At 33.8% G+C, this 60,948-nt stretch overlaps 4 protein-coding genes, 1 long non-coding RNA gene and 1 other non-coding gene across 12 annotated transcripts; 3 read left to right on the top strand and 3 right to left on the bottom strand.

Annotated features, from left to right (window-relative positions):
• Positions 1 to 3,981: 3,981 nt before the first annotated feature.
• On the bottom strand, positions 3,982 to 11,046 carry LOC110640727 (uncharacterized). Of its 2 annotated transcripts, XR_002492180.2 has the most exons (10): positions 10,428 to 11,025; positions 9,865 to 9,910; positions 9,650 to 9,728; positions 9,497 to 9,542; positions 9,294 to 9,392; positions 7,485 to 7,553; positions 7,068 to 7,401; positions 6,121 to 6,266; positions 4,592 to 6,041; positions 3,982 to 4,493 (listed from the first exon to the last, which is right to left on the bottom strand). XR_002492180.2 is itself a non-coding variant. In XM_021792168.2 (9 exons), the coding sequence occupies exons 1-9, from the start codon at positions 10,908 to 10,910 to the stop codon at positions 4,647 to 4,649; spliced, it is 2,697 nt and encodes an 898-aa protein (XP_021647860.2). In that variant the 5' UTR covers positions 10,911 to 11,046; the 3' UTR covers positions 3,982 to 4,646. The 2 variants fall into 2 exon arrangements, 1 of the variants encoding a protein (XP_021647860.2); XM_021792168.2 differs by having other exon boundaries at positions 3,982 to 6,041; positions 10,428 to 11,046.
• A 3,308-nt stretch (positions 11,047 to 14,354) lies between these two features.
• On the top strand, positions 14,355 to 16,757 carry LOC110640752 (uncharacterized). Its single transcript, XR_002492181.2, has 2 exons — positions 14,355 to 14,847; positions 15,588 to 16,757. It is a non-coding gene; the product is annotated as an uncharacterized LOC110640752 (long non-coding RNA).
• A 4,952-nt stretch (positions 16,758 to 21,709) lies between these two features.
• LOC110640730 (GDSL esterase/lipase At5g55050) lies at positions 21,710 to 24,511 on the top strand. Its single transcript, XM_021792176.2, has 5 exons — positions 21,710 to 22,057; positions 22,930 to 23,060; positions 23,268 to 23,498; positions 23,738 to 23,987; positions 24,083 to 24,511. Exons 1-5 carry the CDS (start codon positions 21,811 to 21,813, stop codon positions 24,301 to 24,303), a joined length of 1,080 nt encoding a protein of 359 aa, XP_021647868.2. The 5' UTR covers positions 21,710 to 21,810; the 3' UTR covers positions 24,304 to 24,511.
• On the bottom strand, positions 23,137 to 23,209 carry TRNAF-GAA (transfer RNA phenylalanine (anticodon GAA)). Its single transcript has one exon. It is a non-coding gene; the product is annotated as a tRNA-Phe (tRNA).
• A 4,810-nt stretch (positions 24,512 to 29,321) lies between the features above and the next one.
• LOC110640729 (GDSL esterase/lipase At5g55050) lies at positions 29,322 to 31,613 on the top strand. Of its 2 annotated transcripts, XM_058145348.1 has the most exons (6): positions 29,348 to 29,697; positions 30,090 to 30,223; positions 30,321 to 30,554; positions 30,702 to 30,951; positions 31,045 to 31,222; positions 31,336 to 31,613. In XM_058145348.1, exons 1-6 carry the CDS (start codon positions 29,442 to 29,444, stop codon positions 31,382 to 31,384), a joined length of 1,101 nt encoding a protein of 366 aa, XP_058001331.1. In that variant the 5' UTR covers positions 29,348 to 29,441; the 3' UTR covers positions 31,385 to 31,613. The 2 variants fall into 2 exon arrangements, with proteins under 2 accessions (XP_058001332.1, XP_058001331.1); XM_058145349.1 differs by having other exon boundaries at positions 29,322 to 29,697; positions 31,045 to 31,373.
• Positions 31,614 to 33,038: 1,425 nt separating this feature from the next.
• On the bottom strand, positions 33,039 to 48,536 carry LOC110640728 (DNA mismatch repair protein MSH5). 5 transcript variants are annotated; one of them, XM_021792170.2, is made up of 35 exons: positions 47,356 to 48,536; positions 46,806 to 46,837; positions 46,272 to 46,366; positions 45,783 to 45,863; positions 45,638 to 45,710; positions 44,843 to 44,906; positions 43,338 to 43,492; positions 43,098 to 43,199; positions 43,002 to 43,029; positions 42,900 to 42,931; positions 42,750 to 42,807; positions 42,381 to 42,467; positions 42,023 to 42,079; positions 41,689 to 41,790; positions 41,532 to 41,576; positions 40,649 to 40,726; positions 40,343 to 40,393; positions 40,174 to 40,255; positions 39,115 to 39,188; positions 38,922 to 39,021; positions 38,572 to 38,668; positions 38,360 to 38,449; positions 38,200 to 38,264; positions 38,042 to 38,100; positions 37,583 to 37,659; positions 37,402 to 37,488; positions 37,080 to 37,126; positions 36,861 to 36,922; positions 35,475 to 35,528; positions 35,295 to 35,380; positions 34,769 to 34,800; positions 34,668 to 34,691; positions 34,004 to 34,119; positions 33,661 to 33,755; positions 33,039 to 33,560 (listed from the first exon to the last, which is right to left on the bottom strand). In XM_021792170.2, exons 1-35 carry the CDS (start codon positions 47,389 to 47,391, stop codon positions 33,419 to 33,421), a joined length of 2,565 nt encoding a protein of 854 aa, XP_021647862.2. In that variant the 5' UTR covers positions 47,392 to 48,536; the 3' UTR covers positions 33,039 to 33,418. The 5 variants fall into 5 exon arrangements, with proteins under 5 accessions (XP_021647862.2, XP_021647861.2, XP_058001329.1 ...); XM_021792169.2 differs by having other exon boundaries at positions 37,065 to 37,126; positions 47,356 to 48,535; XM_058145346.1 differs by having other exon boundaries at positions 33,039 to 33,459; positions 37,065 to 37,126; positions 47,356 to 48,534.
• Positions 48,537 to 60,948: the final 12,412 nt, after the last annotated feature.

Here is a 60,948-nt window from a genome sequence, read left to right as displayed (position 1 = left end):
TTTATCAATATTTTAATTTTTATATAAAAAATAATAAATAAAAAATAATAATTTATAAATTTAAATTAATTAAATATTAATTAAAAAAAATAACCTAAAAATTTATTATAACAGTTTAAAAGAATTTTTTTTGAAAGATTTTATTTTAATAAATTAAAATAAAGTATCTGAAATTAAATAATCAGTTTCATTAACGGACAATTGGTACAATTTACTCAATAAAATTTTAATGTATTTTCTCCATAATCGTTACATTGATCGATGAGTCTTTTGTTTTATAAAAAAAAATTAAAAGTGATATAACGAATCACGCGATGCTATGGGTATTATTTTTTTTCATATTTCTAATGTTAATATGATTAAAAAATAAAATATATTTATATTAAAAATATTCAATTTAATTTTATAATAATATAAAATATTGTGCTTATATTTTATGACGAAAACCATTATCTATCATAATTATTAAAATTATTTAATCAATTCATTTAAAAATAAAATTTTAATCATGCACTGTATTATATTTTAATTATGTACATATAGTTTAGTTTAAAATAATCTAATATTAATAATATAGTATTTTTTTATTCACTTATTGCAATACATTTTAAAAATATATATATAATTTGATAATAAAAAATTTAATTGCAGAGTCTACTTATAGAGGAAGATCATAGTAATAATAGTAAAAAATAATAAATTAAATTAATTTATTTATCTAAATAAAAAAAAATCTAACACTATTAATAAGTTTAGTATTAAAAGAAATATTTATATACATTGTTTTAAAATATTTTTTTAATTATTAAAAATAAATTAAATATATTATAAATTACATCATAATTTATGTACAAAGAAAAATTGATTATTTATTACTTATAATTCAAATTTGTACATTTAATAAATATTATAGAAAAGTATATAAATATTATTTTTAATATTTTGAAGTACTTTTAATATTTTAGATTTATTATTATTATTATTATTGTAAGAAAAAAAATAATGTCCATCAAAATTATTTTTAATTTTACCTTTTTAATTATATTTAAGTGTGTCCTATATGTATAACTAAAATTTATTTTTAATTGAATATTTTATGACACATATACATTAGTAGACAGTGTTAGAGGGAAAAGGGTTAGCGGCGTGAAATCCTAAGGTTTTTTTTTTTTTTTTTTTCCCCACACAAATCAAATGACAGGATCGTATTTGAAAAAGTGCATAATCACATGTAGTTTTTTTTTTATAAATTTTTTAATTATAAAATAAAAATATAATATATATATATATACACATTATCTTTTTTATAATTTAATTAATAATATAATTAATGAGTTTTAAATAATAAGTTTAAAAAAATACATTTTTTAATAAATTGACTAATTAATTTTAATGAATTGAATTTTAGCTTTACGAAATTAATAAGTGAACTAAAAATAAGATTTGATTTTATGAGTTTAATGAATTAATTAAACATAAATTAAATTTATAAATTTAACAAAGAAAATAAATAAGAGTGAAATTTTAAATAATTTTATAAACAGTCTAAAAGTACTCAGTGTATATATATCTATCATTCTTATTTCTTAAAACAGGGGCAAAGAAAGGGGGCTAGTTAGGCTTGAGTAGTTTTTCGTATGAATTGAAAATTGAATCGAATTGAACTATTTTTGTTCAATCAGTTTGTTTTTTAGTTCTATTGGTGTGGTTTAATTTGAAACTTTAGTATATTGGCTTTTGATTCGATTAGGTTTTTTATTGATTAAAACCGATTAAACCGAATAGTAAAATGACCCAAATAATTTTTCAGCCCAAAATACATAAGTCTCAAGGCTCTTATCTAGTCCAATGATCTATTCAAACCCAACCAAGAGAATAAAAATTAATATAAAATATTTTTAATTTAATACAATGAAACTAAACTGAACTATTCTTTTTAGTTTGGTTCGGTTTGATTATTTTTAAATAATCAGTTTAGTTTAGTTTACCTTCTTACGTGATTCGATTTTTTAGTTTTTGAAGTTCAGCTTGGTTTGGTCGAAAAAGAAACCAACCGAATGCTCCGGGCTAGTGAAAGCCATTACTCATTTAACTTTATATACATAAAATAATTTTTATTATTTTATTATGATATATATAATGTGAAATATTTTATTTTTTTATTTTTCATCATATATTTAATAAATTTTTATAATAATAGCATCCTTATTTTTTTTTAATTTTACTATACTCTATTGTATTTTTTTTATATATATATGACAGTGATTACTTTAAAATATATGAACAATAAATGTAACTGATTTTTTAAAATTAATTTTATATTTCACATTAGATTGGAGATAAAATTTTTATTTAGTGGTGTTATTTATTTAATGAATTAATTTTAGTGGTGTTATTTATTTAATGAATTAATTTTAAGTATAAATAAATACTATATGTACATTAAAATTTTAATAATTAAAAAGAAGAATCATAAAAAAATTAATTTTAAAAAATAAATTTTATTATCGAGATATGATATCTTAAAATTGTTTCAATACGTTAAAATATTAAAATAATGTGAAATACTTGAATTTTCTATTTTTATTATATGGTCAATAAATGTTTATAATATTAGCACTTTTATTTTTTTTAATTGAACTATGCTTTATTATAACATATTTTGAGTATATAATATTGATTATTTCAAAACTTATAAACAATAAATGTATTTAATATTTTTAAAATTAATTTTATATTTAACATTGTTAATAACCCAGTGACAGCTAAAATTTTATTTAAAAAATTATAAATAAAAAATTAATTTTAAAAAATTATAAATAAAAAATTAATTTTAAAAAATTATAAATAAAAAATTAATTTTAAAAAATTATAAATAAAAAATTAATTTTAAAAAATTAATTTTAATAATTAAAATATTTTGTAATTATCTTAACACATTATAATATTAAATTGATATTGGAAATTAAGTGTATTTTTGTTCTTATTTGTTGTGTCTAATAGAATCTGAACATAAAACATTTTTATAGAAGAAATAAAGTTTAATTACATCATTATATTTTTAAGGAAGTTCAATTTAGTTAATTTTTTAATTTTTATTTAATTTAATCTAAAAATTTCAATTTAAATCTAATTTAAAATTAAGGAAATCAAGAAATTGATTATCTTAATTTTTTTTACTTAAATCAAAATATTAAAAAATTTAATCACAAAATTAAAAAATTAAACTTTTTGATTTTTTTATTTAAATTAAGAAATTTAATTTATAAATTTTAATTGTTGAGCTAATTTGATCTTAAATTAAAATTTTTAAGTTAATTTAGATAAATAGTTAAAAATAACAAAATAAATTTTTTTCAATAAATACATAAACAAAATAAAAACTTTTATCATAAAAAAAAAAGTCACAAAAAGATGACCGCAAGTGATTAAGGTTGAATTTTACTACTCAAAGGAAGGAACAACGCAGCTTTTTGTTAACGTCTTCTTACATCTCATTCTTCACTAATATTATTAGTCCACATTTCTCAAGTCTCATCATCTATAAATCTAGGACTAATCTTCAAAGGCAATGATTCTAACAAAATTTTACGTTCATAATTAAATTAAGTTACGCTACAAGTAATCTATGCTTCGCAAAATTTGTGACTAACAAATTTAAGCAGAAAAAATTATGCACGGAAAAGAAAGACCCGAGAAAAATAATGAAAATATAGTTAACAATTCTGTAATATTTTTAATACTGTATCAAATGAATTAATAATTCACAAAAAAAATTTTAAAATTAATATTATTTATTAATATATTAATTTACGTTTAGTCGATTTCAAACCCGTATAAAAAAAGAGAATTATGATAATTAACAATCAACGTAAAAATTTCGTTATATATTAATAATTACTAAATAAATGTCAAATTCATTATTGATCATAATGACAGAAAATAATGACAGAAATAGTAAAGGAAGATAGAGAAACCAACAAAAAAAAAACATTATTCCTTATGAGATGAGAGTGAATTATTAGGTGCTATAAAAAGATGGGAAATTGTGAATGCATTCATATTGAAGGAATCAAAGACGACTAGAATCTAAGCAACTAATTCTCATCCGCCAGAATCCAATGTACAATGGAATAGCTGCAACTGAAACTTATGTATGACCCATTTGATACGTAATCCATAGATGATATAGTCCTAAACATCAAGAATCCTTGTACTTCTTTAACTGCTTTTCTTTTTCAACTCTCTCACAGAAACTAAGGACTGCTCTAAGTCAGTAATCTTCGATGGGAGAAAGACCAAACATATGCAGCACTATTAAAAATTTATCTTCCCACGAATCTCCAATTGTCATTTCATCTATTGTAATTGCAAAAATCCCCTCTCTGTACAGACAGAAAGAACCCAGCCAAGGACTAAATCCAGGATTTCCAGCTTCTGCATCCAAGACTGGTGTTAAAATACCCACACCATATTAGGTACGCCAGACCTCTCTATCACACCAAGAAACAAGCAGCATGCTGTCACTTTATGCAGCTGAGTAATGATGGAATAAAAAATTTCGAGTTCTTGAGTCCATAGCCAGTATTACCTCAGCATCAGCAATCTTTGTCAATCTTCAGATCCTCTAAAAAGCCCATCCATGCTCAGAGTTGCAAGGCCAAGTCCGGCTGCTGTGAGTCGACCATGACCCCTGAAGACGGCTTCACTGGAGATCCTGGAGACTGGAAACCAATATTCAAGTCAGGAGGAAGTGTCTCTTGTTTTTGATTCGGCTGAGAATGTGGACTTAGCCCTCGCCATGAGGATTGCATCTGAAGCCTATACAAGTCAGCCGCTACAAATTGAGGGAAGACCATAGGTCTGTTTTGAAACTGTCCATCGTTTCCTACATGAACAGGTGGCTGCATAAATGCCTGAAATGGAACATTATTCTTCTCAGCCTGAAATTGCATCGCTGCAGGAAGAGGAAACTGCCCCTGAACTCGAGGAAGTTGGGGATGCATTTGCCGAGTTGGGTTGTATAATGAATCTGCAGAGATCTGATTTTTGGGTGTGGTGGAATTTTCAGTCGGTACTTTAAAACCCCCAGAACCTATGGACATCCATGCGCGGGCTGCAACAGCAGCAGCATTGCTAGAATTGTTTCTTACAGGCGGAAGTGATGGTATATCAGGTGCTGTATTATCAACTGAGGATTGATTTGAAGGTTTCTGCTGTTTTTGAGCCCTTCCAGCTGATATTCTCATCGCTTCAACTGGATCATTAAGAACATGTTCATGTCCCTGAGCAAAGAATGTTGGTGTTCGGGCCACTTGATTGGAAACACCATCAGAAGATCTACTATTCAACGAACTAGCGACTTTTCCATTAGGTAACCCACCAGAACCAACTCCACTATTATCTGGCTGCTTAGAAGGCACTGGCTGTACAAGACCCACTGTCCTTGGCATCTCCCTTGACTTGGGAGTTGCTGTTTCTGAATTATTAGGGAGATGCTTTTCTGCAACATCAGCATCATGTGGATAGCTTGATGGGGGCAAGTTGAGTTCAACTTGTTTTGAAGCCTTATTTTGAGCCTCAGCAAAATTCCTAGGCGGAAGGTTTTGCTGCTGATAAGCAGGATTAACAAGGAAAGGGGTACTGGGTTTTGATCCAGTGGAAGAAAACATGGACAGTCTTCCTTCTGAGATAGGTCCACAAGTTGGACGAAACAAAGACTGTTTTCCTTCTGAAGTCGGTGCTCTAGCATGATTTTCCTTGGCAGGAATTGGGGTCCTTGAAGTTGAGTCACTTTTTATTGCATCAGCAGCACCTTGTAACTTTGTAAACAAAGTACATTCTTTCTGTGTACGTGTTTCAAACATTAGAACTGGTGTTGGCAGTGGCTCATACTCTCCAACCCACCCACGACCAAACTTACACCCTGGGGGTAGTGCTTGCTCAATCCTCTGAGAGGCAACTTTCCATGCTACAGGTCCAAGCATTGCAGAAAAGCAAGCCAAGCTCCTAGCATAAGAATAATCTGCATGAAGCCCAACCTGATTCAGGAAAACAAAAACAAGGTGAGTACAGAAAACAAGTATATAAAGAGGAGAGAACCGTTCGTTTGTGACGTACAGCAACCAGCTGTTTGATTTCACTGTCAAACGTTGTAAAAATAGATTCTGATCTGGTCACAGGTTGATCTGATATGTTATAAGTAGCACGGCGGTTTTCATCAAGCATGGATGACTTCTTTGCAAATTTCGATAGGAAACCCTTCCCTAAAAGAGTCAAGCAGTCAAACAGTTAAAAGAGAGATCATAACCACAGTAAATATACAGTGCTTTTGCTATTCTTGGGAACAACAATGACAGAAAGACCAAAGATTGCAACATCAACGACTTAGAAATTTTAAAACATTGTTTGAAACAGCATTGAAGATAAGTTGAGAGAAGAGAGATTGAGATGGTTTAGTCATGTGAAGCGTAGACACATGTAGACTCCAGTTAGACAAGTAGAGCACATTAGATTAGAGGATAGAAAGAAAAAAAGGGATAGACCTAAATTGACTTGGAGGAGAGTAGTACAACATGACCTAGAAGTATTACAAATTTATGAGGATTTAACCCAAAATCGTTTAGAGTGGAGAAAGAAAGCGAATCCATATAGCCGACCCCAAATTCTTGGGACAAAAGCTTAGTTGAGTTGAGTTGTAGTAGATTGTCTGAAACCTTCCAGCTTGAGATTATTCAATATGCTTACATAGAAACTTCGCATTGAAAAACTATTATTAATTATGATTCCCCACCAAAATGGGGTCGAGAATCCAAATGTAATCTCCTCCAGTAATTTTGCATAAAATTGCTGCTTTCCTGATTCCAACTTGGATAATAGTGATTACTACCACAAAACTTTACCATTGCAGCAAGCTACAGCACATTAACCTGTTATTTCACATGTAAAATTGAATAAAATGGATACAAACTTTTGAAACCTGATTCCAGGCTTAAACACCAGCAACAAAATCCTAGAAGCGCCTTTCAAAATATAAAAAAGCCCACACAGAAAATCACTAAATATACCTGATGATAGTTCTTCTGCTTTCTCCATAGTATTATCAACCAGGGAAGAGGTACCCTCTATAGGAACATCAATGTTACTAGGTCTGTCACAGCCACTAGCTTGGGCAGCAACAATACCATTCTGGAGATCACCAGTGGTGGCAAGAGTGGCACCTGAAGAAAAATCAGAGCCTACAGGTTCCTGCACAGTCCGGCTCAAAGGCTTCTTCATTTGTTTTTTTGCCAAGAAGTTGGGTTTTGCTTTCTGTTCTGAATTAAGCTCCTTCTCAGAGCGTTCTAAGTCAATCCTTAACTTCTGGAACTTCTTCCTTGCTAGCTCTTGGATAGCTCTTGCCTTTCCAAAATAATAAGATCAGCCAGTAAGGTAGAAGATAACTACTGAGTTAAGAAGAAAAAAGAAGACCAAAAGTAGCATACCTGCTTATGATATATGGTCTCTGGTGAATTGTATTTCATTGCATTTGAGCAAATTAAAAACACATCACTCTGCAATCAAAGAGAATCAGCATGACAAACAACACCAGATAAAGCAGACTAGCTAGTGAATACAATTTTGCAAGAACTTTAATTTCAAAAATTTAACAAAGAAGACCATCACCGCAGTGTCAACACTAACAAATTTGGGCATCTTGACAACAGCTAATAAGCAACAAGAGAATGTGCTACTTTTGGCAACAGTGAAGATTTGTGAAATTGTAGCCCTATCCTCCAGGTCAACAAGAAATATACTAACAACAAAAATACAGATGAATAAAATACAATACTTCAATCATCATCAGTATGAAGGAACCTGATTGACAATGTCGTCTGCCAATTTTTGCAGGTTTTCAACCAAAACAAAGTCCATGATTAATGCTCTCAGGTCAAACAGCAGTAGAAAGAAGTCAAATACAAAGGTTAGGCATAAAGAAAATTTTTTCTTATCACAAGTTGCCCCTGAAAGATATCCACCAATCAGAAGTCTATGAATTGCATAAGACCCACAAAGATAACTGATCTAGTTCAAAAAACTCCCTCAACATGGCAACCACCTATGAACCAAAATGTACATTACCACAACAGAGAAACCAGCATTAGAATCGCGCTCTCCACATATCCACTAATGCCTTTTTGACTTGGAATCCAATGAAATAACAACCACCATATTCCATCTATATTTTCATTCTAGACTCACATGTCAGCACTTCCCCAATTAACTAGAGCTCAATATCAGACAATTCTTAAATCCTCTCTCTAATTCTTAAAAGTTCATCTCTAAACAATCAATTACGTTAAATATGTATGTCCTCGACCATAATTATGAAGCATAAGTTGCACAACTACATGCTGCTTGAATGTTAGATTAAGTAGGGAGTAAAAGGTGAAAACCCAGTATCTAATTTGTGCCGTCTGAAAATGCCAGAAAATCCTGGTTTTGACCTGGAGTAGAAAGAATCACTGCCATTCCATCGCCACCCAAAAACAAAAAGGCCAAGTGAAAGTAGTATGGCCCGGGTCACATATGATGGGTCAACCAGATCCATATAATTACTCAAATATTATAATAAGGAATAAAAAATTGTAAAGGCATGAAATGTGTTAACCGTTAAAGGCAGCAGTTACATGTCCCATGCATAAATAGAAAATGCTAACTTTTCTTCTTTTTTTTTTTTTTAGATGAACACACAAACCAGTAACTTCATTTTGTCTTCGAGTGTGACAAAAGATTACAGAAGAAATTGCAACATAGTGCAATTATAAAGCAATAAAAAATAGGAGAAAGAGATGTTGGCATTCTCGGATGATAATCCAAGTATAAAAACTCTCATTCAATCACTTGTCGAGTAATTTGTCTTTTTTGCAAATAAGGTCCACATCTCACATCTAGACTGTGAAACCTCGATGCAATTCATTATTGTAGGGTGATTACATTAAGACTAATGATACAAGTATGATGGCCGTAGGGTTTAAATGCATGAACATGGTTTAGAAACATGTATTTTATGTCTTCTTCACCAAGAGAGAGAGAGAGAGAGAGAGAGAGAGAGAGGAAGAGGAGAAGAAAATGAAGGCATGCTAAAATTTTGGGCAGCTACAAGGAGAATGGATTCCAACACAACACAGGCTCAAATGACAGCTAGGACTGGACTTCAGCAACATTCTGCTAAGTGCTTAGGGTGAGAGGGCCCATATTCCAGGCGACAAACTAACTTGTATAGCAAAGAGGTGCGAATGGTGGATTCTCACCTCAAATTGTTCAAAGGTCCAGTATGACCCATTCGCCAGTTTCTTCCTCACTGTGGCAAAGTCCATTGGATTCTCAATTACGTCAAAATAATCAGGTAGCTACAAAAACAGAAGAAGAAGAATTAGAGCTTCAAGATCCCACAAAAATAGTGCCCTTTAAAAACATGCCAACGATTAACCACTTCAGTGTCCGTTTCACTCACCTCTTCAATATCCACCGGTTCTGCATAAACGCCATATGTGTCCTTCCTACCACAATTTAGACCCGAAACAACAATTAACATCAGAAAGGTCCCTCAGAATAACTATATTAATAAATTAGCGCATGACAGAGAGGGAGATAACGCGTAACCCACTTTTGAAGCTTGTCTAGAATCAACTCGAGCGACCTCTTATCAGGCATAGGCAACCCATTTGGATGATTAGTTGGTGTCCCTGATCAAAAGAAAACACCAAATTCAGCATGCCCAATTCAAATTTCCATGCCATACAGGTAAACTAAGCAAACCATAAATCAAAATCCAGGGAAATTAAAAGCGAAGCTAATCGAAATCTATTAATCAACACAAACCTGGTACAGATTCCTGCACTTTGGCATCAGCTTTTCGATCCCTTTCCTGTCAAAATCAAATAGGTCCAAACCTTAAAACACGAATAAACATATTCATGAAGCAAGCAAAATGTAAGAAGAGGGAGAAACAAGACGCTGACAGAGACAGAGACAGAGACAGACAAGTAAATAAAGCAGACACGTATGTACAAGAAAGAGTAAAAGAAAAATAGGTATGGAAAGAGAGACAGAGGTGGGTAGTGAGAGAAAGGTGGGGAGAGCGTGATCAGATTCTGTTGGAGAGAAGGTGGTTTTTGATGGTTGACCCGACCGTTACCATCTCAAAATCTCCCGACACAGAGAGACACATAGAAAGAGAAAACCAAATAGATATAGATTTAGAGAGAGAAAGGAAGAGAGTAGTAATATTGAAGTCTCGACCAATTAGAAATTCTCAGTGATTTCCGCTGAGGTGGACACTTCCCTTCCCTACTCTATATCCTCTCTCTCCCACGCTTCACATTTTCCCTCTTCTTCATCAGATCCGTACAATTTAACCGATTGATGAGCCATTTTTTTTATACCTCTTGATCGTTATCATCTTCATTTCCATGGTCATTTTCACTCTCGTCCTCTGCTTCACTATCATCTCCGCCGTTGATTTTCCTCTCCTTCAATGGCTTCTTTTCGCTCTCGTCTACCTCCTCCTCCGACGAAGACGCCGCAGAATCTCTGCGGGCGTGATCTCTGTATGCGTGACATGCACGCGCCGCTTTGTTGCGGCTCTGTTCCTGGTTGTTGAGCTTGAGTACTAGCTTGAGCTTTTTCTCTTTCCTCCTTTCTTCTTCTTCTTCTTCTTCTTCTTCTTCTTCTTCAATCTCCTCGTACTCCTCGAAGTCGTCCAGGTAATCATCGTAGTCGATAAAATTGTTATACCTCACATTCCGGCGCCGGAGACTGCGCCGTCGATTAGGCTCAGTAACCGCCGGATTCTGCCCCGACGACCGCCGAGCTAGATCTGCCTTGGATGGTCTTCCTTTCTTCTTCCTCTTCACGATCTGTCCCATCTCTATGTTTCTCGCTAAAAAACCTCGCTGTTTCTGCTTCCCTTTCTTCCTCTAGAAATGAGTCTCTTTTTTTTACTCTCTCTCTCTCTCTCTCTCTCTCTCTCTCTTGTTTTTGGCTCATTATTTCCTGAGATGGTGCCTTGGCATTTTCGAGGGAGGGTTGCTTTTGGTGTCCGAAGCTGACTCCGGAGCTAATTTTTTAGGCATGCGAGCCTTAGGTTCGGTGGTTGAGTGAGTAATTAAATGATTGATTTTTGTGTGAGAACGAGTGAAGAGTGTGAAAGACGGCGTCTAATACTGAACCAAGTCGGGCTTGCGTTTAACATGGGCAAGTTCTGAGTTGGGTCGGGTTAAATGGAAATCATTTTGGAGATTCGGTTCTCGTCTTTTTTTTTTCTTTTGAATCAAATTAAAATAGACAGCTAATCTGTTTTTTAATCAGTATTGAAAAAAAAGAATTATAACCAAAAAAAAAATTAATCATTAAATTAAATTTGATTCAAATCAAATCGTTGAATCGAGTTTGAGACCACGGAACCGACCCGCGATTCTTCTGCCATCTGCCCGTTTACGGACGTCATCTCTCTCTTTTTTATTTCCGCGCTTTATATATTTGGGAACTCCTCATTTGCCTCTTGGCGCGTTTTCCCCACTCTCCTTACGTTGACTGATGCGTCTTGTTTGTTAAGTATAAATTGTCTTGGTTGACAATTAAAGTCTAGGTCTGGGTTCCTTGGCTATTACTACTAGTCAGAGTTGGTTTATCTATTCTTGGTCCCTTAATAATGAAACATTGATGATTTTGGATACTCTTGAATTAAATGGCCAACATTTAAAATACGGAAAATTCTCTGTAGTTTACAGTTTTTCCTTACTTTAATACTTGATTTTTAGAATATTATTTCTTATTAATATTTGTAGGGAATGAATATCATAATGTACGCGCCAAAAGGCGAGTGGAGAAGATAATCACTGGTCGCCAAATAAGTTGGGGAGGAGAACCGCCATGGCCACATGTCCTAGGGTAGAGGCCCAGACTAGCTCTTTGACTAAAATACCCACTAAAAATTGCTTTTTTGCGCGTACTGTAAAGGTTTCGTTGGTCATTTCGAAGAACTTTTTTGGCCTTTTAATTTTTTTCCTTCGCTTTTTCTATTCTGTCGTGTTCTGCACTGTGCTGTCTTTACAAAACCGTTCAATTCAGATCACGATGCTCACTCGTTGCGTGATCGAAATGATCCGACGGCCATCAATGAATTATGTAGCTGACTTGACGTCAGGCCCAGAGTGATTAGACGTTGAATGCTGGGAAAATTTTTCTAATGGAGACAGCGAGTCATCAAATTGAAGGGCCCACCTAAGCATTTGTTGCGAGTGCGAGCTGCCTCCGAAAATTCAGCTATCGCCGTTTTCGATTGGGTCCCATATTAAGTGGTGGGACACAAAAAAATTGTGGGTCACGGAATTTGTTGATTTATTTTGATCGAAAAGTCAGCATGAACGTGTTTCAAAGACAGAGAAGTGAAGGAATAGATATCAGCCGTGCGATTTGAAATTCGCTTTCGTTCTTCTGAAATTTGGTGGTTCTTAGTACCGTTCATTAAAAGCAACCAATCCACAAACAGTGTGCCTTTGCTTCCTTTCTCCGCCTTGAAAGGAAAATTTTAAAGCGATTTGTCAGAGAAAAAGGCTGGATCACCATGCTTTTTTTCCTCCCTAAAAGTGAAATTAAATTTTTAATAATTTATCGCACTTTGTAAATATTAATCCGAATATTCTCGATAGTAAATCTAATCTATTATTCTAATTATATGCACAAATATAAAAGAATTTAATAATGCATTATTTTTAAAAAAAATAAAAGCAGTCAGATTTAATATTAAAAAGGTGGAAAAAGCCTTTTTAAATTCCCGTAAATCAAAATAGTCACTTAAACCCTAATTAATTATTATAGACAATTTAAACTTTTAACAATGAAAAAACCGAATAAAAATAGTTTAAAACAAGCCAATTAAACCTAAAATTGGTCACCTGCGCTACACATGATAGGACGGTGTTAAATGGTCGCCGCTTTTCAATTAGAGAGAAGAGTCTCTCTTACACACACACTCACCATCACCTTCTCTTTGCTTCTCTCTCTCTCTCTCCTTCTCTTCTCTGATTATAAAGAATTATATCATCTATTAAAGCAAATTCAAAAATGAGAAGACACATGGGTAAGAACATGTCCACTGTGATGTATTATTGCCGAGTTCAAGCTCAGATTTACACATCGTGGAAAGAATTTAATCTAAGAATGAAGGTTTTTGGATGCGCTACGTTTGGAGTAAGTTTTTTTTTATTATTATTTAATTAATAGAAGATGCAAAAGGAGTTGTGTTTTTAATTTGTTGTTGTTGTTCTTAAGAATATTGACAATAAAGGATATGAGTATTTTAAATGGATTGATTGTAAGTCATTAGAATGGATGAATGAATTGATCATTGAACTCGTGAAAGTGAAGAAGATGCTGGATATTGAAAATATCGAGCTTAGAAAAATACAAAAGGCTAGGAAATTTTTATTTATTTTTTATTAAGATAGAGATCCATTTAAGAAATGGGCTAAGAGCAAATATAGGACCTAAAGAAACCGAAAGTAATACATCTCATGATACAAGTAAAACCGGCCCCAAATAAGCTAAAAAGCCCTGCTCAAAATAGTCCAACAAAATCAAAGGGCCTAAGCCCTGCAAACTATTTCCCTAGACTACACCCGAACCTAGACCTGGAAAAGACCTAACCCAACAAATTATACGTTGCAGAAGCCACCGCTAACAAAGCCGAAGGAAGTGCTGGTGGGGAGATCTCTACCTTTCGATGGGCATGGACAGTGAGGATGGCAACTAAATTACCTAATAGAGATCAACAATAATCTTCACAGAGTTGGGCAAAATCATAAGATTAAGAACAACTAGGAAGCCTAGGAAACTCTTCACACGCCAAATGAAGAACCATCGATAAGAAGCCAGCCAATGAGGGCGATGGGGCAGAGCTCCACTGCAAGCACGCTTTATGAGTCACCTTTAGATTTTGGTACATGACCTTAAAGATACCACCGCCACAAAAATTTCATTCCCTGAATTAAAAAAAAACACTGATATTGACTTGCATAAGGGGAACCTAGACGGTGAACACCTCCCCAGGAAACACTACACACCAACAAACTCCAAACCTCTTGCAAACACAGAGCCAACAACACAAACCAAGAAAAAGCATGACAAGGCAGATTCAAAGAGACACTCTCATTTTGAAGCATGATTTACCCACAAAGTTAACACAAAAACAAACATTTACACCCACTCAAAGATGGTGAGGATAACCCACGAGCAAATAGGGAAAACAGGAAGAGAAGCTCCCTTGCCCTAACTAGGAAAGGGAAGCACTTGACAACAAGAAACAAATACCCTGAATGCAATAATAAAAAAACAGAAAGAGAGTTTCTCTCCAAAAAATTGGAATGGGATACATGAGAATTAATACCTAATTATGTCTTTCTCAGAAAAAATATTTAAATTATGTCGTTTTCACATTTAAGCAGAATTTTTAAATTGGAATCAAATGAAAATAAAATCTAAAAAAAATAAGTAATTGCCAACTAGGCATCCACGTTGGAAATCTAGCATTCAATGCGTCGAGGGCAAACTCTTTCTGTCTATTCCACTCCCAATACCCAATTTCTCCTCTGCACTCTGCGCTGCGCTGCTAGGTTCCTCTATTTCCAGTTTCCACTTCGATCTTGGAGAAGATGAGCAGAATGGTGAACAAGAATAAGATAGCCTACATGCAAGACGACGCTAAGCTCTCTATCCTCACCACTCATTACTTCTTGTCCTTTGCTGAGTCTCACTCGCTCTCCGCCTCTATCTCTACCATTTTGGCCACTTGTCTAAGCTCCGGTACGTTCCGCCCAAAATTCCCCTGTATGGTAGCCGCGAAACTACGAGAAAGAGAAAGCCACTAAATTTTCTTTTTGGTTAGCTTTTATATTTGTTCCTGTTTTTCTCTGCAACCAGACGGAATCTAGTATTTTTTTTAATTATTTTTTCTAATTTAGGTTTGCATTTGAGTAGGACGGTAAATGTCCTGGAAATTTTGCTGCTTTATTTGTTTACAACCTGAAAAATCTTAATCTCGCAGCAAATTGGCTTAATCGAATAGATTTGAGCTTCTTTAGGTATTTGGAGTATACTAGTAGCCTTTGCAGGCTTTGAATTCTAGTTTAGTTACATAGTTATAATTTGATTTGGAAGGTTGCATTTGCCAGTGGTAAGTGTTGGCAATTTAACGTTGGGACGCAATGGAATAACCCAATGATTGAGTTCATTGCCCAATGGTTAGCTGATTCTGATATTACACCTCTCATTCTTGCTAATATAGCTACGTTCACAAAGGTTCTCTTTTTTTTTCGATATTTTAATGTTTGATGCAAATGGATGACTACTATGGAGATATCTTTTACTATGTACAAACTGAAGGACCAGGAAATGGCAAGTCCATGTGCATGATTTTGTTTCATCCACCAGTTAAGTGGGTGGGAGCAGAGCTATTATCCTCAGAAGTCAGTAGTGAATAGTTACAATTGCCAATTGGTTATACTTTTGGCTGAATCGGGATATTAACATTGCTTTTCTGGCAGGGTTATGTTAGAGGAGATGAAGCTAGGATGCTTAGAAGGCAACTTCCTTGGAAACTTGCAAAGATTGGTAAATTGAGCTGACACTGCTGTTTGTTTCCTCAAACAATATGGATATATGGATTTTAAAAGTTATTTATTTGAGAATGTGGGTAAACAAGAATTTCCGAAGACTTAAATAGGGAAAAATTGATGCCATTGTTCTAGACGATGGAATGCAGGTATCAAACTTGTTATCCCTCCATTACTGTGATGGAGACTTCATTTTGTTGCTTGTATGACATACCATCAAATGGCTGGGCTACATATGGATAGCTACTTCCTTGGAAGTAGGGGGCTGGTTCTGCATCACCATTGGCATCTTAATCATATGTTGAAAATGGCTTTTCTTTTCAGGTAAAGTATTGTTCCTTAATCAGTTAGAAGAAAGTGTATACCAACAAACTCTTTGACTTCATTTTGTGGTTACGATACTAATAATATTCCACTTATAGTTGGGAACACAAGTCATTTACTGTCCATCAATTAATTCTTAGTTGTTTCTAAGGATACTTTTATGTCCGAAGCAGTGAAACCATGAGGCAAATATATTTTGCTTATAAAGGTATGCTGATAATCATATTCTTTTGCATGGAAGATAGCACCAGAGCTTCCACTGTGACCTTGAAATTGTAATGGTTAATGGGCTATCACCATGGGGAAACTATCAATTAATCCCACTTGGACATTAAGGGAACCACTGGCAGCCCTTAGAAGAGCAGATTTTGCTGTAGTTCATCTTTCAAACTTGGTATATGAAACTGATCTTCTCTGATCTATATATGTTTTATCGTTTCACTAGAAATTCTGCAGTTATAATTTTATCTTCTCAAGTCATGCGGCTGGTGCTATTTTTTTTCTATGTGAGTGTATTTGGGTATGATGGCACTTTGAGATGACATTGATTTAAAGCTTCATGAAGGTTTCAGAACAAAGCCCCAAAGATATTGAGCTAATGATGCTAAAAGTTAAATAAGCTCTTCCTGTATTTTCACTAGAATGTCTCCATCATAGGTCTTTGAAGTAGGAAATATCGACTTCAAAATACGTCTGGATGTTGTACAGGACACAATTGTTGTATGTTTTTCTGCAATTGGTTCAGCAAATGCTTTTGTGCTGGGAATTGAGAAGCTACTTCTCCTTGTACCATCTGTTTGATGATGTTATTTGTTAAATTTCTCAAATATCTTGAAAATCTTTGGTCATGTTAGGTAAGTTCATCAAAACATTAACAAAGACATTGAATGGGTACCACATCTTTCTCCCTTCCATCCTCCCTGCAAATTGTTTAAACGGTGGAGATCTTGCTGGAGATGGGAGCACTTTATGTTGATAAAATTGATTTTAAGTGACCAATCCATCACTCTTTTCAAAAGCAAGGTACAATTTTTTTTTTGCTGCATTGTCTCCATTTTGTGTTGCATTAAATGTAGAGTCCAATTTTGTATGAATCAAAGGTGCCAATGCTTGTCCCTTAAGAATGGATTTGTTCTTGAAGTTCACTCAGTGACTCTCACTCGTTCTCCCGTTCTCTTACAAATTTAGCATATGTTGAATTCAACTTTTGTCCGACACAATGATTCTTGTGCTTGTCATTCGAGCATGAATATAATATGATGTCAGTTAGCCTCAACTTGCATTATTCAGAGTTTTTGGCAGACAACCTGAAGAGGAACATATTTATCCCTACCCACTTTATGTTGAATCTGGCACTGATCCAATATGATGTCCTGAATCCTCTGTCAATTAATCTAGGACATTGAGATGATGATGATGAAACTCAGAAGTCTAGAGGGCAAGTTTGGTTTCAAGCGGGTAGTTGTTGCAAAAGAGATTTGGTTTCAAGTCGGTAGTTGTTGCAAAAGAGAAGTTGAGTACAATATTTAATTATAATACTGGCATATTTTATTTTTCTTTAGCTTATCTCAGTACCATTAAAACGAGAAATCCCCATTTGCATCTATTTTAGATGAGTAGTTCCTTAATGCCTTGTGGCATGCTATTTAGCGGTTCATTTGGTTCTCCTAATGACAAGGGTTGCACAACTTTAAATCATGTTGAAGCATGTTCTGAGAATTTAATGGACTATCAACCATTTGACTCCTTTAGATAAAAATTTTTTCATGTGTGCATGATTCAATCATCATCATTATAATTATTATTATGATTTTTGAAAATTGTGTTCATTAGTTTGTAGTATTGCAAATACAGGATTTTGAGAACTACAGATTCTCAGGCTTTGAGTCATTTCAAATTTATGGCACTCTACTCAAAATTGTAAATCATTCCGCATAGACAACAAACTAAGGATAGTTCAGAGAGTTGTTGAAAGAGTTGCTGGAGGTAAAATGATCAGATGAAAACCAAAACTAAGCTTTAATTTACGAACCAAAAATGGTGCAATGTTTGAAATTATGCACTTGAGAATAGGTGCTGGTCCACCAGCCTGAGTGATGCCATATTTTATGTCCTTTTCCGGCAAAGAAGTGTAACGAGAAATTTATTTATGCTTTTTTTGAGGCCGTGACTTTTATTGATAATGTTGGAATCTGATTGTTTACTTTGGGAAGAGAGTGAAATTTTGTCAACGAACATGGAAAAAGAAAAGATTTTTGTCTTTGGGGAAAATGGAATTTTTGCAGTTAAAACACTAATCTTAGTAGTTACAATAATCTGCGAAAGTTAAATAGATGACTTCTTGTCCCTCCTTTCAAAATTAGAAAAAGAGTGGTACCAACTAACACCATCAACCTCAGCAGAAAGCCCAAGCGACTGGGAACAAACCATCCATCACAATATCTACCTGTAGAGCATTCTTTTGTTTTTTCGGGTCTAAACTGCAGAGCATTCTTACCAACCAACATTTACGCATTTGAAATGTGGGTCTTATGCAGAAGTCCACCGGTACAAAAATTAAATTGAATAGTAACGTTGGTGTCTATCAATCATAATTATATAATTCAATAATGTTGGTTTAGTCAAATATTAGTCAGCGGAGCTGGGGATATGGCCTTATCCATAATGCAGTACGTTTCCTGACACTATGTTTCTCTTTCTGTGAAGAGGTCAGGCCCACCAAGAATGCTGCATAGCCGGGAAGGTTAGTTCCCTAAAATCCTGGATCATTGGGCAAAGACAAGATGAGTCTCCAGGGACGATGTCTGAAGTTCCAGTTATGGGGCAGACTTCCATCTCTGCGGAATGGAAGTTGAATCCTGTGTCCAATGTTGAATGTTACATAGAAGTCGAACAATTAATTCACCAATCAATTCCTTGCAATTGCAGGTATAAATTTCAATTGTTTATGAACCATGCGTAAGCAGTGCTTTAAAACTTATTTTTTGCTGGGTAGCTTGAGTTTTTACATCAGGTATTTCATTGAGAAGCGCATGTGGCTTTGCTGATGGCTTTCTTGAGTGCTCAGTGGTGATGAATTGAATTGACTCCCTGGTTGGTTAGTGTTAGTAAGTAGTGAGTACCACTACCATACTGAACGCTGATACAGGGAATACTGGATGGAGTTAGATAAGACGGTGGTGCATGATTCTGATTTCTTAAAGCTACCATAAATTGAATGGTGGGTTTACATAGTTGTGAGGAAATATTTCCTTGTGAAATTTCGATATTATTTGGTTTGTAAATTGGGTTGTCTGTAAGATTAAATGTATAACTTAGTGACGGACGCAACCTATAAATGTAAGAGGCTAGTGACGGTGAGGGACGCAATAACATATAAATATAAGCCTTTAATGATGGATGTAAAATTTTTTGCATTTAAATTTAAGGAAGCTAAGTGATAGATATAAATCTTTTAATATATTTTACTATTGATTTAAGTTTTTTTAAAATGTAATTTTTATTATTTAAATAAAAATTTAAAAAATATGTCATTTATTTTTTTATTTTAATTAGTTAATAAAAAAATTTTAATTTTTAGGATATGAGTTTATTAAATTTTTTGTTTAATTAAATTAATAAATAAGGTTTTAAACTTTTGTTAAAAATTTTTTAGGATTATATGTGAGTGTTTAATAAAGATAATGCTCAAATTCAATATACCCTCAATTTAAATTTAAAATTTTAGAGGGTGGAACATGCTAGCCCATTATCCTCGTTTATCTAATTATTTTGCTTTTTTAAATTGATCCCAAGACCTCAGTCTATGTCCTTAACTTATTCTATGAACGACTGAGGTATAGCCTAAGTTGTTTCTGGAACAGAATTTACTCCAGGTGTTAACTATGGATATCATTTTCCTGGAAAAAGAAGAACTCCTTGAAAAAGACTAGTGCATTTATCAATTTTCATTGCCAACTGAAATTGGCTGGATTGAACTTGAGCAGGTCGATATGTAATACCGTCCACAGGATTTGATTGCTACCTCTACGGTCGCAATCATTCAAAATTTGAAAATTTTAAGTGTCCCTATTGTTGAAGTTCGTGGCCTGAAATGGACAAAGACTGATATTTTCACACTTGAAGAAGAAGAATTGGCAGTCATTTTCTGTCTGGGATACAAACCGTGTCAATTTATTACAATGGGACTGGCTGGCCATTTCTGCAGAGAAGGGTAAGGATATAAAACCAACACGGCGTCATAAGCATGATTGGAGGACATCAAATGCGATAAACCTGTTATACTTTCTGTTACAAATGAGCCAATGCCCAAGACTACATAACACAGCTACGTGGATGCATTTCTCCACCAATATCATGGAGAACCATCAAATGTGGTAATTTAGTGAGCAAAATCTATAATAGAGATGTGGCCCAATTGCAAATTTAAATTGCCAAGTCAAATACAATGGCAACTTCTGGAAATCATCAACTTTCCAACCAGTCGGTACGTGGCAACCTGCAGGAAATTGCACTATATTGCTAATTATTGTAGATTTGAATCATTTTTCCCGATAGTTGAATTACAAAGCACAAAAAGAAAAATGGATTAAAAAAAAAAAAAACTAGAAATACCCATAACAGGAAGGTTGATTTGCAGCCAAGATTGACCCTTTTCACACCAAAAATGTTTTGGAATAAGCTCTATTTGGTAATATTAATTATTATCAATTATTTTATTTATTATTAACATTTAGTTATTAATTATTAATATTTAATTGTCATCTAAAAATATTTGATAAAAATAATAATTAAATTAATTATTAAATATAAAAATAAAAATATAATTTTTATTAACTTTTTAAAATTTTTAAAAATTAAAATAATAATTTTTTATGAATTATCGCTTTAAACCTTTAAATGAGAGATATTATTTTAATTAAAATCAAAATATTAAACATTCTGTCACTCCCTAAAAGTACAAATTTCCTGTCAAAATTGATAATTGCTAGATGATAAGAATAAACATTAGTTGATATGTTTAAGAATCCTAATTTAATTTTTCAAGCATGTGCTTCCAAAACAAAATTCCATGAACCCAAGAAGCCGAGCAAATCAAATGAATTGTTGTGCCTTATAGGTTCTCCATCTGAATATTTTATTCTCTTAGCAGTCTCAGATTCATCCCAAAAAGGTTTGAGAAAAGTTATAACCATAGTTGAAAAGGAGAAAGACTGCACGAAAAGTGAGACTCTAGTTGGAATTTTAGAAGGGTCCATGATTCTGTACCAATTAAAAATAAGTAAGTGAAGTGCCCAAACAGTTTTCAGGCAGGAAAAAAACATGGTTACTGTTGGCTGCTGGAAAAAATAAGTAAGTGCAGGAGGAGAATCAAGAATGGAAGGGAAATCAGTAATCAGCCTTCATTTGTCGTTGTCATTAGAAATTGGGTTGAGAATGGGACGGTGCCCCCACAGCTGACGTCAAAATTCCTTTTTTGTTAGGAAATGGGGAAATTCTAGCATCAATTAGTTAATATTTCATATTCTAAATATGAAAAATAATAAATTAATTCCAAACAATAAATTAAGATTGAATCAGTGTTCTTCTATTACCAAAATTCCACGTAATTAGTCCTTTTTTTTCTTTAATTACTAAAATTTATTTTTTTATTATTATTATATTTTCCTTCAAAAACAGCTCTCGCCTTTCACACTCAAAAACAATGTAGACTTCCATCAAATCCTAATCCTCTATATAACCATTAACACTAACCCTTCATTGCTCCTTCAAGCCATAGACCAACGACACACTTTTCAGTTTGTAGGGAGCTTCTGTTACACTTCCATTAATGGCTACCAAAACTTTTGTGTTGAATTTCTTCATGTTTTCTTGTATTCTGTTGACCTTCAAGCTCTCAACGGCTCAAATGGTGCCGGCTGTGTTCGTTTTCGGCGACTCCCTTGTGGACGTGGGCAACAACAATTACCTTCCACTGTCTCTTGCCAAAGCAAATTTTCCTCACAACGGTATCGATTTTCCTACCAAGAAAGCCACCGGAAGGTTTAGCAATGGCAAGAACGCCGCAGATTTTCTTGGTCAGTATTAGCTACTAAGCTTCCTGCAGCTGTTTCTTTCTTTCTTTCTTACCTCTAAAAAGCCTCATAATGCTCCAAATCATCCCCACCTTTTTTAGGCCATTTTTCTCATTATTTGATCTCTCATTTCTTCAACTTTTGTTGCTAATATATATATTTTTTTTGTTTTCTTCTATTATTTTTGATAATTTTATGGCTAAAAATTCCAACTGGTAAACCTTGCATATATGTTTGAGTTGCGTGTCTAATTAGAACATATGTGAATCCAATGGTTTAGAGAAAATCTAATTGATTTGAATGATGCATGTATTTATTTTCCATAATTCTTCTATAAGAATCTCTAAGATTAGATAGACTATAATGAATATGATATGTTCATTAATTACAGACTTTAACAATCAATTGAATTTATATATAAATAAACAAAGCTTGCTGATATGAAAGTTTGACCTTTGAAGTGATCTGCATTCATTGAGTAAAGGTCTGTTTTATGAGATTGTTCCAGCTTTTAGCCTTTATGCTACAAGTAATTGTGATTCCTCAACTGTATATGTTGCCCTTTCAACTTCTAGCCTTTTCTTTACTAACAAAAAACAATAAACAAGTGAGAAGCCAATCCATTGGATCAATTTTTTTTTTTTTTTAATATTGAATACAACAAATATTGAAATAATTTTATGGTATGGCTGCAATTCTATGCAGATAAATTTACATAAAATGATAAACTAATGAGTGATTTACATGCAAATAAAAATAGTTATTTATTAATTTTGTGAATTATAATTTTTGCACCGTATGAGTTGTCATGTTCCGTGTGGGTGTGCTTTTTGTTTGACAATTGATAGCCTAATGTTGGGCTTAATGGTTGGCAGCTGAGAAAGTGGGCTTGCCTACTTCACCGCCATATCTATCCCTCTCATCCAAGAATGCCTCCACCTTCATGACTGGCGTCAGCTTTGCCTCTGGCGGTGCTGGAATCTTCAATGGCACAGATCAAACTCTTGTAAGTGAAGCCAAAACTAAACATCATCTGCCAAAGCTAGAGCTCAAAAGGTTGAAAAAAGAAAAAAAGATACAAATGCGGTGAGCGTGGATCGAACACGCGACCTTCAGATCTTCAGTCTGACGCTCTCCCAACTGAGCTATCCCCGCTTGATGCTCTATTTTCGTTTTTAACATATAATTGATGTTTTTTTGGCTTTTTTATTAGGCACAATCCATGCCCTTGACGCAGCAAGTAGGTGACTATGAATTGGTGTATGGAGAGCTGTTGCAGAAGCTGGGATCATCTGCTGCACAAAATTTATTATCTAAATCCCTTTTTGCTTTAGTGATCGGCAGCAATGACATCTTCGGTTACTCTAATTCATCCGATCCCAACAAGAGCTCCCCTCAAGAATATGTGGATTTGATGATTCTTTCATTAAAACAACTAATAAAGGTAATCTTTATATTTTTTATTACTTAACTATTTAAATTTCATAAGGTGTAGAAAGTGAATTTAATCATGATTAAATTAAATATTTATATTAAAATTTATACAGAATAAAATGAGTGTATGAATTTAAATATAAAATTTTGATTTAACAGTTATTAAATTTTTTCTCGTATAAAATCAATTTTGTAATAGGCACACCTAATTTTTTTTTTATTATCAATCAAATGTATGATTTTTGGCAGAAAATATATGATGATGGTGGTCGCAAGTTTTTTGTTTCTGGGGTTGGGCCAATTGGATGTACTCCATCACGAAGGATGAAGAGCAAAACAGGAGCTTGCAATGAAGAAATTAATTCTATGGTTGTTATGTATAATCAAAGGCTAAAATCATTGTTGCAAGAATTGAATTCACAACTCAAGGGTGTTTCTTACTCCTATTTTGACTCCTATGCCATGTTTGAAAACATCATTCAAAAACCAGCCACATATGGTACAATTATACACCTATATTACAACATTAATTTCTTAATTACCAATAATTGACTTAACCTAATGGTGGTAATTCTTTTGTTGTTGTTGTTTCAGGGTTTACAGAGGTAAAAGCTGCCTGTTGTGGGCTTGGGACCCTAAAAGCTAATGTGCCATGTTTACCCATAGCTACATATTGCACCAACAGAAAAGATCATGCATTCTGGGATTTGTTTCATCCAACAGAGGCAACTGCTCGTATTCTTGTAGATACTCTTTTTGATGGGCCTTCACAGTATACATTTCCCATGAATGTGAGGAAGCTGGTGACAGTTTAAGCTTTAGACTTGCTTGCATCAAGAGAAAATGGAAAGGATTCAGCAATAGTTAGTATAGTTAGTAAAATATTTAAGGGAAAGAGTGTTTAACATTGAAATTTAAAAGCTAAAATGCAATCAAATTGACAACTATGAAGTTAAAAAAACTGAAAATTGTGTTGTTGGCCAAAAATAAGAGAAATGCGGTGAGCGTAGATCGAACACGCGACCTTTAGAACTTTAGTCCCACGCTCTCCCAACTATGCTATCCCGGCGGGGTCTTAAGATAATTATTTAATTGCATATAAGGCCAAAACCGAACAAAGTAATTGTGGTAATTTGGTTTGATGCCGTGTTGTGTCTTGTTCTGAAGGCCTTTACCTATGTGGATAAGAAGATTTTAAAAAATTGTTATGGGCGAATTTCTTTTATATAAAAAATTAATTTATTATATTAAATATCAATTTTGTTTTAATGTGTTTTCAAATATTAAGTATTAAAATTTTATTTTATATAAAAAATAATTATTATCTAAAATTCTTTTTGACAATATCTTTTAAAAATTTAAAAATTTTTAGAGTTATAATTTCAAGCATTATAAAATTATACTCAACATATTAATTATATATTTTTAAAAAATAATATATATTTTTAAATTTAGTTAGATTAAAAAAAGATTATTTTTTTTTAAAAATAATATATATAAAATTATTCATAAGAAAATTATTAATAAAATTTGAATATATATTTTAAAAATATTTCTTATATTTACAGGTTAAAAATTTTAGTAATAATACTTTAAAAATTGTCACGTGATATATTTTTTTTACTTTATTTATCTTTTTATTATTATATTTCAACTAATTAAAAAGAAAATAGAAAATGATATACTAGTCAATTAATTTGAAAATTTAAAATTAAATATTGTACATTTTAATATCTTTTATCAAATCTAAAATTATATCATTTATTATTTACTTGAAATAAATTATAATTAATTAAAATTTTATATTATAATTATAAAAATATGAAATATAAAAAATATATATTAAATTATATTATTATTAAAATAAAATAATAAATAATTCATAAATGCACGAGTAAAATAACTAATAATTTATTTAAATTAATGGTCATCAAACCATCTGATCTTACTAATTCTGAATTTCAACAATACATTATTTGCCACTTAATTTTACAAGATTTTTTTAAAAAAGACTTTAATTTTAATTTTTTTTTTATTGATTATATGGTTAATCTTAATTTCTACGTCTCTTGTTCCCTCATTTTCGTGATCTTGATGATCAAAATTACGACTGCGACTCTGGTTCTGAGTTAGGATTTTTTTTTTTTTTTTAGGAATTCAAATTGAATTAAAATTTTGGTACAGTTTTGATCTGAGTTTTTAATATTTTAGTTCTGATTTAGCTCGATTTTGAGTACTTAATTCCAATTTAAAATAGTTTCATTCAAATTTTGATTTTCGAGATAATTTATATAATTATATCTATTGAATTAAATTATCATTTAATTAAATTTTTAATATTAATTGTTAATACATAATATGTTGTATAATGTATATCTTTTAATTATTTCTTAATTATATAATTTTAACTATAAATCATATATATAATTGAAGATTAAATTTAATTATTTTTTAATTATATAATTTTTAACCATAAAATAGACATATAATTATGAATTAAGCACATTATATAGTATCGTGATTAGTTATAATTAATAAGGTGACTTAAATAGCTAAAATTATTAAGAAAAAGTATAAAAATGAAAGATAATATTATATTATATGTAATCCATATATATATATATTATAAAAAATAAATATATAAAATTAATTTTTATTTAATTTTAATTCAATACGAATTTGAAATGTTTCTCATTAGATTTTTAGTGATAAATTAAAATTCAACTAAAACAATAAAATGAATTTAATTTAGTATGGTCTTATTCGGTTTTAAAATCTTAAGAATTGTATACACCCCATAATAAAAATGATAATGATATTTCATTTTGTATAGTTTGTATTGTTAATGGGCCGCAAAATATTGTTGAAAAATCTAGATCAGCCACAAAGTTTACTTAATAAAAGTTATCAAATAGAGAAATTATATAATATTATTGTGATTTCATTACAACATTTAATATGAAATAATAAATAAATAATAATTAAACATATAAATAAACATATAGTTATAATGTTTAAAAAAAAAATACAAGGTAATTATAAAATTTTTGGACCGCCCATTCATATATATATATATATATATATATATATATATATGTCTGTTTATTTTTAAATTATTATTCCATGTAAGATATTTTACGTAAAATTACTATTTTATTATATAATTTTCAAACATCCTTTAGCCTACTCAAAATAAAAAAAAGTGATTCCACCGAAATGCCATTTCAAAACAATTTATATAAATGGAGTTTGCAATACCAACTGAGAAAACAAAAGCCATTCCTCTTGATAGGAAGTAACATTACGTGGATCAGTTATTATTCATTACATTCAGTGTACATATATTGTCAGGAGTGAGTAGGTTTTCAGTTTGAATTAAAAAAATAAATTAAATTGAGTTAATTTAATTTAATTTAATTTATTTAATTTTAAAATTTAATAAATTTTGATCATTTTAATTAATCAGTTCAATTGAATTATTTTCATAAAACTAAAAAGAATTAAATTAATATTTATTAATTTAATTCAATTCGATTCGATTATTGATTTAATTATATTTTTAAAATTTTTAATTTTTAATACAAAATTTTATTAATTCAATTTAATTTAAAATCAAATCAACTGTTTATATACGTGTATGCTACGTTGTAACTCATAATTATGTGAATTTATTCTTTTTATTTTTTAAAAAAATTATAATTTTATGAATAAAGAAATACTGTATCGAAAATATTTTAAAATTTGGGGATGGATGGATGGATGCCAAGAAACATGTCCTTTCAGCCGTTACCCAATTTAAATGGGAGCCAGCCTTTCACGAGCAACAAACTAAATTTTAGGGCTTGTAAATGCGAGGCCTTATCGATTATCTATTTATGATTTCGTCTCCCAACCAATTGAATGTGACTCCTTTTAAATGCCATGTGATTACTTTCCATTTCATTCTATTTATAATTTTTCCCAACTCTTGTCATTAATAATACACTTAATTAGCCCAAAATATATAAGAAATAATATTTATTCGATAAACACTTCAAAACCTTATTTAGTTGAATTTTATGATAAAATTTATTTTAATTATAAATAAATTATATGATAGAATTTATTTATAAATAATTTTTTTTATTTAATATATTTTATATAATGAAATGAATTTTATATTTGAAATAAATAAAATAAAATGACACATAATAAGAGAATAATTTTATCATTTAAAATATATATAATTTTAAATTTAGAATTCATGTGCAAATTCTATTAATTTTCATGGAATTTCATTCGGTTATAATAAAATCTATGAAATTAATTATTAAGAATTCCAAATGAATATTTAGTTAAACCAAACACTAAAATTTTAAATTTACAAATGAATTTCATAAAATTTTATGGAATTCATTTATACTAAACACTGCTAAAACGGAAATTCAAATGCAAATAATTGGTGAAGGTCTTAGATTTGAACTTCTCATATGTGAAGATGCTAAAACCATCCCATGGATTTGTTTTTCATAATATGCAACTAATTGACCTATAGATGGATAGAATGAATATAATTTCTTGCTTAAGATGGGAGATTGAGATAATTTATTTATTGATTGTATATAATATAAATTTAATTTTATATGAAAACGAATTTAAAATTGTAAAAAAGAGATGGATTATCAATTTTATTTTGGTAAAAACCTTTTGAGTTATGCTAAATAATTATATAAGTCTTTAAAGTATTATGAGTCCAATTAATCCCTTTAACTTTAAAAAAATCAAATAAATCTTTTATTTTTTAAAATAAAAATATAAAATAAGTAATTAAGAACAAATAAACCTTTTAATTTTTTTTAAAAATAGAAAAAAGACTGAATTATAATTTACCTCTAATATAAATCTAGCTAAGGTCATATAAGAAAATTTGATAGTGCATAGGATACTTATCAATAATTATGTATATTTTATTTGTAATATTCATATATATATATATATATATATATATATCTATGGCATCTTAAAGTATATTAATAAATTATTTTTTATCGAATCATTTAAAAAACTTCTTTATTGCATGTAGTAGATTTCATGGTCAGAAAATAATTTTTGTTTGAAAAAAAAAAAAAATCCAAACCCTCGAGCCAAGTAAATGTCTCCTTAATTTCCACACCTTCAAAACCATATGCACACTTCACAGAACCAAGGAAGCTGGCAGGACACCATCTTCCTTAAAATTTTAATTTTAAATGATAGTAAGTTCAATGGAAAAAAAGATAAATGAGAATATATATTTAATGGATTCTTATATTTATTTTTAAATAATTTTTAAGTAATTCAATTAAAAAATAAATAACTCGTAATTCTCTTAAACAATAATTATCCATATTTAAAAAACTTAAAAAATTTAGTATCTTTTTATTAAAATTAGTAGGTTATATTTTTTAAAAGAATTATTTTGATAATAAAAAATGAATTTAAGAAAAAAAAATAAATTGCAAATGAATTGACCTTTAAGATGTATTTGATAAAAGATTAAAAAATTAAGATTAAATGTTATTAGGTAAGTTTTAACTTTTAAATAAAATAATTACTAATTTAATCTCTCAAAATTAATATTTAATCTCTTAAAAAGATATAAATATCAATAAGGTGAAAAATTATTTTAATTTTTTTATCTAAATAATATTAAAGAGAGATTAAAAATTATAAGACTAATAATTATCATTTATTAAATTTATATTAAAAATTGATCCATTATAATTTTAAAATATAAACATATAATGTATTTAATAAATAGAATTCTCTGTATATCCTGTATATTAGGTCTATATGCTGTGCGCTACTGCACACTTCCATCTCTATAAAAACCACTGAAAATGAACCATTCGCTACTTTCCCACTTACCAAGTATACACATAGCAAAAAGAGACTAAAAGGAGCTTAAGCTGTTGGACTTGTACTCTTGTCTTTAATGGCTTTTAATAATGTATCCCGGGCAGTGGCGATGAGTTTCTTCTTGTTGATACCAGTGATAAGCTTCAAATATTCCAAGGCTCAAATGGTGCCAGCGCTGTTCGTTTTTGGTGACTCTCTAGTAGATGTTGGCAACAACAATTACCTTCCATTTTCCATTGCCAAAGCAGATTTTCCTAATAATGGGATCGACTACCCCGCCAGAATACCAACTGGGAGGTTTAGTAATGGCAAAGTTATTGCAGATTTTCTAGGTAAGTATTAAAACATTTCATACTATCCTCCTTTCATCCCCTCCAACGGAAGCGTTTGAATCCTCTTGAGCTTGGAAAGTTCATCTCCATCTCAAAGGATTCTGGATAACATAGATCAGTTGATCCAAGCTTGTATTGATTATTCCTTTTTCACATACCAAATTTTTATAAGGCTTGCCAGGACTCCAATAGGAGGACAGGGCACTTGACTGGCAGCTATAGTATTGATTATTTGAAACCTAACTCAACAAATGTCCTGAGAAGCATTAAATTATAATTTCACATATTACTGTTGTACCTGCTACCTCTGCCCGTCTTTTATTGCACGTGTAAACATGGTTTCGCAAGCCAATCCCAATTAATAGGGTCACCATTACACTTCTTTGGTGCAGCTGAGAAAGTGGGCTTGCCTACTTCTCCACCATACTTGTCTTTCTTATCCAACAACAACAAAAGACCGTTCCTGACTGGCGTAAACTTTGCCTCTGGAGCTTCAGGAATCCTCAATTCTACAGGTCAATCCCTTGTAAGTGAAACGAAACAAGAACTAACACAGTACAAACTTTCAGATCTTCAGGTTTTGCCAATTTTCTACTTACTGGTTTTCAAAATCTGTGTGTTAGGGTATGGTAATCCCTTTGACAAAACAAGTGGACTACTATGCATCTGTTCATAAAGATTTGCTGGAAAAGCTGGGGTCCTCTGGAGCACAAAATTACTTGTCCAAGTCTCTCTTTGCTATCGATACTGGCAGCAATGATGTCTTAAGTTATTCTGATTCATCTGATCTCCGCGAGAAGAGCACCCCACAGCAATACGTGGGTTTGATGATTCGCACACTGAAATCACAAATGAAGGTAATTAAAAAGCAGTAACTAATGTCTAATACCTTTGATTTTTAGTTCACTGTTACTATGGATCTCTGCATGGTAAATTAAGAATTTTTTTTTTTTAATTTTTTTATAATATACTGGCAATATGCTTATTTTTGCGTCTTTTGGCAGAGATTATACATTTATGGTGCACGTAAATTTCTGATCCCTGGGGTGGCGAGTGTGGGATGTGCTCCATCGCGAAGGATTGAGAATAGAGCAGGAGAATGCAACGAAGAACTAAATGCTTTGTCTATTAAGTATAATGAAGGCCTTAAGTCAATGTTACTGAAGTTAAAATCAAAGCTTAAGGACATAAATTACTCCTACTTTGATGCTTACAGTTTCACGCAGAACATCATCCAGAAACCAGCTGCTTATGGTACGACATGTTCTGTTATCAGAAATTGGCTTAAAGGCCTAATCAGATCACAAAAGGTTCTCAAATATGCAAACATTTTGGTTTCTTTTTCAGGATTTTCTGAGGTTAAAGCTGCTTGCTGTGGTCTCGGGAGGCTGAATGCCGATGTCCCCTGCATTCCAATTTCAACCTATTGCTCCAATAGAAGCAATCATGTGTTTTGGGATATAGTTCATCCAACGGAGGCAACAGCTCGCCTTGTTGTGAATACGATCTTCGACGGTCCATCACGGTACTCATTTCCCATTAATATAAAGCAGCTTATCGCAGTTTAAGCCCAGCAATATGAATGGCTATCATATGTATTCACTGAAAATATGTCTTTTCTTCCTATCACATCCACAGGTGCACCCGTTGTCCGATACAGTGGGATGATTTTTTTTTCTTTGTTTAATTAAATAAATTACTATAAATTTTATAAAAATAACAAAATTTTCCATTGATTAATTAGGTTATAATATTATATTCTTAATAATTGTAAAATTTTATTAATAATTAAAATAAATATAAGGACTTTGAGATTGAAGATGTTTTATAGGTTGATCATGTTATAAATTGTAAAGGTGAAAATCACATTGTTAAGTAGCATTCAGTTGAAATAAGATCTCTAGTTATTACAGTAATTTTTGTCCTCAATATCATATGATGATTAAAGTTGATCCATGGAAACTGAGAAAGATTCATGAATTTTTTTAATGAAATAAATTGATTTTAAGATATTAAGCTTGTCTGATAAATATTATAATAGTGTAACATGGGATAATATCAAATGATTTATCTATAAAATTAAATAATATAAATAAAATATAAGATTTTGTCTAAAATTATTATTTCTAAATACATGAGAAGTAAACCAAATTTAAAAATATTTTAATAATAAACGAATTAACAAACAAACATGAAGAATAAATTCATAATGCCAACACAATGACGCAACGATCATAATAAGCAAAGAGCTTAAAATTAAGGATTTGATAATGAGAAATGAAATCATGAATAATCAACTGAAGCATAAATATTTAAAAGTTTTCTAATTTATAAAAAATTGAAAAATTATTAAAATAATAATAATGCAAAATTTAAATAAGGCATACGATTTTTCCAACCTTTTTTGATCTCGGGAGTCAACGAATCGCGGAAACTTACAAACATTTTTCTAAAAGAATTAGAATACTCAAAAAGAGGCGATGCGTATAAATTTTTTTAAAAATAGATAGATTATATGCAAAAACCATTGATTAATATTTTTGATTTAAATAATTTATAAGTACTATATGTATAAATTAATTTGATTAAATATTTTATTATATTATTCTTTTTAATTTTTAAAATTTTATCATATATCTCATTAATATTTTTTTAATAATTTTAATAATAAATATAATTATAAATTATTTTTTTACTAAACATATTAACTATTTATAAATACTTTAATTAGACACATAACTGATTAAAATTTTAAATAACTATAAATTTAATTTAAATTATAAATATCTAATACTTACAAATTAATTTTCAAATGTTAGGCCAAACACCCTCCTAAGGCAAGGGAACAGCTTTGTTTCAACAGTTGTGTAAGAGAGTAATAAGGTCAAGGGTAACGGGAAGAGAAAATTTGCTTAGCACTGGACACCACACAGCATTCAAAATACAAAATTATCCAGCTATTGCAAAGCCATGTAAATAAACAACAATAGATAATTCAGTAATTTGAAACATCAAAATCAATTTCATTGTCACTGTTCATTGAGAAACTGCCTTTTAACGTGTTTAGATAGATTTTATTTTGTTTCACTTCCTAACAAAAATGTGTGTTTCGTACTGGAGTATCTAAGTAGACTATGCTGTTACATGCTAATACCACTTCAACGCTACAAGTTTCAGGATTGATTTGCATCAAAGTTAAAACTGATAACTTTGATGGGTCAATTTGCATTTCTTTTATCCAAGTTCTACTTTACAATTATGCTTCCAAGGGCATCTACTTGTAAATTATAGAAAATGAGTACCCCATTTCTTAGTAATATATTATATATGCTATTACGTAATTGGTCAATTATTTGAATCTTCAAAAGTGTAGCCTACTACAGGCTCTGAAGCATGAGAGGCGCCTGAAATGTAACATCGCAGGATATCAAATTCCGAAAGAGAGAGAAACAGAGACAGCAAAAGACTACTAGTATACTTTGATGGCTCGCTCTTTTCGTCAGTGTGAAATTTGAGGTTGGATTATACACATATTGAAAATGGAGAAAATAATGGCATACCAAAGAGTGATAGCAAAATCACGTGGAACTTGAAGACTAATATATATTGTAGGATCATATTGTAGTAGTCTCCTGACATGAGAGCAGGACATCTTCAATGATTTGCTTAGGTTGTTGAAGTTTTTCAGAAAGAGCTGGAAAAATGCAGTAATCATCCAGTTCTAGTTGGTGTCAGCCACTGATGGAGTAGGCGAGCCTGAAACTGATGAACGCACCAAACTTTTAGGTGTTTCATGTTCTACATTTATCACAATGCAACATATGTAGTAAACAGAATGTCTGAAACTTCTGAAGGAATTAAAGCTGAAATTGAATCCACCTTTAGTATTCGGAGAGATTATGCATTTAGAACATATAAATAAAAATGCTCATATATATCAGCAAGGAAAACAAAGCTTTCAACCTCTGCATATCAAGGAGGAAATATATCTTGGAAGAAGAGGTTGAGGTCACTATTAAGAATATCCAATGCCAACATCTTGTCCACCGCATCCTGCACTGAGTTCAGTAATAGAGCTCAATGATAAATACAAGAATGAAACATACATCATTTTCATCAGCTTGACTCGTAAAATCTAGATTCTGAAAGTATTGCTGATGTTTAGCTGACATGTACTCGTTGCACAATTGCTCAATATAGTTGTTATTACCAAATTATATTATGAAAAACATATACTGCAGACCAAATGCCAGAAACATACGAAAGAAATCAAGCTGAAAATAAATCTAGATTTGAAAAGTAAGACCTTGCATTGCTTATCTTGGGCTGATATGTTTTCATTGCATAATCGCTCAACATGGTTGTTATTTCCAATAGCATCCAATACTACTGCTGCTCTCTTAATTACTTCTGCAGGAACACCTGCATGAATGGGGATGCAGACCAAAAAATTGGGTCTATCAGAAAATTGGCATTAATACTATCAACAACTCAAAGAATACAGACCAATTTTAATGTAGAGATTGCATTCATTTAAGCACAGAATACTTTTAGGTTTCTATCCAAGAGAAAACTCTGCCTTTGCCAAGTTTAAACATCATACACAGTTCTAATGCTGGATAAATGAGGAAAACTATGGGAATTTGACAGTCAGTGTCAAACCATAACAACATCATATGATTGGTTGGAAGAAGGGAAAAGATTAATGTAGTTTTCTCCAACTTGTTTGGGGCTTAACTGAGTATATCCCTGGGATCCATATTATTTATTGTCAATGGTGCAAATCAACAAACAAAAGAAAAAAGACAAGGTAGAGTGGTACACCATCTTTCTGCCTGACAGAAGATTTAACTGTTTTATTTGTATTAACAAACAAAAATCAGAGAAATACTAAAGAAAATTTTTGTCAATCTGAATGTAATTGCTTCTGAAATTCCACCAAATACAAATGGATCATAGGGATAATGTACCAGCAAGTAGCGCACAATGTAGCCCTGCAAACCAAAAAGAAAACAAGCGACTTAACTATAAAATTCCCAGCATATATCCCTAATTTATAAACAATACTCACCATAACTAAGAAGAGTATGTCCAGGAACCAACCTGAAAAAGATATATGGATATAGTTTTAAATATTAGTAGAATTACATTAAGTAGCCACCAAGAAAAGTATGACAGAAGCATTGCACCAAGCTGTCAAAGTCAGGTTGTCTATTGACGTAGCTTAGACAATAATGCTACATCCTAGGCCATAAAAATGCACTTACACTAGTAACATATCAACTAGATGCCGCAGACTAGTGATGCACATAAATGCAGAAGAAAGGATCATAGCTAAGCATTGAGCACGCCAATCATATGGTTCCACAATCAAATGTTGTGGAAAATTTTCCCAACACCAATTTCCGAGATATGTAATTTAAACAATGTCATGAATCAACAACCAAGAATGAGGCTTTCACCAATTTCCGAAATATGTAATTTAAACAATCAAGTCATGAATCAACAACCAAAGAATGAGGCTTTTTTTTTCCCCACCTGGAGAGCGACATATATGGGATTGAGTTAATATAATCTGAAAGGATATAGAAAAATACCGATATAGAAATACAATGTCCTCAATGTCTGTAGAATTGTTGTCGGGCCTCAGCACACTCATGGTGTAAAACTTTACCCTCTCAGACTGGAATTGATTAAAAACTTGAAATATTACTTTTACAGTACTGATGATATGAAAGTGTGAATAAATTGGATAGCAGCTCCACAAGAATTCATACCTTTGGCAAGTAAATATCACTAAAAAACTCAGTCAAATGAGTGCACACCAGAACCTACAAATGTGAAACACTTGAATTCAAGTTATTCATGTGTTCCTAATATTATTTGCTGTTGCTCACATTATTAAAGGTGCCTTTGCACTATTATTGATTAGAATATTATCAAAGTCCAGAGCATTGCTTGCTGAATTAACTCAAAAACAAGTGGAGGAAAAAAAAAGGAAGGAACTGAGTGACAAAAATTGGCCACGAGCAATGAAATCCATCAAAACAATAGTGAAAATTTTAGAACTATAAAGAAACACCAAGTGTTTCACATCTAAAGATTACAAGGAATTCAATGGGCTTATAATGGTAAAAAGCTAGCTTTTGATGTAGAGTTAAGCCTAGTCCATTTTCTTAAGATGGTATCAGAGTCTCCTCAACTAATGTCCGGGCCTCCTATGAGTGTTTCAGGCTCTAAGTGTTTAATTCTAGGAGTGAGGGGGGTGTGTTAATATCCCACATAGGGGTAATGTGTCCTTTATAAGGTTTTGAACACTCCTACCCCCTTGAGCTAACTTATGAGGGTGAGTTAAGTCTGTCCCATTTTCTTAAGAAGAATGTTAAATTCGGAGAGAGTGTTGATAAAATTACAATTAATTCATTTTAATTCGAGCTTATATAAGTGATTAGATTACTTTACACATCAAAATGACTAGCCAAGTTAATGTTGCAACTTAATCACTTATATATTGCCCTTTTACTTCATATCTTTTCGATGTGGGATTCCCAACACTCCCCCCTCAAGTGTAACCACATGGCTGTCACTTAACAATTAGTTAGTATTTTAACCCAATACGGGCCCAATTATACAGCCTTATGGGCGGGCTGAAAACCCACAACTCAGTTTGGGCTCTGATACCATATTAAATTCGGAGAGTTGATAAAATTACAATTAATTCATTTTAATTCGAGCTTATATAAGTTATTAAATTGCTTTACACATCAAAATGACTAGCTAAGTTAATGTTGCAATTTAACCACTTATATATTGCCCTTTTACTTCATATCTTTTCGATGTGGGATTCCCAACAAAGAAGCAAAGAATGTGGCACTAACCAAGTCATAGGAACATAAAAAACTGACAACCAAGAAGGTTGGATTTAATCAGTAAAATTAGTTTCTTAGAAACTAATTTAAGTGTTCCTTTCATATATGAGGATGGATGTCATGCAGAAAAAATAAGGGCATTGACCAGAGGACAAAAATAATAGCTAATGTTAGGTAAAACATAATAGCACAGTATCTTCACCTATTATGTGCATCAGAAGAAAATACTATATTGAAAGTGTCTCACTAGTTTTCTTATGGAATTCTCACAGCAGGTAGAGAAGAATATCAAACCTTTGGAGGGTCATCACATGCAATAAAGTGATTTATGGTTCCACCAAGTAGACCAACTCCATCTGTATTCAACATTGTGATTGATTAGCGTAATTAATCTTCCATTTCAGAATAAGGCCAAAAGGAACAACAAATTATGAAATTCAGTCCCTAATATGGATATAGCATATCAAAGATGTCAAAAGTTATGTAAGAGAGAATAACCTTCCGTAAGTGTACCTTTACCAAATTCATCTAACAGACATAGAGATAGTGAAGTTGCCTGCCTGAAAATTCACCAACATAAATACATGGAAACAAAAAGGATGTTATTCAAAAGATGCACTATAGACCTCCAGTTATTCAAGCAGGTATTCTTTGAACTCCTCTTTCCACATTCCGATATCCCCTATGAAATCAAATGAAATTAGCAAGAAAAACAAAGATTCTTCATTACAGATCGACAAGTTCCAGACAACAAAGAGCTTGAGGCAGTTTTCATGAACCATGGCTTTTAACTAAATAATCGAAACCATTCTAACTGTCCTCATACAAAGTTTACCTCAGCATCATCCCTACTTGATGCAGATCTATCATGAACGTTGATTTTTCTGCTGTCATAAGCTTGTTTCCCATTGCACAGAATATCCTGTTATAACAGAATAGTGGACAGTGCAATCAATAGAATATAAATATTTAACAGCAACTCTAAGAAAGATAGTTGAAATATGTAGGTCAGACACCTATCAGTCAATCCCACAATAGCAGCATCTGCTGGTACAAAACTTCCAATGTGCGAAAGGAAAACAATCAAAGCCACCTGGAAAAGCAAATCTCAGAGTGCAAAATTTACAATGAAGCAATACAGCGCAAGAATAATACAACCACATCAGTTGCCAGTTGACACTGATGGTGACAAATTCAGAGGAACACGGGCATGAATAGCATGTTCTTTGACTGTTATGCTGAGAAACATAAATCTTCTCAGTATATGAGTTGATGTTATGTTATCTGAGATTACAGTATAGGCTAAAATATATCACTTGAAACCTTAGATTCAATGAATTGTTAAAATGATATATCACATACCCATGAATGTATCCAAATGGTACAATAGATGGATAAAACATGCAACCATCATTATGTGTAAGTGCACTACACCCACCCACACACATACCTACAAATAAGCTATATTTACTGACCTGTTTTATGTATATACTCTTCCCTGAATAATTAGGACCAGTGATGATATTAATCCTTCCTGAAGCAACACAACACTAAACATTTAACAGGATAACTCCCATGCTAAGATGGGATAGGCTAGGTAGCAAGAGTTAAAATGAGATTGAAGTCATTTTACCATCATCAAGAATCTTTGTATCGTTAGGAATAAATGTATCTACAGTCATTTCCTGCAAAACATGTCTGCAAAAATGTGAATACTTGTCAATATACTCAAATGGTAAATCCAACTCTTTCATTCAATGAAAAAAAGCACATGCAATCAAATGAATGGTCACCTTCCATTCTGTATATTAAGAAATGTTTCTTCGGTTAAAGTGGGCCTCACATAATTGTTCTGACGAGCAACTAGGGCCAATGACAAAAGGCTAAATAACAAAATTCACATATTATAATGGGTAATATACATAATAATGCAAAACAAGGTATGTAATGAATGCCATATTATGGAGTAGGGAGGGAGAAAGAGAGTTTGCAAAATGATTCTTACCAATCAAGTTCAGACACAAAATTCACAGCTTTAAGCAGATATGCTGAAAATAGAATAATATGTGACACCAAGTCTCTAATAATTGCTCTCTCCATATCTTCAACAACAAATAAGCGAAACATTATAAAAACAAGAAAGTATATGTTACTGCACCTAGTAAGTCACTGCCTCAAACTATCAGAGCATGCACCATAGACTAAAGTTCAGCTCTAAGTAGGATTATGGGAATATGATGACATCTAAAATCTTCTTTCATACCAGACATCAAATTATCTTCTCAGAAAAATCCACTTGAAATTCAAGCAGTTAGCTCTTTACAAGAAAAACACTTCATATTAAGTAGTAAGTACCTAGAATCTTATGATAGATGTCCCCAAGAAGATAATCCAATTCTCGCGTTTTTGGGGTACGATAAAAGAATCTTTTAGTCTCTCCATCAGCATCAGAGAACTACATTTGATAGCTTATCTTCCTTAGGAGATACAGAAATGCAGTTTTATTACAGGAAATTTTCTACTTAATTATAATGCAGCATTAATTTACCACAAATTCAAAATCTTGAAGCTTTTCCAGTAAGGTTTCATCAAGTTTTTCTTCAAAAATACATAGCAAATATCCTGCATATGAAGAAATCAATGAGAATGGAAGATCAAAATACAACATAAAATTTAAGGGAGTTACAAAAGAGTACTAAGTGATGCCATGGTTTCCCAAACATGGTCAATGGATCTATATCTATTCAAACAAATTTCAAGATTCTTATATTAAGTCAGTGTCAATTACCGAGCCTTGAAGTTATATTACTATTTAGGAATATTTTTTGTGTAGTTTCCTAGTTTAGATTTTTCTATACAGGATATTTATTATCTAAATCATTTAGGAAGTTTACTTTTATTTTAGGAACTCTTATTATTTTTCATATTTAGTTGGAGCCTTATTTCTTTCCTAGTTAGTTTGAACATTGAGCCTATAAATACAATTTACAATCTTATATAACTTAATTTCCACTTCTGTATCGGTACAATTGAGATTTTTTTTTCTCTCGCACTTTTGGTGGATTCCTAAGGGCATTAAGGAAGAACAAAGGTACATGTTATATGAAATAAGAATTCCTCCCCCCTTTCCACAAGGAAAAATAGACATATGTTACACCAGTATGTCAACTTTCATGGAAATAGCATCCTAAGAGATGCAACTAAACTCACAATTCCTATCAACTCAACATCAACAAGGGAAAAATGAAACTCACAAGCAGAAATACCAGAATCATTTTACATGTCATAGTCTATATTAATACCAAATATCCCTCCACATAAAAAACTCATTGAACCCCCACCCTTCTATTTCATTTAACTTTCAGCTCTAATTATGTAGTCTTTCATATAAAGGAGAAGTTGTACAGTGTTACAGTTGTAGTGTTGGAATTTATGGAATTATAAATTTGGTAACAGAATAACACCTCAGATTCCAATAATCTGATACTGATTAATTTAAAATTGAATATATAAAAAACAAGTCCAACCATAAAGAAACTTCCTATAAGATTCTAAATTACCCATGCCAATTTCTTCAATAACATTACACTGAAGCAATAAAGCAAACCTATTTGATGCATATAAACAATACATGGAGCAATCTTCTGATTACTCAAATGGGGAAGTTGTGCAAGCTCCACTGAGGAAATCTGAAAAGAATGGGTATAATCAAAACAGACTTTCAGTTTGAATTTTTAATTCCAATTTGATGCATGTATAGTTTATACAACAAGCACCTCTTGCAGAAAATCTGGCAAATCCTCATAGATTTCTCGCAATTCATCCAACTACATTTGATGGAAAGGAATGAATTGTCAAAGATCCAAAACTAAATTTGAAGTGTTAGCCAGCACAGGTGATAAATGAAAAACCTTATAGAATGAGGCATGAGGATTTTAGGCAAACAAAATAAATACTATCATCTCAACACTAAATTCACCAGTGAGTAGAAGAAATCTGTTAAATCTTTACAAAATGAAATAGAAAAATGAGAACACAGAAGAAAAGAAAGAAAAGTTCAGGAAAGTCAATTAATTTGCAACCTCATCACAGAAACCCTCTTTCACTATTGTTCCATAACCCTTCTCTTTACTTCTATTAACATCAATAACACCAATCACCTACAAAACATAGCATAAACCGTAAGAACATTCAGAATGGCAGTAAAATCAACAAAGATACAAGTGATAAATATGAATAAAATTGAGTGCTTCCATACAGTGCAACACATTGTAATGTGGCATATACTCAAGAAGGTTTGACAGCAGTATGACATAATATGTGCACAAGGAAAAGTAGACCAATAAATAGCAGTCAATAATCAATTCCCTCTTCTTTTGATTTTTCATCTTTCTGCAGCTCATTTATTTACTTTTAGTATGTTTTTGTTATAAGCTGACAGAAAGCTTATACTCCAAATCCACTGAGTTTTCTTGGATCATGCTTATAAACTTATTAAAGCATAATAAATTATATTTCCTTTTCTTTTAATTACATAATTTACATAGCCAGTAGCCACTCCATTAAGTCACATATCATATGAACCATAAAGTTCTCAGTAATGATCCATTGATCCTAACAATAATGGGCTGGAAAAATTAATCATTTTAGGCTAAAAGTGGAGCTTTACCTTATTAAAAAAAAAGCCTGCAGATTATAAGAATTGACCACACACGTGAACATGCAACCATCAAGCAGCATCAATTTTAGCACTACAAATATATTCCCAGTACATTTCAAGCCCCACGGTATTCCAAAATCGAGAAGATGCAACTTCCAATGAAAAGTAACTTATAAGTGTTCATATCCATTGTATCTTTAAAAACATAAGCATTATTATATTACCCCTAGAAATATATATATATATATATATATATATATATATATATATATATATATATATATAAAGGAAAGTAACAGACTGACCAATTCATAAAGATCAACTAGTTCTGTAGAAATACATGAAGACACCTGAAAAATAAACAAACAACCACAAAGACACAAATACAGCATATCAAGAAACCTCAACAACTGAATGAGATATGCCTTCACAGAAAAGGCTCATTGAGAAATGGTCTAATACCCTTTCAACAATGTTGAGATTCAAGCGCTTTGCCTGCTCTTGCAGACTTTCTGATATGCCTACTTTGAATATCCTATCCACATGCAAAAGTGAACAAATGCTCTACAAAAGAAAAAAGCAGTATTATACAACGTGTTTAGACCATGATTAATTGTTGCATATATAAGGCGACAATTAACTAAAGAAAAAAATATGTTAATAAAGATAACAGAAATCATCCTGTGACTATGAATTATTCTTGCCATCAACTTGCTAAATGGGAAGCACAACAAGCATTTGCCAAGTAGGAAAAAAAAACAGAAAATTGAAAATATATTCTGTCAAGCAGGATTACCTTCAAAAAGGCAGTCCAATCACCAGCAGTGCACATGGAGCTTGGAGAGTTAAATTTCTTCAGAAAATAAAAAGAAAGGAGAGTATTTCAAATTTCAAAAGATAAAATGGTGCCAAAAGAGATCCACCAATACAACCAAATCTTATTACAGAAAAAGGATAACAACTAAAATATTTATATCAATAACAATGGCCAATTTGTGAAACGGTGAGTATTTATCACAGTCAACTCATATGAAGTCTGTCCCTAAAGAAAGTTACTGTAGCATAAATATAATTTGGAAATACTAACTTTGGAAGGAAATACCCCTTACAACCCCAGATAATAGTAGAAGGATGAATAATAAAAGTGATAGTACCCTGAGTATGCGGGAAATGTCCTTGACAGACTTCAGTGTTTCATGCAGAGAAACCATCAGTTCTTCAGAACACAAAAAGAATGATATCTTGATCTCATTAAGGAATATGAGCTTTTTTGTATGAGCAGCTATAAAATTCAATGACTGAAATTCAATCCTAGAATCCTTGATGCAAATCAACTTCATTTAAAATACTTACAATTATGTAACAAATGTTGTGAACTCTATATGTTCAGCCAAATCAAATGACCAAGCCCCATTTCATGGTGATTTCATCCTATTTTCCTTTCCTTCTTTTGTTTTGTGACCATACAAAGTTCTAGTTCATGCAAAGGAAAATCAATTTTCACCCAAATAATGGAAGGATACAGCATTGAGACGGCCATTCAAGCTTTCTAGGTCAAGTATGGGCCTCAGGAACCAATTTCTTAAGCAAGGAAAACAATATGTTCAAGTCCCAACAGATTAAGATAATATGCTGGAAGAAATAATATCAGAAATGTGCCAAAATTAATTCACCTTAAAAGACGTTGACCCATTGGCGTCACACACTGATTCAGGAAATTATGTCAGTCTAATGTACAAAAGATATTACAAACAGAAAATTATATTTCTACCAACCTTATTCATCATGCCAAACACGGAGAACCTGCAATGTCAAGAAATCAGTACATCTATTTTCCAGGTAAAAATATTGAAAATATAATACAAAATTACCCTTCCTTTGATCTGCCAATGCCCATATGGCTTGGGTGTTTATCTACTTGGAAAATCTGCAATGCCTCGTGACATGCTGCATCAAGTTTAAGAAATTTGTTTCTGTTTTTAAATGTAAGGGATACATTGTTGTCCAAGTTTCTTTCCCACAAATAAGATAAAACTTCAACATACACAAACATATATGTCAAAACAAAATATAAACTATTTAAGAATTAAATTCCATAGATCAGAAGATACAATGAAATTTCTGTGACTGAATCTATTGTAATTGATGCACTTCCACATTCTTTTTGCTCAAGGGTATCTACAATCCTTTCATTTTCTAATATGGCAAGAAGACCCCCACTCGCTCGAACTTGAACTTCACTTCCCATGTCCATCATAGAACTCAACTTCCACAATGAAAAAGAAAAAGAAGTGTTAAATTTGGAAAGAGTGCTGAACAAATTATACTTTAATTCATTTTAATACGGGCTTATATAAGTGATTGAGTTGCTTTACACATTAAAATAACTAGCCAATTTAATGTTGCAACCTAACCATTTATATTTTTCGCTTTTATTTTATATTTTCCCCAATAAGGGACAAGGATTCCTAAAACTCCTTCCATAAGTGCAATCACATGGCTGTGACTTGATAATTAGTTAGTATAACCCAATATGGGCCCAATTATACAGTTTTATGTACGGCTAAAACCCACAACTCAAATCAGGCTCTCTGATACCATGTTAAATTTGGAGAGAATGCATAAAGAATTATACTTTAGTTCATTTTAATACTATAAGTGAAGCGTTCACACATCAAAATGAGCAATCAATTTAATGTGGCAACCCAACCATTTATATTTTGCCCTTTTATTTTATATTTTCCTGATATATGGTACAAGGATTCCCAACAAAAGGATTGATGTAGAAAAGGATGCATGTAATAAAAGAACTCATGCTGTGCAATAGGATTTTGGGATCACTAACACTGAAACATAAGAAGTGAAGCAGTAAAGATGCATATAATAAAAGAATTTTGCCGTTAAACTACATTGATAACAATTCCAGAGGCTTGAACATAGCATCTAACTAAGAATCATGTCTTATAAGCACACTAACCCATACCTATAAGGCCTCTCAAACAATTTCAAGCAGAATGGATAACAAGCAACAACACATAATGAAGAACCTCATAGTTAATAAAGAAAGGTTATTACGAAAGAAATTATTACTCCCTCTAAAAGGCAAGAGATCAAGGTTCCCATTTGGTAGGAAGAGAAAAGGCTAATCAGTATGTGCCTTGAGCAAGGCAAGTATGAAAATTAAAAAGGGAACCAATACATGGAACATCTTTAAAAGGATTACTATTGATAACTTTGTTCCCCTAATTTTGTATTAATTAATCAAAAACAGGAAACTAAGATCTAGGTCTCCTATGCGCTAACATCAAAATCTGCAATATTCATAGCAAGATTTGACACTATCATTTATGGAAAATGACTTAAGAGACATGGAATATATATAATCACCAAATTAGTTGTTATTTTGACATGCAGTAAGTGACACTGATAAATAAAACACTAGAAAAACTTTAAAAAGGAATATGGAGTATAGGCATAATGGGCACATTATGAATGCATCATGAGTTTAACAAAATAAAATGAACTAAACATCAATTGCAGGAAAATATTTATTCTGAAAAAAGCCATCGTATATGAATAATTAAAAAATATATATTATATGTGAATATGCACTCACATAACAAATTCTCTCCTTGATGTTTAGCCCATCATCCATTCCTGTTACTCGAAGGTATATCAATCTATAAAACCAAAATAAAGCAGTGGCTAAGAGGAAAAATTGGCAACCAGAGGAGGGGGAGGAGGAGGGCCACAGAGATTATAAAATAGGAAATATATCATATGACCAACAAACAGATATAATTCTGTTATCAAAATTAAACATGTAAAATTAAAATTGTCAAGCATCTTGTTACAGCTCCAAGTTGCCAAAATCAAGGGAAAGTGTTGAGAAGGTCTAGTGAAAATTTTAATTTATTACTATGTGATTTTGTCAGTTCAAAGAACGTCAGTCAAGGCAGAGAGAAAAAATATAAGATAACAGCCAACTTCAGTAAGGCCTGAGATAAAACTGGTTGGCAAAGATGAAAATATACAACAATCATAGTGGAGTCAAATTGAAACCTCACTGATGCATTTCCTATGTGCTTGAGAAAAAGAGGATATAAAATCAGTCTTATGACTTTCCATACTACTTGGAAAAAGTGAATACCATGGCTGTAAGATTATTAGATCGGCCGGGTCAGACACAAACATTGCATAGTTGCTGGCCCTGGTGATCAGAAAATGAAACATGCAATGCAAGCATGGGTAATTAAAAGTAGGCAATGCTGATCAAATTGTTGTGGCATACTATTACCCTCACCATTACTAAGGACACTCAAATGTTTTTAACTTGGACTTTCTTTTTTCTTTCTCTAGCCTGTTGTATGTACACAAAAGTGTCAGGATCCCTTAAACAGATGTTTAATACCTGTGCCATGCTTGCTCATAGCTGAAAATTGAACTTTTTACCAGTTTCACTGTAGGAGCCTCAGTGGTGCCATCTGCATTACTTCAAGGAGTAAATACAGGTCATATATGAATAGCTCATAAAAAAGAGACAAATAGCAATGTACCACTTCGTTGTAAAGCGGATATGAAGGATTCTTCACTTTTACTGCTTGTGTAAACAATGAGAGGCTTAGCCTGATATTTTACTGTAGCAGCATTTCAGCCAACAAAGAACAAATAAGATAATGAAGCTGTGACAGATTAGACGATAGAACAGAATCCAGACAGATTGACAGTCATGAAAAATAAGGAATAACAAAAAAAAAAAAGGTAATTCATAGAAAAGAAATTAATCCAGATCTGTTTATTCCACCCATCAGCAATTAACACCATTCCAAATCTGTTGACTCATAGGATAGAACTATGGGATGAGTTGAATTCTGAGGAAAGCATAGAACATGAAAAATAAGGAATGAAGAAAAGTAACTCTAGTAAAAGAAATGAATCCAGAACTGTTCATTTCAATCATTAAGAAACATCATCCCAAACAAGTTGACACATAGAACTAAAGGAAATGAACTCCATTTCCAACAAAGAAAAGTTGAAAAACCTACCGAGATCAATCAGGGGGAAGTCTGAGCTTCCATCTTCCCAAACTTCAAGCACATGAAGTTGGCGAATACTAGAATCATAATAAGAAATTCCAACCCTGCAGTGAGTTTTGCAAAGTCATCAATTACATACCCTATCTAATTTCTTGAATGCAAAATGTAAATAACTAAATATCAGAAGCAACACCTAAGGCTGCTTTTGCTTTTCATCACTTTTTCAATACTACATTAAACATTCTGGTTGAATTTATAATTTATTTATTCATTTTTCACTGCCAGAACTTCAATTCCATGAAGAATACAAAATTCCCGCCTGCACAGCTTCATGTTTTTATACTTCTAACTACACCAACATCCAAAACCAAATTTACTAGAGCTTCATTATCATTCAAAGGCACTTTTACAATCACACTGGTCTTCAAACATATATATAGCCAAATTTATTACAGAAAAACTAGTTTTATTTCTTATGTAAGAGAAACGAACATTGATATTATTAACATAATACAGTCTTGAGCATTGCATGAATACACTTACCGATGACCATGTAGAATGCATGCCATATAAACCTACATTTAGATTGAAACAACAATGCATAATTCAGCAATCTTAAAACACAAACTGAAAGTGTAATTTGCATTTTACAATAACAAAAATAAAGAAGCAAGTCTACCAATCGAAGCCATATTTACAGAACTCAACAAACACATTTGCAGCAATTAAAGCTATAGCCATCAAACGGAAAAGATTTCATATTATAAATTTCTGAAAAAAAGAAGGAAATTGTCATTTAATTTTGAATTGTTTTGCATATATAGCAAATTTGTTTTCTAGCTCATAGAAACGAGTTTTACAATTTTTGAAAAATATTTTTGAAGACAAAAACAATTTACGAATCGCTAGAAATCTCCAGCATTTCATCATCTATACCTACAGAAACTGTTCGACTACGTTGACTGTTTTTATTTCATTCTTCTTTTCGAATCAAAGATCATGAAAAAAATTTATTGCCTTCATATTTTCTCGGCAAACAAACGGAAGCAAGAAGCTCAAATGTGAGAAGAAAAGGAAATAATCCAAAATCGACCTGAGCATCGGCCTCCGTTTCGTCCATATCCTCCATCTCTTTTGAGCTCCAAATGCGTGTAGCTGTGACTTGTGAGAGAGAGCTTAGAGCGGGTGATATGCATGTGTATGCTTGCTTCGGAGCAACGAATTGGCTTATATACGGTTAAGTCCGAATCCGAAATGGTTCAGGAAGGAATCTAAATTAGGCTATGTTTGTTAATTGGTGGGAATGAATTTAGGAAAATTATATGGTTTTGAATTTTATATTTTATACATTCAGTTAAAAAAAAAAAGATGTCAATTATAGAAATTAATTGCAATTAAAATTAAATTCTACTAAAATGGGCGAAATTTTATTAACTAGTGTTGGTGTAGAATAAGGGGGATTGATTTTAGAGAATGTATTATTAAAGGAATATCCTGATAAATAAAAAAAGCCATGTCTTCCTTGCACAATCCTATCCACGCTTCTATTCCCTCGCCATCCTTTGTTTTTATAAAAGTGGCAATGTTATTAACGGTCGCTCCAGCGCTTACCCAGATGGCTTTCCCCACCCATAATGGGTCTCGTAGAATGGATGTCTACACCAAATTAACATCTCCTTTTTCTTCCCACATACTCATTGTTCACATTTCTCATTGACTTGTGAATTTTTCCTGCTAAGTCATTGTTGTCTAAGTCTAGGGTATTCTCACAATTTACCATTGCCAACTGAGAGATGTTTCCAATAGATTTTTTTTGGCAATGGCGGATCCATTCTTCTTCGTAAATCCATAGGAATTACTGCTCCATATTCTTTTCCGGTTGCAGCCATCACAGCCCCCTAAATGAGTGCAGCCACAGCCTCAACGCGTGTTGGGCGGTATCATGGACACGTTTCCAGCTACCTAAGCTTGAATATATGAAGCACCTTCATCCGCAATAGAAAAGCTACTTTTGATTCGTCCGGCTAGAGGATAGAAGTGGGTTAATGTCTCTGAGAAGGACGTCTTCTCGTGATGAGATTTTATGGAGGAATTTTCACTAGTTGCTGAATAAAAGAGAATGATGCGAATGTAAACTGGGGGAGTTAATTGGCCAATGAGAGAGAGGTTGTGGGTTCTTAGGTGTTGTGGTGTTGAAGAAGAGGGTTTGACAATTTCTTTGGAAATGATTTGAGCTTCCATTTTTGCGTTTTGCTTCCTTTAATTTGAAACGATAATGGCAGTCAATAGTACAGAATCCTGATTTAATTGGGAAAATCCAATTCAAAACATTTGAATATTCAAATGTCCAACAACAATAATGGCACATTAATAATATAATCAGAAAGCTGTACCAAAAAATAAATAGTCAGAATGGATTTTCACCCCATTTGAAACTATTGCCATTTGGGTCCACGGGAAAAATTAGAGCACTCCACCGCTACTCCTTCGTTCACAAAAATACATGGCTGTTTAGCACCGGAATTGAAACTATTATTAAAAAAATTGATTTTTTAAATATATTAATTAAAAAATATTAAAAAATAATTAAAAATTAAATTTAATTAATTTTAATTATAAAAATAATAAAATAATTTTTTAAAATTTATTTTTCTTAATAACATCTAAAATGATATTTTTATTTAGAAAAGTAATTTCAAACTATAGTAAATTTTTAGAATCAACCTCGTACCATTATTAATAAAAGGGAATATATAAAAAAAATATTAAATAATTAATATTTTTATAACACTCTTAATTTTTTTAAAATTAATTATTTTATGGATAGATATTAATATTTTATTTTATTTATATTTTAGGAAATTATTTAAAATTTTTTCAAATTTTAGAAATCGAGCTCGATTTTCTAAAGATATAAAACTTTGATGATTTTTAAAAATTATGTGACAAAACTAAAAATATATTTAGATTTTATAAATTTTTTTGAGTTTTCTAAAATTTTTTCGGAATTTTTGGGCCTCGTTTTCGGTCCAATGACAGAGTAAAAATTTAAATTTTTGTATTCTGAATCGGATTAGTCGAATCGAACCAGATCGAGTCTGACCAGTTGAATTGGACCAATCCTTTCCTTTTTCCCTTTCCCTTCCCCCGCGCGTCCCGACTTCTCCCCTTCTCTCCTCGTTTTCTCTCTCCTCCCTCTGCCCCTCGCCTACCAGCCTCCCAAGCTCGCCGGTGCACCTCCCGCACCCCTCCCCTACCGCTGGCAAGCCTCCAGGCTACCCGAAACGTCGCGCAAAACCCACACATCGCAGGCGCGCCGTTTCGCCTTCCTGCTCAAAATTTGGCCGATCTGGCCACCGATTGAACCGAGTCTTGTGTCAAAACACATCTACACCTCGAAAGCTTTCCATAGACATTAAGAACACCAAAATCTATTAAGCAGTTTATCCAATTTTTATCCGTGAAGTTTTAGCCCATTTTAACTTTCGGGCTGGATTTCTCAAAAACTGTAAACTCCATCAAAAATCCGAGAGTACCGGAGTACTCCACTCATCGAGAGTTTTGCGGCAATACCCATTTTAAATTTTTCTGACATTATTTTTCAGTGGGTCCCATGAGACTTTACAGTGTTTTTCCGAGCATTAAATGAGCTTAGAAAATTCCATAAAAATTATATAATAACCCCCATGTTTTGGGCTTCACGTAGGTATCTTCAATTTGTGGAAATTCAACAGTTGCTCGGGTCTGTAATTTTAGGCCGGATAGACAGGCTACCAAAAAAGTCTCCGAATTGAGTCAAGGTTATAGGCTATCCCACCGTTTTTAGATATCCCGGACGCGTTTCCAGGGTCGAAATCGGCATAGGTAAACCCGAACCTTACTTTTTCTTAATTATCTAATGCTTGAATTTGATTAAAACTCTATAAAATATTCGTGGTAGTTTAGAAAATTATAATTCCTTTTGCATTAGCTTAGTAATATTGCTAAGGACCGCGGGGCAAAGTTTTAGAATTTTTAGAGCTCATATGGGTAGTTTTTGCAAAAGTGGTTAATTATAAGGATTAAACTGTAATTTTCCACATTGTGATTGTTGATTGTTTGGATGGGCCCAGGAGGGGCCATGTGATGTGATTGAGTTGTGGATGTGAGATTTGTGGATATATAAGTGTATTTTGAACCCTTTTACAGGTTGGGTAAGTCCTAAGTATAGGAGAGACTCTGCTGGATTTTCGGCACGACTTAGGGTGTCTTTGATCTTTTTCAAGCTTGTATCGAGTCAAATATATTAAATAATTGCTATGAAATTATCAAGTGAATCGGAACAGCCTTCCTTCTCCGCCCAGCCGCCCCAGTGGCTTCAGTTAAGTCTATGAGTAAAATATTAATTTTAATTGTAATTTCGATATTATTATATGTTTAAGCATGCCCATGCATCACTTATAAATATATATCTATGTAGTTAAATACTAGACATAATTTATATTGCATTTTGAATTGATGAAGTATTATGGGTGTTGGTTGTGGTAATTTGGAGCAGTGTGTGTGCATTGATGTGTGTGTGGTATGGTATTGGATATGGACAGGACGGGTAGACACGGCTTGAGAGACACTCGCTGGGATCCAGTCCTTTATGGATAAGTCGAAGTAGACACGGCTTGAGAGACACTCGTTGAGACCCTGCATTTGGTTTATTAAGTGAAAGTCCGGCTTGAGAGACACTCGCTGGGAGAGGTTGGATTAAGAAGGCTGTATAGGGGATCAGCTCCCATATATGTATTGCTTGACAGTGTTGGGTTTGTGAGTGTGTATCACACCCGGCGGTGGCCTTCTTGCATCGCTTTGTGGAATTAAATCCCTTAGCCTGCGGGAGGATTATCACACCCTTATCTGCTTTTTTTTTCTCACCAATTGGTTGGTGAGAGCGCAAACCGTGAGTGATAAGGGTTCGAATTTAATTCCACAAAGCGATACTTGTGAGTCGCAGTCCGCAAGAAGGCCACCCATGTAGGGGCTTCGGTGTGAAAATTTTAAATTTTATGAGCATTTTTGGTATTTTAATTTTATTTAAATTTTAGGAATTTTTTTGAGATTTTTCGGATTTTAAAAATTGGGTTCGATTTTCCGAAAAGATAAACTTTGATGATTTTTAAAAATTAATTTAAAGACCACGTGGCAAAACTAAAAATATATTTAGAATCTAAGTATTTTTCTGAGTTTTCTGAAATTTTTTCGGAATTTTTGGACCTCGTTTTCGGTCCCGAGGCAGAGTAAAAATTCAAAATTTTGTATTTTGAATGGGACCGGCCGAATCGAACCGGACCGGATCGGACCGGTCGAATCGGACCGGCCTTTTCCTTTTTCTTCTTTCCTTCCCCGCGCGCGTCGACCTCTCTTCCTTCTCTCTCTCTTTTCTCTCTCCTCTTGCCCCTGCCGCCGGCCAGCCACCTCCTCCTGCCACCCCAGCCGACAGGCGCCGCCTCCCAGCCTCCACAGCCAGCCGGCCGCAGCCCCAAATGGCCGGAAAAAGTGCCCAAACTCCCTCCCTCGCGCGCGCGGCGTTTCGGCTTCCCCGGCCAAAATTCGGCCTATCCGGCCACCAATTGGACCGCGTCTTGTGTCTAAAATCATCTACTCGGCGAGAGCTTTCCATAGACACTAAGAACGCCGAAATCCATAGAGCGGTTTGTCCAATTTTTGCTCGGAAAATTTTTAGCCCATTTTGACTTTTGGGCTAGATTTCTCGAAGACTGTGAATCCCACGAGAAAACCGAGAGTACCAGAGCGCTCCACACATCGAGAGCTTCGCGGGGATATAAATTTCAAAATTTTCCGACACGGTCCCACGGAACTTTACAGTGTTTTTCTGAGCATTAAATGAGCTTAGAAAATTCTGAAAATTTTATGTACTAACCCCCGTGTTATGGGCTTCGTGTAGGTATCCTCAATTCGCGAAAATTCGTGTCCAATTTCCGAAAAGTCTCCGAATTGGATCAAGGTTTTGGCTATCCCCCCATTGTCAGACGTCCCGAGCGCGTCCCCAAAGTCGGAATCGGCGAAGGTGAACCCGAACCTTGCTTTTTCGTAATTTTCTAGTGCTTAAATAGGATTAAAAATCCATAAAATATTCGTGGTAGCTTAGAAAATTATGATTCTTTTTGCAATAGCCTAGTAATATTGCTAAGGACCGGGGGCAAAGTTTTAGAATTTTTAGAGCTTATTTGGGCAATTTTTGCAAAAATGGTCAATTATAGGGACTAAATTGAAATTTTACATGTTGTGATGGATGATTGATTTGGTGGGCCCAGGAGGGGCTGTGTGATGTGATTGAGTTGTGGACATATGGATTGTGAATATAAAAGTGTGTTTTAAGCCCTTTTGCACGTTGGGTAGGTCCTAGGTATAGGGGAGACTCTGCCGGATTTTCGGCACGACTTAGGACGTATTGGTCTTTTTCTTTGTTTGTATTGAGTCAAATTTATTAAATGATTGTAATGAAATTGTCAGGTGAGCCGAGACAACCTTCTTCCTCCGCCCAGCCGCCACAGTGACCGTTATCAAGTCTGTGAGTAAAATATTAATTTTAACTGTAATTTCGATATTATTATATGTTCAAGCATGCCCATGCATCACTTATATGCATATATTTATGTAGTTAAACTCTAGGTGCGATTTATGTTGCATTCATAAGTGTTAACGTGCCATGGATGTTGTTATGGTAATTTGGAGCAGTGTGCGTGCGTGTGATGTGGTGTGGACTATGGATAGGACGGGTAGTCACGGCTTGAGTTCTTACCCGATCCTTCGAGGGGTAGTCACGGCTTGAGTTCTTCGCTGGGACCCTCGATTTGGTTTATTAAGCAAAAGTCCGGCTTGAGTTCTTCGCTGGCACCAGGTTGGATTTAAGAGAGCTGTATAGGGGATCAGCTCCCATATATTATGATTGATACTACAGGGTGTGTGAGTGCTCCAAATTACCTTTCTGATGTTATGATGTGAAAATGTTGTTGATGTTGCATTTCACTCTACAGGGTACATTAGTTTTAGATAGTTATAGAGATTATGGTTAAAATTGATATTTTACTCTCTGAGTCGAACGCTCACTTCTGTTCAATATTTTTTCAGGCCACAGGAGGATATTTTTGAGATTAACATGCTTCCTTTCCTCGCAGGTTGTTTATCAATATTTATGTAATTTTATTTACTCCTAGAATTTCTGCATGTGTTAGAAATGTTTATTTGATTTGGGTCTGTAAACTAAATTATTATTGTGGACCTGTAAAATTATTATATGCATGTTTGATGGACTGGATGAGGGAGCTGAGCTCCCATTTATCATTATGATGATATGAGTATGTGGAGGGTGAGCTGAGCTCCCCAATGGATTGTTTATTGTGTTTACAGGTCGGATGATAAATGGGAGCTCTGTCCCGTTGGTAGGTCCATTTTATGGCCGGACTCTGTCCGGTTGGTTTCTTGAAATTGGGCCCAAATGGGCCTTAGAGTTGGGTAAATGAATAGTTAAGGCTTACTACGGGCCTCGGCTTTAGGGTCCTAGTCCCATAGGTTGGGTCGTGACAGAGTGCTCCAAATTTGCCTTTTTTGCTGTTATGATATGAGTTGTATGAAAATTATGACGATGTTGCATTTCACTCTACAAGGTGCATTAGCTTTAGATAGCTATAGAGATTATGGTTAAAATTGGTATTTTACTCTTTGAGTCGAACGCTCACTTCTGTTCATCTATTTTTCCAGGCTACAGGAGGATTATTTGTTATGGCTAACCTGCTCTTCTTCTTCGCAGGTCCATTAATAATATTTAATGTATTTTATATAATTGAGTTAAATTTTAGACTTCGCATGTGTTAGAAGTACTTATTTTTATTTTGGGCCTATATTATAAAAGTTATGTTGGATGTGTAAAATTATTAATTACATGCATGACTGGATGGGATGAGGGAGCTGAGATCCCATTGGACTTTATGATATTATGAGTATGTGGAGGGTGAGTTTAGTTCCCCAATTTATTATATATTGTGTTTACAGGTCGAGCGAGTCAAAAACTCCCCGTTGAATGGTCCATTTTATGGCCGAACTCTATCCGGTTGAATTCTTCAAATTGAGCCCAAATGGGCCTTAGGATTGGGTTAAGGAATAGTTAGGCTTACTACGGGCCTCGGGGGCTTTAGGTTGGCCCAGGTCCTAGTGCCAATCCGACCCATAGGTTGGGTCGTGACAAATATGGTATCAGAGCTTAGGGTCCAAATTCATAGGGAATATTTGTCTAAAGTGTTGAAAAGAGTCTAATAGGAGTCACATGCGGAGAATAGGATCCACATTCATCCTTGCATTGTCATCTTTGCTTCTAGTTTCTACTTTGTATAATTGTGTGTAAATATGAGTTTATAGATCTGTGTAACATGCCGTTTTGAATTTTGTGGGCTAATGCTGCTAAATTTCAGGAAAACGCATAGAAGCAGGAGAGTTGCCACTGCACCATAATGGAATGTGCTAGACAAGGTGTCAGCACAAGATGAGGCGCTTGCCCCGAGGAGGCAAGGTAGGAGACCTAGAGCTGCTCAAGTAGAAGAGCAGCTGCTATCAGTTCAGAATCAGTCTTTATGGCCCAGGGTCCCATGGACCCAATGGCAACTACCTTAGCCGAATTTCAGAGAACCATCAATAGGATGGCACAGTATATGGTCCACCCTCCCCACCAGCAGCAGCCCACCGCACCAAAAGGGGAACCTTACAAACAAATAATTAATTTTAAAAAGTTAGTGCCCAGTGCTTATGATGTGACTAATGATGCTTACTGATTTTTGGACTCCTATAAACAGGCAGGAGTGGAACTGCAGTTAATTGACAGGAGATTGGTAGAGTGTGTACAACATGTATTGGGACTAGTGCCAAGGTAGTGGATGACAGACTACGTACCATCTCGTATTGAGGAATTATCTTAGACCCAGTTTGTGGAACTATTCATCAACAAGTTTGTGCCAGAAAGCTTCAGAGATCAAAAGCAATGGGTTTTTTAGGCCTTAAGGCAAAATGGTAGATCTGTAGATGAATATGCTATAGAATTTTTGAAATTGAGCAGGTATGCCCCTACAGCAGTGGCTACAAAAAGTATGAAGGTAAAGGGGTTCCTAAAGGGGCTGGACAGGAGGTATGCAAACCTGGCCATGATGTCTGATCAGTCTTTTGATGTGATAGTTGATCGAGCCCGACAGATTGAAATCAGTTATACAGGAGATGACAGTGGAAGGGCAAAGAAGAATAGAATAGAAGGTTCTTTAAGTGTTCCCTACATGGGTACCACGGATAGTGGCGGCCAAAGTCATTACAGAGGAAGAGGTAGAAGCAACAAGAAGGGTGATTTTAAACACAAATCTTGAGGATTCAGACCAGGGTAGTCACAGTTTGGGTTACAGCAGTTCTAGGTCTGGTTCAGAATCCTCCTTGGCACCTTGCACGCAGTGTGAAAGAGGACATTTAGGACCTTGAATGATGGGTTCGGGAGTATATTTCCGATGTGGCCAGCCGAGTCACTTTGCTAGAGAATGTCCAGTATTCAGTGAGCCACAGATGGGATCAGAGGGTTCTATTCCAAATGTTCCTCGTCAATTGTATCATGATGCTTCCAGCATGGCAGACAGTCAGTTCAGTGGCCAACAGGACCGATGACAAGGAGGACATGGATTTGGAGGCAGGTCAGGAGGTAGAAGTCAATTTTAGGGTTCTACAATGCAGGGTAGAGGTCAAGCTCGGGTTTTCACCTTGACCCACCAGGATGCTCAGGCTTCCAATCCAGTTGTGGCAGGTATTTGTCACGACCCAACCTATGGGCGGGACCGGCACTAGGACCTGGGCCAGCCTAAAGCCCCCGAGGCCCGTAGTAAGCCTAACTATTCATTAACCCAATTCAAAGGCCCATTTGGGCCCAATTTCAAGAAAACAACCGGACAGAGTCCGGCCATAAAGTGAACCTTTTAACGGGGAGTTTTTGACTCACCCGACCTGTAAACACAATAAACAATCCATTGGGGAGCTCAGCTCACCCTCCACATACTCATATCATCATAAAGATAAATGGGAGCTCAGCTCCCTCATCCAGTCCATCAAACATGCATATAATAATTTTACAGGTCCACAATAATAATTTAGTTTACAGACCAAAATCAAATAAATACTTCTAACACATGTGGAAATTCTAGGAGTTAATAAAATTACACAAACATTGATAAACAACCTGCGAGGAAAGGAAGCAGGTTAACCTCAAAAATATCCTCCTGTGGCCTGGAAAAATATTGAACAGAGGAGCTTCGACTTCAGAGTAAAATATCAATTTTAACCATAATCTCTATAACTATCTAAAACTAATGCAACCTGTGGAATGAAATGCAACATCAGCAATAAATTCACATCATAGCATCAAAAAGGTAATTTGGTTCCACACTCACACACCCTGTAGTATCAATCATAATATATGGGAGCTGATCCCCTATACAGTTCTCTTAAATCCAATCTGGTGCCAGCGAATTACTCAGCTCGGACTTCCACTTAATAACCAAATCGAGGGTCCCAGCGAATTACTCAAGCCGTGACTACCCCTCGAAGGATCGGGTCCCAGCGAATTACTCAAGCCGCGACTACCTCGTCCTATCCATAGTCCACACCACATCACACGCACGCCAACGCACGCACACTGCTCCAAATTACCATAACAACATCCATGGCACATCAACAGTTATGAATGCAACATAAATCGTGCATAGAGTTTAACTACATAAATATATGTATATAAGTGATGCAAGGGCATGCTTGAACATATAATAATATCGAAATTACAATTAAAATTAATATTTTACTCACGCACTGACGACAATCATGGCGGCTAGGCGGAGGAAGAAGGTCGTCTCTACCACGACAATTTTATTACAATCATTTAATAAATTTGACTCAATACAAACAAAGAAAAAGACCAATACGTCCTAAGTCGTGCCGAAAATCCGGCAGAGTCTCCCCTATACCTAGGACCTACCCAACCTGCAAAAGGGCTCAAAACACACTTCTATATCCACAATCCATATATCCACAATCCATATATCCACAACTCAATCACATCACACAGCCCCTCCTGGGCCCATCAAATCAATCATTCATCACAATATGTAAAATTTTAATTTAGTCCTTATAATTGATCATTTTTGCAAAAACTGCTCAAATAAGCTCTAAAAATTATAAAACTCGCCCCGCGTCCTTAGAAATATTACTAAGCTATTGCAAAAGAATCGTAATTTTCTAAGCTACCACGAATATTTTATGGATTTTTAATCCTATTTAAGCACTAGAAAATTACGAAAAGCAAGGTTCGGTTTACCTTGCCGATTCCGACTTCGAATGCGCCGGATGCCCGACAATGGTGGGGTAGCCAAAACCTCGATCCAATTCGAGACTTTTCCAAAGATGGTCCGTTCGCCGGAAATTCACAGATCCGGACAATTGTCGAATTTCCTCGAATTGAGGATACCTACACGAAGCCCAATAATAATATATAAAAATCAGGGGTGTTACAGTATTCTTCTATTTTGTTCCTATGAGGCTCGTGTTTTATAGATCCGGGTGCTACGCACTCATTTGTCTCCCCAGTTTTTGCCATGAGATTGGGTAGGAACCCTATAACTTTAGAATGCCCTTTGTTTGTAGCTACCCCTCTTAGTGATAACATAAATGTGGATATGATTTTCCGGGTAGCCCAGTGGTAGTGGATGGAAGGGTCCTCCCAGCAGACTTGGTTCCTCTACTAGTAATGGATTTTGATGTAATTTTGGGAATGGATTGGTTGGCAACTCATTATGCCACTTTAGACTGCAGGAACAAAAGGGTGTACTTTCATATATCTAGTGTAGAAGAGTTTAGCTTTGATGGTGACAGGAGTGTAGCTCCATATAACTTGGTGTCAGTAATTAGTGCTAAAAAAATATTGAGGCGTGGATATCAAGGGTATTTGGCATTAGTGAGAGATACATCTGTAGAAGATGTTAACATTAAAAATATTCCTGTTGTCAGAGAATTTATGGATGTCTGCCCTGAGGAGCTTCTAGGGTTACCACCAGAAAGGGAAATAGAGTTCTGCATTGACGTTGTGCCGGGTACAACCCCATATCAATGCCGCCTTATAGGATGGCACCAGCAGAATTGAAAAAGCTAAAGAAGCAACTATAGGAGCTTTTGGATAAGGGTTTCATACGTCCAAGCACTTCACCTTGGGGCGCTCCTGTTCTATTTGTGAGAAAGAAAGATGGGTCATTGAGGTTGTGTATTGATTATAGACAGCTGAACAAGGTGACCGTGAAGAACAAGTATCCACTACCTCAGATCGATGATCTGTTTGATCAGCTCCAAGGAGCTAGATTCTTTTCCAAAATAGACCTACGATCAGGCTACCATCAGTTGAGAATCAGGAATGAGGATGTGCCCAAGACAGCATTCAGGACAAGATATAGTCATTATGAGTTCTTGGTGATGTCTTTTGGACTCACTAATGCACCAGCGGCCTTCATAGACTTGATGAACAGGGTGTTTTGGCCATTCCTGGACCGTTTTGTCATCGTATTCATAGATGACATTTTGGTATACTCTCGGACTGAGGAAGAATATGTGTGGCATTTGAGGATGGTATATATGCCAAATTTTCAAAATGTGAATTTTGGCTAGAAAGCATCTCATTCTTGGGACATGTGGTTTCTAGTGAAGGCATTCAAGTGGATCCCAAGAAAATTGAGGTGGTAACTGATTGGCTTAGGCCTACAACAGTCACTGAGGTGCGAAGTTTTCTAGGCCTAGCTGGCTACTATAAGTGTTTTGTGTAGAATTTCTCTAGGATAGCAGCTCCCCTAACTAAGTTAACTCGAAATAATGTTCCATTCATTTGGACGGATGATTATGAGGAAAGCTTCCAGAAGCTTAAGGAATGTCTAACTACAGCCCCTGTGTTGACATTACCAATGAGTGGTGAAGGGTATACCGTGTACTGTGATGCCTCCAGAATTGGCTTAGTGTGTGTTTTGATGCAGCATGGAAAAGTAGTGGCTTATGCTTCAACACAGCTAAAGAGACATGAGCAGAATTACCCCACTAATAATTTGGAAATGGCGGCTGTAGTCTTTGCACTAAAGATCTGGAGACACTACCTGTATGGTGAAGTGTACGAGATATACACTAACCACAATAGTTTGAAGTACATCTTCCAACAGAGGGATTTTAATTTGAAACAAAATAGGTGGATGGAGCTTCTGAAGGACTATGATTATACCATCCAATACCACCCTGGGAAGGCCAATGTAGTAGCAGATGCTTTAAGCATAAAATCTTCTGGCAGCTTGGCACACTTATCAGCGGAGAAGAAACCGTTGATTCAGAAAGTACATGAGTTGATGGATCAAAGTCTAATCTTAAATATTTCAGATGAGGGGGTATTATTGGCCCATTTTTCAGTGAGACCAGACCTGCAAGACAGAATCAGAGTTTATTAGCAAAAAGACCCACAATTGATGAAGATTATAGAAAGAGAACAGCAGGGTGAAGGTGGTGAGTTTGGATTTGCCAATGATGGCACTCTTATGCAAGGTTCAAGGATATGTGTGCCTGACGTGGACAATCTCAGGAATGAAATCATGTGAGAGGCACACTATACACTGTACAATGTCCACCCAAGTTCCACCAAGATATACCATGATGTGAAAGATAGCTACTGGTGTAATGACATGAAAAGAGACATAGTAGACTTTGTGTCCAAGTGCTTGACTTGTCAGAAGGTGAAGTTTGAACACCAAAGGCCGTCAGGGAAGCTGCAAGAGCTCCCTATCCCAGAATGGAAGTGGGAAATAATTACTATAGATTTTGTAACTGGGTTACCTCATACCACATAGGGATATGATTCGATATGGGTAATTATAGATCGTATGACTAAATCAGCTCATTTCTTGCCTATGAAAATCACATATTCTGTTGCACAGTACACCCAGCTCTATGTTCGAGAAATAGTCAGATTGCATGGAGTTCCTGCTTCCATAATATATAACAGAGGGTCCTAGTTCACTTCTAGGTTTTGGAGAAAGCTGCAAGAGGCACTTGGCACGCAATTAAACTTTAGTACTGCCTTCCACCCTCAGACAGACAAGCAGTCCAAAAGGACAATCCAAACACTGAAAAACATGCTTCGCATGTGTATTTTGGATTTTGGAGATTAATGGGATGATCAGCTACCCTTGGTGGAGTTTGCCTACAACAACAGTTATTGTTCCAGCATCAGGATGGCACCCTATGAGGCGCTATATGGCAGAAAGTGTAGGTTTCCTCTGTGTTGGACAGAAATGGGAGAAGCGAAGGTGCATAATGCAGACTTAGTGCAGTACACTTCAGAGATAGTTCCTTTAATCAGGGAACGATTGAAAACAGCTTTCAATAGGCAGAAGAGTTATGCAGATCCTAGACGGAGGGATGTAGAGTTTGCAGTAGGCGATTACGTATTTCTGAAGGTTTCTCCGATGAAGGGAGTCATGAGATTTGGAAAAAAGGGTAAGTTGGCACCTCAGTATATTGGACCTTTTGAGATTATTGATAGAGTTGGAGCAGTTGCCTATCGGTTGGAGTTACCACCCAACCTTTCTCATGTTCATCCTGT

Source organism: Hevea brasiliensis, chromosome 4, assembly GCF_030052815.1.
Source record: "Hevea brasiliensis isolate MT/VB/25A 57/8 chromosome 4, ASM3005281v1, whole genome shotgun sequence".
Taxonomy (NCBI): Eukaryota; Viridiplantae; Streptophyta; class Magnoliopsida; order Malpighiales; family Euphorbiaceae; genus Hevea; species Hevea brasiliensis.
This window is presented reverse-complemented; position numbering and strand designations above follow the sequence as displayed.

What these genes read in the sequence shown, in the direction of transcription:
- LOC110640727 (XM_021792168.2), bottom strand. Translation starts at nt 10,910, where the DNA reads ATGGGACAGATCGTGAAGAGGAAGAAGAAAGGAAGACCATCCAAGGCA. An exon ending in GGACCTTTGAACAATTTGAG is followed by an intron (nt 7,554 to 9,293) that starts GTGAGAATCCAC and finishes CTTTGATTGCAG; the next exon opens with AGTGATGTGTTTTTAATTTG. An exon ending in AAATCAAACAGCTGGTTGCT is followed by an intron (nt 6,042 to 6,120) that starts GTACGTCACAAA and finishes TTCCTGAATCAG; the next exon opens with GTTGGGCTTCATGCAGATTA.
- LOC110640730 (XM_021792176.2), top strand. Translation starts at nt 21,811, where the DNA reads ATGGCTACCAAAACTTTTGTGTTGAATTTCTTCATGTTTTCTTGTATT. An exon ending in GAACGCCGCAGATTTTCTTG is followed by an intron (nt 22,058 to 22,929) that starts GTCAGTATTAGC and finishes AATGGTTGGCAG; the next exon opens with CTGAGAAAGTGGGCTTGCCT. An exon ending in ATGGCACAGATCAAACTCTT is followed by an intron (nt 23,061 to 23,267) that starts GTAAGTGAAGCC and finishes CTTTTTTATTAG; the next exon opens with GCACAATCCATGCCCTTGAC.
- LOC110640729 (XM_058145348.1), top strand. Translation starts at nt 29,442, where the DNA reads ATGGCTTTTAATAATGTATCCCGGGCAGTGGCGATGAGTTTCTTCTTG. An exon ending in AGTTATTGCAGATTTTCTAG is followed by an intron (nt 29,698 to 30,089) that starts GTAAGTATTAAA and finishes TCTTTGGTGCAG; the next exon opens with CTGAGAAAGTGGGCTTGCCT. An exon ending in CCAGAAACCAGCTGCTTATG is followed by an intron (nt 30,952 to 31,044) that starts GTACGACATGTT and finishes TTTCTTTTTCAG; the next exon opens with GATTTTCTGAGGTTAAAGCT.
- LOC110640728 (XM_021792169.2), bottom strand. Translation starts at nt 47,391, where the DNA reads ATGGAGGATATGGACGAAACGGAGGCCGATGCTCAG. An exon ending in CTTCCCCCTGATTGATCTCG is followed by an intron (nt 45,864 to 46,271) that starts GTAGGTTTTTCA and finishes ATGCTGCTACAG; the next exon opens with TAAAATATCAGGCTAAGCCT. An exon ending in TCAAGGAGAGAATTTGTTAT is followed by an intron (nt 43,493 to 44,842) that starts GTGAGTGCATAT and finishes TCATTGTGGAAG; the next exon opens with TTGAGTTCTATGATGGACAT.